This window comes from Rhamphochromis sp. 'chilingali', assembly GCF_963969265.1.
Source record: "Rhamphochromis sp. 'chilingali' genome assembly, chromosome: 9".
NCBI classification, from domain to species: domain Eukaryota; kingdom Metazoa; phylum Chordata; class Actinopteri; order Cichliformes; family Cichlidae; genus Rhamphochromis; species Rhamphochromis sp. 'chilingali'.
In genome coordinates this window covers 2,647,131-2,719,219 of record NC_137936.1, presented here as the reverse complement: position 1 = coordinate 2,719,219, position 72,089 = coordinate 2,647,131, and the positions used below count along the sequence as shown (strand labels likewise).

The window sequence follows — 72,089 nt, the reverse complement described above, 5'->3', positions numbered from 1 at the left end:
TGCGTTTCTCGCTATTACATGCATTTGAATGGAGTTCTCGCCCAACACAAAGTATAGGTTTTCATTATGTGAATAACTTTAACATCTTAGCTCAAACAGCTGCAAAACCTGTTTGCCCAGCACGGGGATATTGAATTCTATAAGATAAAGCCATAAATATGTATTTCTGAGTCTTCTATCAAAAGTTACACCGATTTATATGAAGTTGTACAAAAACGCTTTATTTCGCCAAGACAGTGCGTTTCTGACGATTACATGCATTTGAATGGGGAACTCGCACGAAACAAAGTATAGGTTTTCATTATGTGAATAACTTTAACATCTCAGCTCAAACTGCTGCAAAACCTGTTTGCCCAGCACGGGGATATTGAATTCTATAAGATAAATCCATGAATATGTATTTCTGAGTCTTCTATCAAAAGTTACAGCTGTCTTCATGAAGACCATTAAAAACGCTTTATTTCATGACGTTAGTGCGTTTCTCGCTGTTACATGCATTTGAATGGAGTTCTCGCCCGACACAAAGTAGTTTTCCTTTTGTGAATAACTTGAACATCTTAGCTCACACAGCTGCAAAACCTGTTTGCCCAGCATGGGGATATTGAATCCTATAAGCAAGGCTGGACTGGGACAAAAAATCGGCCCGGGCATTTTGACTAGAGACCGGCCCACCAGGATAAAGATTGAAAATGTGACGTCATTCAGGGATAAAACCGCAAAGGATTCTGGGAACTTGTGGCAAGAGGTACTAGCGCACGCAGGCTTTCAATTGAACTCAGTTACACAGCGATAAAAAGAAACCCAAAAAATGGCAAGAAGCTGTTTTATTATTAACTTCAATAGCCGGTCGCATGACAGCCACGGGAAGCCGATGGGTAAAGAGATCGTTTTTTTTTTTTTATCGGATTACGTCGTTGAAGAGAAATTTTTTAAGCCATGTTTCCGAAGTAAGAGCCGACGGATGGTCTGGATATACCAAATATAACGTCTCAGAACACTCCAGCTCACATGTTAGTCTGCTCCAAGCATTCCCACAAAGGTCAGAGTTTTTTAGTAGTTAATACGTCATTTTTCTTAACATAATTGGTGATATAGGTTACAAGCAAGTCTGGCGCTGAACAGAAATTGTCGCGCTATGCTCCTTTATTTATTGTGCATAAATAGTAAATTGTCGTGACACAATATTGTGTTTCGCTTCTGTTATTACCATGGTACATTGACAAAAACTTTTATTCACAGGATAAAACAGTTGTTTTGTATCACTTATTGTCCATTGCGATTACAACATACAATATTATTGTCACTGCTACATTTCTGTAATGCTACTGTAACCGGTTTCTGCTTCATCCCGCTGCAACAGTTCGGCCCAAACAGACTCCTCGACTCTGCGTTGTGTAGTGTTTTTAAAAAGACAAGGAGTCTCTGATCGATCGTTGCCACTTTATTTCCTGAATGGAAACAACGGTGTATTATCAGTGCACAAGCTCGCCATACACCACTCCGCACAGCACACTCTCGTATGGCTACGGCAGACTGGCAGTGATTACTGCAGCAATATTACAATTTCTAATATACAATAAAATAACAGCAACAACAAATTATGTACCTGAATGGAAACAACAGTGTATTATCAGTGCACAGGCTCGCCACACACCACTCCGCACAGCACACTACGGCAGAACATCTCATTAGCATTCCGCTTTAGCATACAGTTTCACACATTACAGTTTTTTACAGACGCTAGGACACATTTCTCAATACTTAGGTCACTTTTGCAAAACTCTTCACACAATTCTCCTAACTGACCCTCAGCTTGGCAAAGCAGTTCATTCCACATTCAAAATGCACTACAACTACCAAAACACTTCATTCAGGTCTCAAATAAAAACATTCCTCCAGAACACTAGCAAAGGTTGACAGCCGACAAACACACTTTGTCACCCACAAAACAATGACCTAAAAAACACTAACAACATGTAGCATTACACAGTGTTTTCCTGTGTAAAACAAGGACACATCTCTGTTTATAATTTCAATATATGTTACTGGAATGAATCAGACATCATGTATTTATGTTTATGTATTTTTATTTTTTTGCACTAAGTAATCCCAAAATACAAGAATTCGTATACACACCATCCACTGATACACATACAATAGTAATGCTAATCTACTCGGTCTTCTCCATTTGGCCACAGGTTCTCATCCACATCACATCTTATGTCATCTAGGGCAACACACCTAGGAAAGAATCTTCTGGCATGCCAGAATTGAAGGAGTTGAAAAATTGAAGGAGTAACAACTGTGTAGATGTTCATCCACAATGAGAATCAGCTGTGGCTGGTTAAACTGCATTGTTAGATTTAAAATATGTTTCAATAAAATATTGCCGTTGGATTTTGCTGTCTTTTCAAGTTTTGCATTGTGTTATTGTTTTGACCATGAGTTTAACAGTTTTGAAAACAGTATGTAAGCACATGCAAAATGTCCTGTCCGTACAAAGGTTTTTGGCAGTTGTTGTGTCTGAGTGAGAAGATGATTCATGTAATTTGAGAGATGTAGTCATTGAATGCATTTTGTGCCAAAACAATGATAACTGGTCCTCAGTTTAGCCCACATAGACTTCTGTTGTGCTCACTGTGTGAGGAGTTTTGCAAACGTGACCTAAGTATTGAGAAATGTGTCCTAGCGTCTGTAAAAAACTGTAATAAACAAATGAAAAGTACATAAAACTGGTGTTGGACATGTGTCCACTAAGCACTTATTACACTCGGTGCTCGTCAGCTAATCAAACATGTTTTATGTGTCTGTACTACTTAGCTATATTGTGTGCGGAACAATACAACTCACCTCTCGTATGGCTACGGCAGACTGGCAGCGATTACTGCAGCCAGCCTCACCTAACCAGCCACACTGAGAGCGGGGGGGCACTGTTTCCCCATTACACTGATATTTGTGGCAAGTGGAATAATACCACAAACACTGTTACACTACCAGAAATTATTTCCACTACTAATTAATTACCGTTGAGCTCAAAGGTCCTATTAATAAACTGTTAATGAATGTGTATTTATGAAGACGATTTGTGAGACTGGTAAACTTATGATACGTACAATAGTCTTTCGTCCTACACGGTGCATTTCAAGGTCCTGCACCCATCCGTCGGTAAACTGTACCTGGGCTTGTTGCAGTGACCTGAAGTTACTAAACTTCATGAGTGTATGCACTCACTCCAAGAACCGTGTAATTATAAATCTGAGCGTGGTGAAAGTGGGCAGCACACTGACGTCTTTTGTCCACTCTGTGTGCTCGTTAAGGGTCTGACCCTTTCACTCCTTTGATTTTTTCCTCGTATCTTTTCTTTGTCTTTTCGTCGAGTCTGTCTTTGTACGGACCGGCATTGTTCTCCTTTTGTTTTGTACATTCCTTTTTTGTGCGGCAAAGAAAAAAAAAGAAGGTATTGGAACCGGAGAATGAACGTTTTGCGGTGCTGCAAATGCTTGCATTTGATGCGGTACTTGGATTGTTTTGCCACGAGTTCCCGGCATGCAATGCGCGAAAATCACGTGATTGCTAAACAAGGGGGAGGGTGCATCCAGCCTCCTCGGCTGTAATTGGTCCAGCCCAGAGTCGATCATGACCAATTGGCCAATCCAACACCTTTCATTATATATACCCTTCCTAAAAAAAAAAAAAAAAAAGAAAAAAAAAATCCATCGGCCCATAAAAACAAAAAATCGCCAGCGGCCCACCGGGCAAATGCCCGGTATGCCCGATGGCCAGTCCAGCTATGCCTATAAGATAAAGCCATAAATATGTATTTCTGAGTCTTCTATCAAAAGTTACACCGATTTATATGAAGTTGTACAAAAACGCTTTCTTTTGTCAAGACAGTGCGTTTCTCGCTATTACATGCATTTGAATGGAGTTCTCGCCCAACACAAAGTATAGGTTTTCATTATGTGAATAACTTGAAAATCTTAGCTCACACTGCTGTAAAATCTGTTTGCCCAGCACGGGGATATTGAATTCTATAAGATAAAGGCATAAATATGTATTTCTGAGTCTTCTATCAAAAGTTACACCGATTTATATGAAGTTGTACAAAAACGCTTTCTTTCGCCAAGACAGTGCGTTTCTCACTGTTACATGCATTTGAATGGGGAACTCGACCGAAACAAAGTATAGGTTTTCATTATGTGGATGATTTTAACATCTCAGCTCAAACAGCTGCAAAACCTGTTTGCCCAGCACGGGGATATTGAATTCTATAAGATAAAGCCATAAACATGTATTTCTGAGTCTTCTATCAAAAGTTACAAATGTCTTCATGAAGACCATGAAAAACGCTTTATTTCACCACGTTAGTGCGTTTCTCGCTATTACATGCATTTGAATGGAGTTTCGCACGAAACAAAGTATAGGTTTTCATTATGTGAATAACTTTAACATCTTAGCTCAAACAGCTGCAAAACCTGTTTGCCCAGCACGGGGATATTGAATTCTATAAGATTAAGCCATAAATATGTATTTCTGAATCTTCTATCAAAAGTTACACCGATTTATATGAAGTTGTACAAAAACGCTTTCTTTTGTCAAGACAGTGCGTTTCTCGCTATTACATGCATTTGAATGGAGTTCTCGCCCGACACAAAGTAGTTTTCATTTTGTGAATAACTTGAAAATCTTAGCTCACACTGCTGTAAAATCTGTTTGCCCAGCACGGGGATATTGAATTCTATAAGATAAAGGCATAAATATGTATTTCTGAGTCTTCTATCAAAAGTTACACCGATTTATATGAAGTTGTACAAAAACGCTTTATTTCGCCAAGACAGTGCGTTTCTGACGATTACATGCATTTGAATGGGGAACTCGACCGAAACAAAGTATAGGTTTTCATTATGTGGATGACTGTAACATCTCAGCTCAAACAGCTGCAAAACCTGTTTGCCCAGCACGGGGATATTGAATTCTATAAGATAAAGCCATAAATCTGTATTTCTGAGTCTTCTATCAAAAGTTACAAATGTCTTCATGAAGACCATGAAAAACGCTTTATTTCACCACGTTAGTGCGTTTCTCGCTATTACATGCATTTGAATGGAGTTCTCGCCCAACACAAAGTATAGGTTTTCATTATGTGAATAACTTTAACATCTTAGCTCAAACAGCTGCAAAACCTGTTTGCCCAGCACGGGGATATTGAATTCTATAAGATAAAGCCATAAATATGTATTTCTGAGTCTTCTATCAAAAGTTACACCGATTTATATGAAGTTGTACAAAAACGCTTTATTTCGCCAAGACAGTGCGTTTCTGACGATTACATGCATTTGAATGGGGAACTCGCACGAAACAAAGTATAGGTTTTCATTATGTGAATAACTTTAACATCTCAGCTCAAACTGCTGCAAAACCTGTTTGCCCAGCACGGGGATATTGAATTCTATAAGATAAAGCCATGAATATGTATTTCTGAGTCTTCTATCAAAAGTTACACCGATTTATATGAAGTTGTACAAAAACGCTTTATTCTGTCAAGACAGTGCGTTTCTCGCTATTACATGCATTTGAATGGGGAACTCGACCGAAACCAAGTATAGGTTTTCATTATGTGGATGATTTTAACATCTCAGCTCAAACAGCTGCAAAACCTGTTTGCCCAGCACGGGGATATTGAATTCTATAAGATAAAGCCATGAATATGTATTTCTGAGTCTTCTATCAAAAGTTACACCGATTTATATGAAGTTGTACAAAAACGCTTTATTCTGTCAAGACAGTGCGTTTCTCGCTATTACATGCATTTGAATGGAGTTCTCGCCCAACACAAAGTATAGGTTTTCATTATGTGAATAACTTTAACATCTTAGCTCAAACAGCTGCAAAACCTGTTTGCCCAGCACGGGGATATTGAATTCTATAAGATAAAGCCATAAATATGTATTTCTGAGTCTTCTATCAAAAGTTACACCGATTTATATGAAGTTGTACAAAAACGCTTTATTTCGCCAAGACAGTGCGTTTCTGACGATTACATGCATTTGAATGGGGAACTCGCACGAAACAAAGTATAGGTTTTCATTATGTGAATAACTTTAACATCTCAGCTCAAACTGCTGCAAAACCTGTTTGCCCAGCACGGGGATATTGAATTCTATAAGATAAAGCCATGAATATGTATTTCTGAGTCTTCTATCAAAAGTTACAGCTGTCTTCATGAAGACCATTAAAAACGCTTTATTTCATGACGTTAGTGCGTTTCTCGCTGTTACATGCATTTGAATGGAGTTCTCGCCCGACACAAAGTAGTTTTCCTTTTGTGAATAACTTGAACATCTTAGCTCACACAGCTGCAAAACCTGTTTGCCCAGCATGGGGATATTGAATCCTATAAGCAAGGCTGGACTGGGACAAAAAATCGGCCCGGGCATTTTGACTAGAGACCGGCCCACCAGGATAAAGATTGAAAATGTGACGTCATTCAGGGATAAAACCGCAAAGGATTCTGGGAACTTGTGGCAAGAGGTACTAGCGCACGCAGGCTTTCAATTGAACTCAGTTACACAGCGATAAAAAGAAACCCAAAAAATGGCAAGAAGCTGTTGTATTATTAACTTCAATAGCCGGTCGCATGACAGCCACGGGAAGCCGATGGGTAAAGAGATCGTTTTTTTTTTTATCGGATTACGTCGTTGAAGAGAAATTTTTTAAGCCATGTTTCCGAAGTAAGAGCCGACGGATGGTCTGGATATACCAAATATAACGTCTCAGAACACTCCAGCTCACATGTTAGTCTGCTCCAAGCATTCCCACAAAGGTCAGAGTTTTTTAGTAGTTAATACGTCATTTTTCTTAACATAATTGGTGATATAGGTTACAAGCAAGTCTGGCGCTGAACAGAAATTGTCGCGCTGGTGTCGTCCATCTCACAGCTTCTGTTTTCAGAGTTAGAGTTGCAGCTTCACTGTCCTCCTGAGGGTAGAGGATCTGCTCTCTGTTGTCTGCGTCAAAACGAGCATAGAAGTTGTTAAGCTCGTCTGCAAGAGATGCAGTGGGCTGAACACTGACTGTGTTCACCTTCTTGTAGTCAGTGATGCAGTGCAGTCCATTCCACAGTCGCCTGGTGTCAAAGCTGTGGTAGCTGGACTCCATTTTGTCCCTGTAGTCCTTTTTGGCCTTTTTTATGGACATTCGGAGGTCGTACCTGGCTGCTTTATATGCATCAGCATCCCCGGAGTTAAAGGCAGAGGTCCGCACTCTTGGCGCGAACGTCTTTATTTACCCAAGGTTTCTGATTTGGATATATGCGGACAGTGGTTTTTGTGATGGTATCATCCATGCACTTTCCAATATATCCAATGACAGAGTCTGTGAGTTCATTGATGTTGCCATCAGCTGCATCCACAAATATCTGCCAGTCAGTTGTGTCAAAGCAGTCCTGCAGGACCTCCTCAGCCTCACTGTCCCATTTGTAAATAACCCTGGAAGCTGGTTTTTCCTGTTTCAGTCTTTGTCTGTATGCAGGCAGCAGCAGTATGGAACAATGGTCTGCCTTACCAAAAGCTGGGCGGGGGAGGGGTTTGTGGCACTCTTTGAATGGAGTGTAACAGTGGTCCAATGTTTGATCACATCTTGTGGGGAAGGAGATGTGCTGATAGTATTTGGGGAGAACCTTCTTCATGTTGGCTCTGTTGAAGTCTCCCAGCACAATAAAGGCAGCTTCTGGATTTTTGTTCTCAAGTCCAGTAATGATGTCATACAGTTCGTCCATAGCAGTAGCTTTATCAGCATGTGGGGGAATGTAAACAGCTGAGAGGAGAACTGAGCTGAACTCCCTCGGGAGGTAAAAAGGCCTGACTTTAATGGTCAGCAGCTCGAGACTCTGAGAGCAGTAAGTTTTTAAGATACACACATCTCTAGCCCACAAGGAGTTTACCATAAAGCACACCCCTCCTCCCCTTTTCTTGCCTGAGTCCTTCGTTCGGTCTCCCCGGTAAACAGTGAATCCATCCGGCATGATGGCGCAGTCGGGGACGCTGGGCTCCAGCCATGTCTCTGTGAAGGCCAGAATGCAGCAGTTCCTGATGTCTTGTTGGTTTTTAATCCGTGCACGCAGCTCGTCAAGTTTGTTGTCCAGAGACTGGAGATTCGCGAGCAGGATGCTGGGGAGAGGTGGCTTGATGTTTCTCTGTCGCGTTCGGCACATAACTCCGACGCGTTTCCCCCTCTTTGTTTTCCCTCGACGCCGCGCGAGTAAACAAAGGATCCCAGGCAGCAGAGTGTCCACGGAGTCGAAACCCGCTGTAAAGTCCGAACTGGCTGACGAACGTAGCTTAAGAAGCGTTTGTCTGTCATACCGAGTGTATGATCGCGCTGTGCGCACAGAAAATGAAAGCAGTACAAAATAAATAATAACATTTTTGCTGAGATGACTGGGAGCTCTAGTCCACATTGCACCAGGGCCACTTCTCCCTGTGAGGCCATATTCACCACACCAGGGCCTGTGCTTCTGGCTAATACCATCCTCATTTCACCAGGGCTTGTGTTGCTGGCTGATGCCATCCACATTTCACCTGGGTCACTGTTGTTGGCTGAGGCCATCCACATTACACCACTGCCAGTGCTTCCTGTGAGGCCATCATCACCACACCAGGGCCTTGTGATGCTTGCCGATACCATCCACATTTCACCAGGGCCACTGTTGTTGGCTGAGGCCATACATTTTACACCAGGGAGAGTGCTTCCTGTGAGGCGATCTTCACCACACAAGGGCCTTTGCCCTGGGCTCAGGCCATCCACATTACACCTGGGCCTGTGGTGCTGACCGATATCATGCACATGTCCCAGGGCCAGTGGTGTTGGCTTAGGCCATTCACTTTACACCAGGGTGTGTGATGCTGACCAATACCATCCATATTTCACCAGGGCCACTGTTGTTGTCTGAGGCAATACACCAGGGACTTTGCTGCTTGTTGATACCATCCACATTTCACCAGGGCCATCCAACAGTGGCGGTATCACAGGCCGGTAGAAGCCTGGTGTAATGTATCCTGGTGTAATGTGGATAAGTTACACCAGGGACAGTGCTTCCTGTGAGGCAATCTTCACGCCACCAGGGCCTCTCCTTCTCGTTGATGCCAACCACATTAAACCTGGGCGTGTGGTGCTGGATATCATGCACATTTCACCAGGGCCAGTGGTGTTGGCAAAGGCCATTCACACTACACCAGGGTGTGTGATGCTGACCAATACCATCCATATTTCACCAAGGACAGTGTTGTTAGATGAGGCCATCAACCTTACAACAGGGCATTCTCTACTGGCTGAGGACAACTACATTTCACCAGTGCCTGTCTTGGTGGCTGATCCCATCCACAATATACAAAGGCCTGTGCTACTGGCTGATCCCATCCACATTACACCTGGGCCAGTGCTCCCTGTGAGACCATATTCACCACACCAGGGCCTGTGCTGCTGGCTTATACCATTCTCCTTTCACCAGGGCCTGCGTTGCTGGCTGTGGCCAACTAGATTTGACCACGGACTGTGCTACTCGTTGATTGCATCCACATTACACCCGGTGTTACGCCCCAGTCTAGGGGTACAGGAACGCAACACAAGTTTGAAAGAATTGCCCCGCCCTGGTCCCCAAAACCATACACAAAGGGAAACCAATTTCTTAGTGAATCGTGATTTATTTTTCTGCACTGCAAAAATGAAGCTCCGGGGTGAACAAAGGCCAAAATAACAAACAAAACAAGCTAAGTCAGGAGGAGGTGTTATCTACAACCCTATGTGAAATCAAATATCAAACAAAAGACAAGCGCTACACCTAACTCCCTAACTGAAATAAACAGGAGAAAACAGTGCAAGGAAAAACAATAAGGCAGCTCACCCCTTCTGTTGCAGTGCTATTTACAAGGCTATTTACAATGAAAACTAATGTACACACTATATACAAAACTCCAAAAAAGTCGCACAAAGTCACAGGCACAAAAGTCTCAGGTTTTGGAGGCCAGGGTCAGGTCTGCTGCTGCTGTCAGTGGCTGCCCCGGGACAACTGCTGGTGAGGGATTTGAATGAAGATCACATGTCCAGGGGACCAATCAGCAGCCGTCAGCTCATCCACTCCGGGACCTGCAAAGACTTAAAGGCACAGACAACAACAGCCACCAAAACAGATTATGGACAGGGCCATAACACCCGGGCCTGTTTTGCTGTCCGAAACCATCCACATTTCACCATGGCTTGTGTTGCATACTGATGACATTCACAAAACACAAGAGCCTTTGATACTGGCTGATGCCATCCACATTACACTAGTGTAATGTGGATGGCCAGTGTTGTTGGCTGAGGCCATCCAGATTACACCACTGCTAGTGCTTCCTATGATGCCACAATCACCACATCAGGGCCTGTGCTACTCGTTGACACCAACCACATTTCAACAGGGCTACTGGCTGAAGACATTCACATTACACCAGGGCCTGTGGTGCTGGCCAATACCATCCATATTTCACCAGGGCCACTGTTGTTGGCTGAGGCCATACGTTTTACACCAGGGAGAGTGCTTCCTGTGAGGCGATCTTCACCACACAAGGTTCTTTGCTGTTCGCTGAGGCCATCCATATTACATCAGGCCCTGTCCTACTGGGTGAGGACATTTACATTTAAACAGGGCCTGTGGTGATGGCTGAGGTCAACTACATTTCACCAGGGCCTGTGTTGGTGGCTGATCCCATCAACAATATAAAAAAGGCCTGTGCTACTGGATGATCCCATCCACATTGCAACAGGGCCACTGCTCCCTCTGAGGCCATATTCACAACACCAGGGCCTGTGCTGCTTGCTGATACCATCCTCATTTCACCAGGGCCTGCGTTGCTGGCTCATGCCATCCACATTACACCAGATCATGTGCTACTGGATGATGCCATCCACATTACACCCGGGCCAGTGCTCCCTGTGAGGCCATACTCACCACACCAGGGCCTGCGTTGCTGGCTGAGGCCATCCTCATTTCACCAGGGCCTGCGTTGTTGGCTGATGCAATCCACAATACACAAGGGCCTGTACTACTGGCCAAGGCCATTCACATTACACCAGGGTGTGTGGTGCTGACCAATACCATCCATATTTCACCAGGGCCACTGTTGTTGGCTGAGGCAATACACATTACACCAGGGACAGGGCTTCCTGTGAGGCCATCTTCACCACACCAGGGACTGTACTGTTGGATGAGGCCATGGACATTACACCAGGGACATTGCTCCCTGTGAGGCCAGATTCACCACACTAGGGCCTGTGCTGCTGGCTGAAACCATCCTCATTTCACCAGGGCCTGCGTTGTTGGCTGATGCAATCCACAATACACAAGGGCCTGTACTACTGGCCAAGGCCATTCACATTACACCAGGGTGTGTGGTGCTGACCAATACCATCCATATTTCACCAGGGCCACTGTTGTTGGCTGAGGCAATACACATTACACCAGGGACAGGGCTTCCTGTGAGGCCATCTTCACCACACCAGGGACTGTACTGTTGGATGAGGCCATGGACATTACACCAGGGACATTGCTCCCTGTGAGGCCAGATTCACCACACTAGGGCCTGTGCTGCTGGCTGAAACCATCCTCATTTCACCAGGCCCTGCGTTGCTGGCTCATGCCACCCACATTACACGAGGGCCTGTGCTGCTCGTTAATGCCATCCACATTCCCCCCGGGCGTGTGGTGATGTCCGAAACCATCCACATTTCCCAAGAGCTTGTGTTGCTGGCTGATGCCATCCACATTACACCAGGGCCAGTGGTGTTGGCTGATGCCATCCAAGTTTCACCAGGGCCACTGTAGTTGGCTTAGGCCATACACTTTACACCAGGGACAGTGCTTCCTGTTAGGCCATCTTCACCACACCAGGGTCTGTGCTTTTGGCTGAGGTCATCCACATTACATCACTGCCCGTGATGCAGGCTTATACCATCCACATTACACCAAGGACAGTGCTTCCTGTGAGGCCATCTTCACCCGACCAGGGCCTCTGCTGCTCATTGATGCCATCCACATTACACTTGGGCCTGTGGTGCTGACCGATATCATGCACATTTCACCAGGGCCAGTGGTGTTGGCTAAGGCCATTCACATTACACGAGGGCCTTTGCTACTGGCTTAGGACATTTACATTACAACAGGGTGTGTGGTCTTGGCTGAGGCCAAGTACATTTCACCAGGGCCGGTATTGGTGGCTGATCCCATCCACAATATACAAAGGCCTGTGCTACTGGCTGATGCCATCCACATTACACCAGGGCCAGTGCTCCCTGTGAGGCCATACTCACCACACCAGGGCCTGCGTTGTTGGCTGATGCGATCCACAATACAGAAGGGCCTGTACTACTGGCCAAGGCCATTCACATTACACCAGGGTGTGTGGTGCTGACCAACACCATCAATATTTCACCAGGGCCACTTTTGTTGGCTGAGGCAATACACATTACACCAGGGACAGGGCTTCCTGTGAGGCCATCTTCACCACACCAGGGACTGTACTGTTGGATGAGGCCATGGACATTACACCAGGGACATTGCTCCCTGTGAGGCCATATTCACCACAGCCCTGCGTTGCTGGCTCATGCCACCCACATTACATCAGGGCCTGTGCTGCTCGTTGATGCCATCCACATTACCCCCGGGCCTGTGGTGATGTCCGAAACCATCCACATTTCCCAAGAGCTTGTGTTGCTGGCTGATGACATCCACAAAACACAAGGGCCTGTGATACTGGCTGATGCCATCCACATTACACCAGGGCCAGTGGTGTTGGCTGATGCCATCCACATTTCACCAAGGCCACTGTTGTTGGCTTAGGCCATACACTTTACACCAGGGACAGTGCTTCCTGTTAGGCCATCTTCACCACACCAGGGTCTGTGCTGCTCGTTGATGCCATCCACATTACACTTGGGCCTGTGGTGCTTACCGATATCATGCACATTTCACCATGGCCAGTGGTGTTGGCTAAGGCCATTCACATTACACCAGGGCCTTTGCTAGTGGCTTAGGACATTTACATTACACCAGGGTGTGTGGTCTTGGCTGAGGCCAAGTACATTTCACCAGGGCCTGTATTGGTGGCTGATCCCATCCACAATATACAAAAGCCTGTGCTACTGGCTGATGCCATCCACATTTCACCAGGGCCAGTGGTGTTGGCAAAGGCCATTCACACTACACCAGGGTGTGTGATCCTGACCAATTCCATCCATATTCCACCAAGGACAGTGTTGTTAGATGAGGCCATCAACATTACAACAGGGCCTTTTCTACTGGCTGAGGCCAACTACATTTCACCAGTGCCTGTCTTGGTGGCTGATCAAATCCACAATATACAAAGGTCTGTGCTACTGGCTGATCCCATCCACATTACACCAGGGCCAGTGGTACCTGTGAGACCATATTCACCACACCAGGGCCTGTGCTGCTGGCTTATACCATCCTCCTTTCACCAGGGCCTGCGTTGCTGGCTGAGGCCAACTACATTTGGCCACAGACTGTGCTACTCGTTGATTGCATTCACATTACACACGGGCCTGTTTTGCTGTCCGAAACCATCCACATTTCACCATGGCTTGTGTTGCTGGCTGATGACATTCACAAAACACAAGAGCCTTTGATACTGGCTGATGCCATCCACATTACACCAGGGCCAGTGGTGTTGGCTGAGGACATTCACATTACACCAGGGCCAGTGTTGTTGGCTGAGGCCATCCAGATTACACCACTGCCAGTGCTTCCTATGATGCCATAATCACCACATCAGGGCCTGTGCTAATCGTTGATACCATCCACATTTCAACAGGGCTTGGGTTGCTGGCTGATGCGATCCACAATACACAAGGACCTCTGCTACTGGCTGAAGACTTCCACGTTACATCAGGGCCTGTGGTGCTGGCCAATACCATCGATATTTCACCAGGGCCACTTTTGTTGGCTGAGGCAATAAACTTTACATCAGGGACACTGCTTCCTGTGAGGCCATCTTCACCACACCAGGGCCTTTGTTGCTGGCTGAGGACATCCTCACTTCACCAGGGCCTGCGTTGCTTGGTCATGCCATCCACATTACACCACGGACTGTGCTACAGGGTGAGGCCAACTACATTTCATCAGGGCCTGTGCTAGTCGTTGATGCCATCCACATTATACCAGCGCAAGTGGTGCTTTCCAAAACCATCCACATTTCACCAGGGCCAGTGTTGTTGGATGAGGCCATCCACATTACACCAGGGCCTGTGCTACTCGTTGATACCATCCACATTTCACCAGGGCCATCCAACAGTGGTGTTGGCCGACGACATCCACATTACACCAGGGCCTGTGATGCCGGCTTCTACCATCCACATTACACCAGGGCCAGTGCTACCTGTGAGACCATATTCACCACACCAGGGCCTGTGCTGCTGGCTTATACCATCCTCCTTTCACCAGGGCCTGCGTTGCTGGCTGAGGCCAACTACATTTGACCAGGTACTGTGCTACTTGTTGATTGCATCCACATTACACCCGGGCCTGTTTTGCTGTCCGAAACCATCCACATTTCACCATGGCTTGTGTTGCTGGCTGATGACATTCACAAAACACAAGAGCCTTTGATACTGGCTGATGCCATCCACATTACACCAGGGCCAGTGGTGTTGGCTGAGGACATTCACATTACACCAGGGCCAGTGCTTCCTATGATGCCATAATCACCACATCAGGGCCTGTGCTACTCGTTGATACCATCCACATTTCAACAGGGCTTGGGTTGCTGGCTGATGCGATCCACAATACACAAGGACCTCTGCTACTGGCTGAAGACTTCCACGTTACATCAGGGCCTGTGGTGCTGGCCAATACCATCGATATTTCACCAGGGCCACTTTTGTTGGCTGAGGCCATAAACTTTACATCAGGGACACTGCTTCCTGTGAGGGCATCTTCACCACACCAGGGCCTATACTGTTGGCTGAGGCCATCCACATCACACCAGGACCTTTGGTGCTGGCCAATACCATCCATATTTCACCAGGGCCAGTGGTGTTGGCTGATCCCATCCACAATATAAAAAAGGCCTGTGCTACTGGATGATCCCATCCACATTGCAACAGGGCCACTGCTCCCTCTGAGGCCATATTCACAACACCAGGGCCAGTGGTGTTGGCTGATGCCATCCACGTTTCACCAGGGCCACTGTAGTTGGCTTAGGCCATACACTTTACACCAGGGACATTGCTTCCTGTTAGGCCATCTTCACCACACCAGGGTCTGTGCTTTTGGCTGAGGCCATCCACATTACATCACTGCCCGTGATGCAGGCTTCTACCATCCACATTACACCAAGGACAGTGCTTCCTGTGAGGGCATCTTCACCCGACCAGGGCCTCTGCTGCTCATTGATGCCATCCACATTACACTTGGGCCTGTGGTGCTGACCGATATCATGCACATTTCACCAGGGCCAGTGGTGTTGGCTAAGGCCATTCACATTACACCAGGGCCTTTGCTAGTGGCTTAGGACATTTACATTACACCAGGGTGTGTGGTCTTGGCTGAGGCCAAGTACATTTCACCAGGGCCTGTATTGGTGGCTGATCCCATCCACAATATACAAAGGCCTGTGCTACTGGCTGATGCCATCCACATTTCACCAGGGCCAGTGGTGTTGGCAAAGGCCATTCACACTACACCAGGGTGTGTGATCCTGACCAATTCCATCCATATTCCACCAAGGACAGTGTTGTTAGATGAGGCCATCAACATTACAACAGGGCCTTTTCTACTGGGTGAGGACATTTACATTTCACCAGGGCCTGTATTGGTGGCTGATCCCATCCACTATATAAAAAAGCATGTGCTACTGGATGATGCCATCCACATTAAACCAGGGCCAGTGCTCCTGTGAGGCCATCTTCACCACACCAGGGCCTTTGTTGCTGGCTGATGACATCCTCACTTCACCAGGGCCTGCGTTGCTTGGTCATGCCATCCACATTACACCAGGGACTGTGCTACAGGGTGAGGCCAACTACATTTCACCAGGGCCTGTCATGGTCCTGGGCCATGTGGGCCCAGTATTCTTAGTTTCTTGTATTTTTGTATTTCGTTCCTTATTTAGGCCATGTTTCCTACGTTGTCCTGTTGTGGTGTTCCTTATTTGACTTCCCCTTGTGACTTTTATCCCCTGTGTGCCCCTCTATGTATCTGTGAGCCCTCATCTCCCCTCCTTGTTTCATTCCATGTTTCCCCAGTCCACTATGCCCGTGCTCTCTCTCTCCTCCTGTTTGCACCTGTGTACTTCCTGTTTTACTTTGACAGTCTCCCGTCAGTGTTGTTTACTCCTGCCATGTCTTGTTATGTTTATCTGTGTCAGCTGTGTTCCCATGTGTGGCCACTTCCCCTGATCATTCCTCTTGTGTATTTAGTCTCTGTGTTTCATGTAGTCTGTGTCGCGTCGTCTGTGTTACCACCCCCTGTGTTCCGTATCTCCAGCCATAGCTTTTTCTTAGTTTATGTCCAGTTTAGGTTTTCTGTTTGAACTATTACCCTTATACTGCCCTCGCTCTGGTTTGTTCTGTTATCAGCCATAATAAAAGGCTCGCTTTTGTTTAATCCACTCCTGCATCTTCGCTTGTGTTCGCGTCTGGGTCCAACACACACATTCCCACACGGTCTATCTCCACGGACCGTGACAGTACGACGCGACCATGCCGGACCCAGCGACACAAGAACGGGAGATCATCCGGACAGTGGAGTCGCTATGCGGCAAGTGGTTGCGGCGTTCCAGAGAGGAGGAACGGAACGAGTCAGCCCGCCAAGTAGGGGTATGCGTGTCCGTATTCCCTTGGTTATGGGAGGCGCTGCATCCCCTCGTCATTGACTTTCTCGTCTCCTCTCTCCAACTCCGCCCGCAACTGCAGCGGTCCTGTGTGCGTGAGCCGTCGCCAGAGTCATGCGGTAGCTCTGTTTCCCCGCTGCCTCGTGAGCCCGAAGCAGTCAGAGTCGGTACGGTGAGGCTCACCGCTGACACACCCTTGGCTCACGCTCCATCGGCTTCCGCATCCTCGCCACCGCCTGACTGCACTACGCGGATCAAGGAGATGCCAGCGGCTATTGACTTCAGCGAGGAGGAGCGGCAGCAAGTATTACGGGCGTATCGCGAGGACGAGCGCCGTTGGAAGCCCTGGCTCATCCCCAAGGAGGAGTTCTCGCCAACCGCCCCGCCTCACACCTGCCGCCCGCCCTCGCCGCCTCGATCGGACTACTCGTCTCCTGCTGTCTTTCTGGCACGGATGTGGTTGGAGGACGAGGAGCCGGTCGCTATGGAAAGTCAGGTTTTGTCCAAAGCCGCTTCAAGGAAAAAACGGCATTCTCGCCGCCGTCGCGCACCGCTACGTCCCGCCTCGCCCCCCACGGAGCATCACAAGGATGCTGTGGGGATCCTGGATGTCGATCTCGAGGAGCAGCAGCACGCCGCATACGCGCAGCTAGAGGAAGAGTTCGGGAGGGAGCCGTGGCTCGCCCCTGATCGTGATGAGCGCTCTTTCCGGGGAACACGCCTGGCTCTGGGGGGCCCTCGGAGCTGCCAGGGTCTGCCACCCCTCTGGTCATGAGCGGTGTGACTTAAATAATGACACCCTGTCTGTACCCAGTGATCAACCTGACTGTTCCTCAGCTCGTTCATCTCGTGACTCTACTACTTGTTATGAATTGTGTGAGACCAAATTATTAGGTAAACCAGAGGAGAACAATTCAAAGCAGCCTCTGAGTGATGCTCTCACTCCTGTACTCAATAAGCACAATTCACCTGAGTTTTGTGTCCCAAGTCAAGAGGACAGTAATGGCAATGTGGGTTATGTTCTGAACTCTAAGAGTGAATTGTGCCCCCCCCAAAGAAGATGGGGGACACATGTCTGAACCACGTAGCTCCAGCACCCCGCAGGGCGCAGTGAATGCTGGGGCTGAGATCTGGGCCTCCGATACTGTCTCTAATGATCATGTTTTACCTTCAGTTTGTGTAAATCTGGAATCATGTTCTTTTGTTTCTTCTAACTCATTTCAGGATGGGGTGTTGGTTGGGAGCACTACTGATTTAGTAAGCTCACAGTCTGCACCACCACTGGCAGCCACAGCTCTATCAGACACTGCGTTAGCTGCACTTCCATTCATAGATGACTCAGAGTCTCTGTCTAAATCAACTTCTGGTGGGGGGCTAGCTGGGGAACGCAGGCCTGAGACTGCCAAATACCAGGCCGAGCTGCATGATTCCTGTCAGTCAGAGCATAATAAGGCTTCAATCCCCTCTGACAGCATCTCATTTGATTTGTTTGTGACTAATATGGTCACTGCTAAAGCTACTGGCTCTGTCAAACCAATCACAGAAGAGTGTATTCAGACTCTTGGCGTTAACCTAGTGCCAGCCGTCCCATCAGAAGGAAGTGTAACTGCTGTACATGTAAGCACAGACTCTAATGAGGTTACAAGTCCACCACATGACTGCAAAATGAATGTGAATGTGTCTTCTTTGACCAGTTGTGCCAACTTAATGGATGTCCAGGAACCTAGCCGTGAACTGATCAATCATGTTTCTAGGAACGGTTCAGTTATAAATACAGCTCATGTGGTCGAACTAGCCCCTTTGGTGACTGAAACCCTGTCACAGGTGGAGACTGAAGAAACGTCACGTTGTCTTCCTGTGACAGAGGAAATAAACAGTGCGGAGAGCCTTGGGGGTCCACCTTTCGAACAGGGTTTGTCCATAACAGTTAACTTGCTTGCTAGGAATGGCGAGATTTCCGCTAGAGATGGTGCAGAGACTGTTACTGACTCTGGGCAATATTATGGGGTAGATGCTGCCTGTGTGTTCAAGATTAATCAATGTAATTCTGGTGAGAGTGAGGCAGCCAATCTGAGTTTGTGTTTTTCTGCTTCTGAAATAAAAGAACCAAAGACTGAGAATAAAGACTCTGGCTTTATGTTTGTGAAGGAAAACCAGAATATGAATTTGGACAATGACAGGCAGACCTCTGAAAGGAACACACACCTAGTACTTGGCTGCGACACCACTTTCTCTCAGACTGCCATGGACATTTCTGTTCTGGGTTCTGAACCTGACAGTGACCAAATGAATAATGTTTTCAGGGGCGATTTGGTGGGAAATGAACCATGTGATGTTACATTAAATTCCCCAGAGAGTCAGCGGCATCTTTCTTCTGCCAGAGTAACGGCTCAGCCCCCTGTTCAGCTCTCTGTTTTGCCAGGGGTCTCCATAACTGCTCATCCTGCATCCGTAGCTGAATGCCTGGGTGTGCCACTCCGGCACCCTGCAGCAGCCACACCACTTCACGCCACGCCAGCTGGAGGGTCCGAGGGGCCCGTTCAGCCACCCGTCTCCGCTGGAGGGTCCGAGGGGCCCGTTCAGCCACCCATCTCCGCTGGAGGGTCCGAGGGGCCCGTTCAGCCACCCGTCTCCGCTGGAGGGTCCGAGGGGCCCGTTCAGCCACCAGCTGCTCCACCGGCAGCCTCGTCCACGCTAGCTGCGGCCTCCGTGTCTCCGTCCACGTCGCCGCCTGGTCCAGCTCCAGCCTGTGCTTCGCCTGGTCCGGCCTCAGTCTCAGCTCCTGCTTCACCGTCGCCTGGTCCAGCTTCGACTCCGGCTTCAGCCTCATCTTCGCCTGGCCCAGCCTCAGAGTCCTCGTCCTCGTCTGGCCCAGCCTCAGAGTCCTCGTCCTCGTCTGGCCCAGCCTCAGAGTCTTCGTCCTCGTCTGGCCCAGCTTCGACTTTGGCTTCTGCTCCTCCTGGTCCAGCTTCAGCCTGTGCTTCGTCTGGTCCTGCCTTGTCTGGTCCAGCTTCAGCCTGTGCTTCGTCTGGTCCTGCCTCGTCTGGTCCTGTGCCCACCGGGCCATGGCCGGCACGCCTAACACTGGAGAGCCGCGGCTGACTTCCGCGCGGCCGGCCTCCTGAACTGCTCCGTCGTCTCCTTCGCCGCCGCCGCTGCCTTCCGCGCGGCTGGCCTCCTGACCTGCTCCGTCGTCTCCTTCGCCGCCGCCGCCGCCTTCCGCGCGGCCGGCCTCCTGAACTGCTCCGTTGTCTCCTTCGCCGCCGCCGTTGCCTTGCGCACGGCCGGTCCCCTGAACTGTTTCCACATCGTCGCCGTTGCCTTGTGCACGGCCGGCCCCCTGAACTGAACTGTGCTTTCCTTTTTGTTTTCTGTTCCGAGCCCTCCGTCCTGGGCCCCCGCCGCCCGCCCTGGGTCGTTTTCTGTTTGGTTTTTGTTTTCCTGTGTTTGGGCTGTCTGGAGCCAGCCCTTAAGGGGGGGGTGATGTCATGGTCCTGGGCCATGTGGGCCCAGTATTCTTAGTTTCTTGTATTTTTGTATTTCGTTCCTTATTTAGGCCATGTTTCCTACGTTGTCCTGTTGTGGTGTTCCTTATTTGACTTCCCCTTGTGACTTTTATCCCCTGTGTGCCCCTCTATGTATCTGTGAGCCCTCATCTCCCCTCCTTGTTTCATTCCATGTTTCCCCAGCCCACTATGCCCGTGCTCTCTCTCTCCTCCTGTTTGCACCTGTGTACTTCCTGTTTTACTTTGACAGTCTCCCGTCAGTGTTGTTTACTCCTGCCATGTCTTGTTATGTTTATCTGTGTCAGCTGTGTTCCCATGTGTGGCCACTTCCCCTGATCATTCCTCTTGTGTATTTAGTCTCTGTGTTTCATGTAGTCTGTGTCGCGTCGTCTGTGTTACCACCCCCTGTGTTCCGTATCTCCAGCCATAGCTTTTTCTTAGTTTATGTCCAGTTTAGGTTTTCTGTTTGAACTATTACCCTTATACTGCCCTCGCTCTGGTTTGTTCTGTTATCAGCCATAATAAAAGGCTTGCTTTTGTTTAATCCACTCCTGCATCTTCGCTTGTGTTCGCGTCTGGGTCCAACACACACATTCCCACACGGTCTATCTCCACGGACCGTGACAGGGCCAGTGGTGCTGACCAATACCATCCATATTTCACCAGGGACAGTGTTGTTAGATGAGGCCATCCACATTTCACAAGGGCCTGCATTGCTGGCTCATGCCATCCACATAACAACAGGGCCTGTGCTACTGGCTGAGGCCAACTACATTTCATCAGGGCCTGTGCTAGTCGTTGATGCCATCCACATTATACCAGCGCAAGTGGTGCTTTCCAAAACCATCCACATTTCACCAGGGCCAGTGTTGTTGGATGAGGCCATCCACATTACACCACTGCCAGTGCTTCCATTGAGGCCATCATCAACACACCAGGGCCTGTGGTGCTGGATGAGGCCATCCACATTACCCAGGGCCTGTGCTACTCGTTGATACCATCCACATTTCACCAGGGCCATCCAACAGTGGTGTTGGCCGATGACATCCACATTACACCAGGGCCTGTGATGCCGGCTTCTACCATCCACATTACACCAGGGCCAGTGCTACCTGTGAGACCATATCCACCACACCAGGGCCTGTGCTGCTGGCTTATACCATACTCCTTTCACCAGGGCCTGCGTTGCTGGCTGAGGCCAACTACATTTGACCAGGGACTGTGCTACTCGTTGATTGCATCCACATTACACCCGGGCCTGTTTTGCTGTCCGAAACCATCCACATTTCACCATGGCTTGTGTTGCTGGCTGATGACATTCACAAAACACAAGGGCCTTTGATACTGGCTGATGCCATCCACATTACACCAGGGCCAGTGGTGTTGGCTGAGGACACTCACATTACACCAGGGCCTGTGCCAATACCATCCACATTTCACCAGGGCCAGTGTTGTTGGATGAGGCCATCCACATTACACCAGTGCCTGTGCTACTCGTTGATTCCATTCACATTACACCAGGGCCTGTGGTGCTGGCCAATACCATCCACATTTCACCAGGGCCAGTGTTGTTGGCTGAGGCCATCCAGATTACACCACTGCCAGTGCTTCCTATGATGCCATAATCACCACATCAGGGCCTGTGCTACTCGTTGATACCAACCACATTTCACCAGGGCTTTTGTTGCTGGCTGATGCGATCCACAATACACAAGGGCCTCTGCTACTGGCTGAAGACATTCACATTACACCAGGGCCTGTGGTGCTGGCCAATACCATCGATATTTCACCAGGGCCACTGTTGTTAGCTGAGGCCATAAACTTTACATCAGGGACAGTGCTTCCTGTGAGGGCATCTTCACCACACCAGGGCCTGTACTGTTGGCTGATGCCATGGACATTACACCAGGGACATTGCTCCCTGTGAGGCCAGATTCACCACACCAGGGCCTGTGCTGCTGGCTGATACCATCCTCATTTTACCAAGCCCTGCGTTGCTGGCTCATTCCATCCACATTACATTAGGGCCTGTGCTGCTCGTTGATGCCATCCACATTACCCCCGGGCCTGTGGTGATGTCCGAAACCATCCACATTTCCCCAGGGCTTGTGTTTCTGGCTGATGCCATCCACATTACACCAGGGCCAGTGGTGTTGGCTGATGCCATCCACGTTTCACCAGGGCCACTGTTGTTGGCTTAGACCATACACTTTACACCAGGGACAGTACTTCCTGTTAGGCCATCTTCACCACACCAGGGTCTGTGCTTTTGGCTGAGGCCATCCACATTACATCAGGGCCTGTGATGCAGGCTTCTACCATCCACATTACACCAGGGACAGTGCTTCCTGTGAGGCCATCTTCACCCCACCAGGGCCTCTGCTGCTCGTTGATGCCATCCACATTACACTTGGGACTGTGGTGCTGACCGATATCATGCACATTTCACCAGGGCCAGTGGTGTTGGCTAAGGCCATTCACATTACACCAGGGCCTTTGCTATTGGCTTAGGACATGTACATTACGCCAGGGCCAGTGGTTTTGGCTGAGGACATTCACATTACACCAGGGCCAGTGTTGTTGGATGAGGCCATCCACATTACACCAGTGACTGTGCTACTCGTTGATTCCATTCACATTACACCATGGCCAGTGTTTTTGGCTGAGGCCACTCAGATTACACCACTGCCAGTGCTTCCTGTGATGCCATCATCACCACATCAGGGCCTGTGCTACTCGTTGATACCATACACATTTCACCAGGGTTTGTGTTGCTGGCTGATGCGATCCACAATACACAAGAGCCTATGCTACTGGCTGAAGACATTCACATTACACCAGGGCCTGTGGTGCTGGCCAATACCATCGATATTTCACCAGGGCCACTGTTGTTGGTTGAGGCCATAAACTTTACATCAGGAATAGTGCTTAATGTGAGGGCATCTTCACCTCACCAGGGCCTGTACTGTTGGTTGAGGCCATCCACATCACACCAGGGCCTTTGGTGCTGGCCAATACCATCCACATTTCACCAGGGCCACTGTTGTTGGCTGAGGCCGTACATTTTACACCAGGGCCTGTCCTACTGGGTGAGGACATTTACATTTCACCAGGGCTTGTGGTGATGGCTGAGGTCAACTACATTTCACCAGGGCCTGTGTTGGTGGCTGATGACATCCACAAAACACAAGGGCCTGTGCTACTGGATGATGCCATCCACATTGCAATAGGGCCACTGCTCCCTGTGAGGCCATATTCAAAACACCAGGGCCTGTGCTGCTTGCTGATACCATCCTCATTTCACCAGGGCCTGCGTTGCTGGCTCATGCCATCCACAATACACCAGATCATGTGCTACTGGCTGATGCCATACACATTACACCAGGGCCAGTGCTCCCTGTGAAGCCATCTTCACCACACCAGGGTCTTTGCTGCTGGTTGATACCATCCTCATTTCCCCTGCGCCTTTGGTGATGTCCGAAACCATCCACATTTCCCCAGGGCTTGTGTTGCTGGCTGATGACATCCACAAAGCACAAGGGCTTCCTGTGATACTGGCTGATGCCATCCACATTACACCAGGGCCAGTGGTGTTGGCTGATGCCATCCACATTTCACCAGGGCCACTGTTGTTGGCTTAGGCCATACACTTTACACCAGGGACAGTGCTTCCTGTTAGGCCATCTTCACCACACCAGGGTCTGTGCTTTTGGCTGAGGCCATCCACATTACATCACTGCCTGTGATGCAGGCTTCTACCATCCACATTAAACCAGGGCCAGTTGTTTTGGCTGAGTACATTCACATTACACCAGGGCCTTTGGTGCTGGCCAATACCATCCACATTTCAACAGTGCCAGTGTTGTTGGCTTAGGCCATCCATATTACACCACTGCAAGTGCTTCCTGTGAGGCCATCATCACCACCCCAGGGCTTGTGTAGTTTTCTGATGCGATCCACAATATACAAGGTTTCTGTACTACTGGCTGAGGCAATCCACATTACACCAGGGCCAGTGGTGCTGGCCAATACCATCCACATTTCACCAGGGCCACTGTTGTTGGCTGAGGCCATACCTTTTACACCAGTGAGACTGATTCCTGTGAGGCGATCTTCACCACACAAGGGCCTTTGCCCTGGGCTGAGGCCATCCACATTACGCCTGGGCCTGTGGTGCTGACCGATATCATGCACATTTCACCAGGGCCAGTGGTGTTGGCTAAGGTCATTCACATTACACCTGGGCCTTTTTCCACTGGTTTAGGACATTTACATTACACCAGGGTGTGGTCATTGCTGAGGCACACTACATATCACCAGGGCCTGTATTGGTGCCTGATCCCATCCACAATATACAAAGGCCTGTGCTACTGGCTGATGCCATCCACATTACACCAGGGCCAGTGCTCCCTGTGAGGCCATCTTCACCACACCAGGGCCTTTGTTGCTGGCTGAGGCCATCCTCATTTCAACAGGGCCTGTGCTACTGGGTGAGGCCAACTTCATTTCACCAGGTCTTGTGTTGCTGGCTGACGACATCCACAATACACAAGGGCCTTTGATACTGGCTGATGCCATCCACATTACACCAGGGCCACTGATGTTAGCTGAGGACATTCACATTACACCAGGGCCTGTGCCAATACCATTCACATTTCACCAGGGCCAGTGTTGTTGGCTGAGGCCATCCAGATTACCCCACTGCCAGTGCTTCCTATGATGCCATAATCACCACATCAGGGCCTGTGCTACTCGTTGATACCATCCACATTTCCCCAGGGCTTGTGTTGCTGGCTGATGCGATCCACAATACACAAGGGCCTGTACTGTTGGCTGAGACCATCCACATCACACCAGGGCCTTTGGTACTGGCCAATACCATCCACATTTCACCAGGGCCACTGTTGTTGGCTGAGGCCGTACATTTTACACCAGGGAGAGTGCTTCCTGTGAGGCGATCTTCACCTCACAAGGTTCTTTGCTGTTGGCTGAGACCATCCACATTACACCAGGGCCTGTCCTACTGGGTGAGGACATTTACATTTCACCAGGGCCTGTGTTGGTGGCTGATCCCATCCACAATATAAAAAAGCATGTGCTACTGGATGATGCCATCCACATTGCAACAGGGCCACTGCTCCCTCTGAGGCCATATTCACAACACCCGGGCCTCTCCTGCTTGCTGATACCATCCTCATTTCACCAGGGCCTGCGTTGCTGTCTCATGCCATCCACATTACACCAGGGCCAGTGCTCCATGTGAGGCCATACTCACCACACCAGGGCCTGATTTGCTGGCTGAGGCCATCCTCATTTCACCAGGGCCTGCATTGCTGGCTGATGCGATCCATAATACACAAGGACCTGTGCTACTGGCTAAGGCCATTCACATTACACCAGGGTGTGTGGTGCTGACCAATACCATCCATATTTCACCAGGGCCACTGTTGTTGGCTGAGGCAATACACATTACACCAGGGACAGGGCTTCCTGTGAGGCCATCTTCACCACACCAGGGACTGTACTGTTGGATGAGGCCATGGACATTACACCAGGCACATTGCCTCCTGTGAGGTCATATTCACCACACCAGGGCCTGTGCTGCTGGCTGATACCATTCTCATTTCAGCAGGCCCTGCGTTCCTGGCTCATGCCATCCGCATTACCCCGGGCCTGTGGTGATGTTTGAAACCATCCACATTTCCCAATGGCTTGTGTTGCTGGCTGATGACATCCACAAAACACTAGGGCCTGTGATACTGGCTGATGCCATCAACATTTCACCAGGGCCACTGTTGTTGGCTTAGGCCATCCAGGTTACACCACTGCCAGTGCTTCCTGTGATGCCATTGTAACCCATGTGAAATACAGAGCTGCAAAATCCCTTTTTGTAATCTAAGGCTATAGCCTGTTATTGTCACAAGGGGGCGCTGTGATGCAGTATTGTGTTCTGACGTCCTTGCGTCTAGTGCGCAGGAAGTATTACCTCTCTCTTCCTGTGAGATCTTCCCTCTGATGGCGGTCAAGTACGTGTCGGAGCGCATGGAAAAAGTATCTTGGTATGCAATACTGCAACCCGGTTAATGAGACCAGATTGTTTTACGTATAAATGCTAATAAGGTATTCTTTTATTAGGCCCCGAACTCTGACCACAAAGGGAATAACGTCTGTCAAGTTATTTGTGTCTGAAAATCCCGGTGAGTCACGTGCTTTCGTTAGCTACCTGTTAAGTTAGATAATGTATTTCACTAGCCGATTCAGCTCAGAAACCTTTGAACAAAAACCAATCGGGAGCTATGAGAATCTGGCGTGTTGTTTCACTTCTCCTGTTGTTCTTTACAGTGTGTTATAAGTGTTGAATGCTTTGAGCTAAACGATGCCGATGCTAGATGCGATGCTAGCTGCTAATAGCTGTTAGCCACCCCACCCCGCTGAAGCCATATTCCGATCGGGGAGGTATTCAAGTAGAAGCAATAGCTCTGTTTATATTAGAATGGTTATGTCTTAATAGATATGAGCATATTTCAAGTTTAATAGTATTTGCACTGAATTAAGTTACATTTTCTTGTAAGCCTTAAGGATGAATGTCACTTTCATTGCTATGACTGTTTACATTACTGTTTAAGCTGCTGATGTTCTTTGTTGTGATATAATTTTGATAAAATTGTTGATACTGGTACAAACAAGTTACTGTAACTCTTGTAACTTGGTAAAGCTAAAGGGAATGCCATTTGTGATTAATACATTTGGAAAAGAAGTTAATGAGCTCATGTTAAGAACACAAAATGGGAAAAGAAATTGATTGTTCTGCACTGTTTGTGTAGATTGGTTTTTTTGAACTACTAGAAGGATTCTGGGGAACCACTGACGGCGAGAACAGCCCAAATGAGATCCTGGATGATCGTGAAATGGTGTGGCCAGCCATGCGATCGGATTGTGGGATTTGCCTGAGAAACTGATTCAAGCAACCCTGGATTACAGATAAGCCCTATGCACTACTTTTCCTACCCGGATAATAGGGTTTGCACACTGACAATTCCCCTACAGTACACCTGTTTGGGTTTTCAACGACTTTAAAGGCCAATTCAGACTGGACAATTCAAACTTCACAACAGGAACACTTTAATCTGTTTCATTCATTCCCAAGAGCTCTGATACTGTTCAGTATAAATCTTCCATTTAAATGTCTTTATTTTGTTTTGTTTTACATGTATTCACCTTTAAAATGCACTATTAGTGTGCAATTTGGGTTATTGTGTTGTATATGTATATAAATGGTACTGAGGCAATAAAGGTCCCAGTTATTCACTTCCAAGCCAACTCCTTTTGTGAGTCCCCAAAACAAAACCTCCTCCTGAACCTAGTAAGATGTCTAGGGTCTCTATTTGAAGTGAGAGTGTACTGGTCCTGAGTAGAGGCGCTACACAAAACGTGGCGAGCCAGCCAGGAGGTTTAATTCCTTTTATTTTGGAAGTTGAGCAACTGGTGCTTTCATGCCTTTTGGGTCAAATCATTACAATTGTCCATGACATTCTTGGTTGGAGCAATAAGACAACATGGATGTAATCCAAAGTGAAGGTGTCAAAGTACCTGACTCTGTCCTAGTAGGAGGGTTAACAGGCGATGAGGTTGACAATGAGGTTATTGATTACTTAGGGCAGTTTGGTTCTATTGGAAGAGTAATCAAAGTAACTAGCACAGAGGCACAGTTTAAAAACACAGCCATTGTGGAGTTCCAATCAGGTGAACCAGTCCAGTTCCTTAAGGATAGCTTGCCTTGCAAAAGACAAAGCCGTAACCCAAGTGTTGTCCATCATATCCAGCTTCTGTCTGCGCTGTATGCTTCAGACAGGGGTTCATGTTTAACCCATTCTTACCTAACTGAACTGAAAGGTCTTGCTAAACTGAGTGGTGCAGATTTTGAGAAGGTTTTACTAGATGAGCTGGCCAGAATGAAGAAGTCCACTGAGAGTGATCCCGCAGTTGGGCCAAATGTATCAGTGCCTAATCAGAATCTGCAGCTCACTAGTGACACAGACCAAGATGAACCAGCCATCATAGAGCATCAAAGTCCTCTTAAACTGGGCAGTGATTTAACCCACTTGCCTGAGCATGACTCTCACTCATCCTCTCCAAGTGTAGAAGTGACTCCCTCGCACAGAAAAACCACTATCTACTTACCACCTGAACAGCTCACTACACCTGAAGTACAGAGAGTAGTAGTTGAGCATGTCATTAAGAACAATGAAATGCCTTCTCAAGGTCATGCAAAGCTCAGGCCCTTCTCGGGGAAAACCCCTTGCTCTACTTTCGAAGCTGATTATGATACGTGGCGCAACAATGTTGAATTCCACCTCATAGATTGTACCATATCTGACAAACATATGGTAAGGAAAATAGTTGAGAGCCTTCTTCCACCAGCTGCTAACATTGTAAAGCACCTTGGTCCTAACGCTTCTCCCCATGACTATCTCAGCCTTCTTGACTCAGCATATGGTACTGTTGATGATGGGGATGAGCTTTTTGCCAAATTCCTGAGCACAAACCAGAACTCAGGTGAAAAGCCTTCTGCCTATTTACAGCGGTTGCAGATAACCCTGAGTAAAGTCATTAAAAAAGGTGGCATCACTACAAATGATTCAGATCGCCAACTGCTTAAACAGTTTTGTAGAGGTTGCTGGAACAACAGCTTGATCACAACCTTGCAGCTTGAGCAGAAGAAGGACAAGCCACCTTCATTTCCAGAGTTGCTCCTCATGCTACGTACTGAGGAGGACCGGCAAGCGGCAAAGTCCAGCCGAATGAAACAGCACTTAGGCATTTCTAAACCTAAGGCACATTTGAACTCCCTTGAAGTAGGAGAGTATGTCACTGATGATACAGACGTATCAGCTGTTAATGATAGGCTAGTGCCTTTTGATGCACATAAGTTAGAAAGGAAACTTGCAAAGCTACAAGCCCAAGTGGCTTCACTGAAAGCATCAGCTATTGACAGTTCAAGCCAGAACTCTGACAAGCCAAATAAGAAAACCAAACCTAAGTTCAAGATTCTTCCTAAAGAGAAATCTGACCCAAGTGAGACTAAGCCCACTAAGAAGCCACGCCCATGGTACTGCTTCAGGTGCGGCGAGGATGGTCATATTGCTCCCTCTTGCAGCAATGAACCAAACCCTGAACTAGTTGAAATGAAACGTAAGGAGTTCAACCAAAAACTACAAGTCTGGGAGGAACAGAATATGTCAGCTTTAAACTAAAATCAGTTTCTGGGGAGGGACTACCAGGAACTGAAAGTAATCATGAACGTCCCAAACCGGAACCTCAGAGCAAAGTATCTTCTCTCTCTCGTGCAGCACGACCCCAGATTAGGTTACCCAAGGGACTTGTAGGACAGAAATGTACAGCAAATGTTACCGTGTCGGGAGTCAATTGCAGTTGTCTCCTTGACACTGGGTCTCAAGTGACCACAGTGTCCGCTTCATTTTACAACACCAATCTTTCAGAACATCCCATTCAGCCTATCAGTGGCCTGGATGTTGAGGCTGCTAGTGGCCAAAATGTTCCTTACTTGGGATACATACCCATCAGCCTTAAGTTTCCAAAAAGCTTTATTGAAACTGAGCCTGAGGTTTCTAGCCTTGCTTTAGTAGTACCTGACTTACGCTCTAACTGTGACTTGCCTGTGCTGATTGGGACAAATGCACTTGATGTTCTGTACGACGAATATTGTCAAGGTAAAGATCCCAATGATTTGTCGTCGGTCTATGGCTACAGGCAGATCCTCCGTACACTCAAGGTCAGGAGAGAGATAAACCTAGCCGGAAACGATGGCTTTGTAACTCTTAAGGGCAAGGTGCAACACGTAGTACCAGCTCAAGGGAGGGTCCTCCTTGAAGGCTGTGTCAGATCCAGCAGTGCTGGTGAATGTGCCATTGTTGAACAGCCAACGACATCCACCTTACCAGGGGGAATTTTTGTGGAGTGCTGTCTTGTCACTTTGCCCAAGAAGCATCCTCATAGGTTACCTATATGGGTGAGAAATGAAACTGAGCATGACGTAACACTGCCTTCTAGATGTGTCATTGCAGAGCTCCATAGTCCTGCAAAGATATATGACGAATCACCCATTTCAACCAAAAATGATGACACTGTGAAATGTTGTAATGTTACTGCACAGCCAGTTGATGAACCTGCTCACCCAGATTTGACATTTGACTTTGGCAATTCTCCCCTCCCGCAGGAGTGGAAAGAGAGGGTTACCCAGCGTCTAAGTGCCTATGCTGATGTTTTTGCCCAGCATGATTTGGATCTTGGACATGTATCTAAAGTCAAACATCACATAAACTTAAAGGACGAAGCACCCTTTAAGCAAAAGTCCAGGCCAATCCACCCAAATGATTATGAAGCTGTGAGGAAGCACTTGCAAGCACTCCTTGATGCAGGAGTAATCCGTGAATCAGAGTCCCCTTATGCTTCACCGATTGTGGTGGTTAAAAAGAAGAATGGAGAGGTCCGTCTTTGTATTGATTATCGTAAGCTCAATGCGTTAACAATACGAGATGCGTACGCACTTCCAAACCTTGAAGAGGCTTTCTCAGCCCTTGCTGGATCCAAATGGTTTTCAGTAATGGATCTCAAGTCTGGTTATTACCAGATTGAGATGGAGGAATGTGATAAGCCCAAGACAGCTTTTGTGTGCCCCTTGGGATTTTACGAGTTTAACCGTATGCCCCAGGGGATCACCAACGCTCCCAGCACCTTCCAGCGCTTAATGGAACGGTGTATGGGCAGCCTCAATCTGAAAGAAGTTCTGGTGTTCATAGATGACATCATCGTGTTCTCCAGCACTTTGGAGGAACATGAAACCAGGCTTCTACGTGTCCTTCAGCAACTGAGAGAATATGGGTTGAAACTTTCTCCCAAAAAATGCTCCTTCTTCCAAAGTTCTGTGCGATACCTAGGACACATCGTGTCTACCAAAGGTGTAGAGACCGATCCTGAGAAGGTCAGAGCTCTCAAAACCTGGCCAAGACCCCAGACGCTCAGTGACCTCAAGTCTTTCCTAGGCTTTGCAGGGTACTATCGACGGTTTGTGAAGGACTATTCAAAAATTGTCAAACCCCTGAATGATCTTACCAAAGGCTACCCACCATACAGGAAGGGCAGAAAGGTGACACCCGGTCCTAGCGGATACTTGAACCCTAAAGAGCCTCTTTCCAGCCGTTGGACACCTGCTTGTCAGGAAGCTTTTGAGGTAATCATAGAGAAACTGACATCAGCTCCAGTGCTTGGATATGCTAACCCAAAATTACCATACGTCCTCCATACTGATGCGAGCACCTCTGGGTTAGGGGCAGCCTTGTATCAAGAACAGGATGGTGAAGTGAGGGTTATTGCCTACGCAAGTAGAAGACTTTCACCCAGTGAAAAGCGGTATCCAGCTCATAAACTGGAATTTCTTGCATTAAAGTGGTCCATTGTAGAGAAGTTCCAAGATTATCTCTACGGGAACACATTCACGGTTTTAACGGACAACAACCCATTGACCTATGTTTTGAAGTCAGCCAAGCTTGATGCTGCCAGCTATCGCTGGTTGGCCGCTCTCTCCACCTTCGACTTTAATATTAAGTATCATGCTGGTAAGAGCAATCAAGATGTAGATGGCCTCTCTAGGCGGCCACATGATACTGTGGATGATGACTATGCTTCTCTTGAAGAAAAAGAGCGAATGAAACAATTCGCTTCCCATCATCTCTCTTCATCTCCCAACAGACAAGATGTGACAGCTGACACATTCAGTGTCTTGTGCCACCGTCATCTCTTAGGTGAATCTGACAATAGCCTACCTTCTATCACTTTGGTAGAGTCCCTTGCTCTACATACCGATGCGGTGCCAGACGTCTACGCAGATGATGGAACATTAGGTTGTTCTGTCATACCTACCTATAGTGAGGTAGAACTCCAACAGCATCAGAGGTCTGACCCAATTATTGGGTATGTGGTCAACATGTTAGAAAATGGAGGTGAAGCAAATTCCAATCCTAACTCTGCATCCTTAGAGCTTAAACTAATGCTCAAAGAGTGGAAACGTTTGGAACTGAAAAATGGTCTCCTCTACAGAACCCGCAAATCAGGTGAAAATGTCACCTTTCAGCTTGTCGTCCCTGAGTCTTTAAGGTCCACCATTCTCACTTGCCTTCATGACGACATGGGGCATATGGGTTTGGAAAGAACCCTCGACTTGGTTAGGTCAAGATTTTATTGGCCTAAAATGGCAACTGATGTAGAGAGAAAGATTAAGTCTTGCGGACGTTGTGTTAGAAGAAAGACTCTTCCTGAAAGAGCAGCACCTCTTGTGAGTATCCAAACAACCCGTCCCATGGAACTGGTATGCATGGACTATTTATCCTTGGAGCCTGACAGTCACAACACCAAAGACATTCTGGTCATAACTGATCATTTCACCAAATACGCTGTTGCTATGCCAACAAAAGACCAAAAGGCTACAACAGTTGCGAAGTGTCTTTGGGAGCAGTTTCTGGTGCATTATGGTTTTCCTGAGCGCCTGCTTAGTGATCAGGGCAGGGATTTTGAGTCCCAACTCATTAAAGAGCTCTGTGCCCTAGCTGGTATCACGAAGGTGCGCACCAGTCCTTATCATCCACGGGGAAACCCAGTTGAACGGTTCAACCGAACTCTTCTTGGCATGTTAGGAACTCTACGAGACAAAGAGAAAACTCATTGGCGCGATTATGTGAAACCACTAACTCACGCCTATAATTGCACCAAGAACGAGACCACTGGGTTTAGCCCATACGAGTTAATGTTTGGTCGCCAGCCGAGGCTTCCCGTGGATATTGCATTCTGCCTGCCAGTTAAAGATGGCTCTCCTACATCTCACTCTCAGTATGTGAGAGCTCTGAAGGGTCGCCTTCAAGAGAGCTATCAGATCGCTGCCAAAAACTCTCAGAAGGTTGCTGAACGGAATAAACGCCGTTTTGACAAAACTGTCAGGGAGTCAACTTTGGAGAAAGGTGATCAAGTGCTAGTGCGGAACCTGCGACTTCGGAATAAACACAAACTTGCAGATAAGTGGGAGTCAACCATGTACAGAGTGGTGGAAAAGATGGTAGACCTACCTGTGTATGTTGTACAGCCTATGAATGGAGATGGTCCTATTCGAACTCTTCACAGGGATCTCTTACTCCCTTGTGGTGACTTATCTGAAGCTGAGGAAGTTGACCAGGTCAAGCCAAAGAGTTGCAGGCCAAGAACGAGGCGCAGTCAGCCTCTGTTACTGGAGGAGCAATCAAAATCTGAAGATGACTCACCTGTCTATCCTAGGCAGTCTTCTGTCATTCCTGGAAAGTTGGTTCAGGTGTTTGAAATCCCGAAGAGACGACAGCAAACAGGAAAAACAGTACCGGAGGGTAGTTGTATACCAGCTACGCCAGAAGACTGTGTAAACCCTCAGCCTCAGAATGAGCCTTGCAGAGGCAGCTCCCCTTTGCTGCCTGCAGAGCCTGTAGGGGTACCTCCTGAAGTAGCTGAAGGAGAGGAGCCAGATGTTGTGGCTGAGCAACACCCTACTGAAGACGATGTAACTTTACCAACTATGACTAATCAAAAATCAGCTGTGGCCGAAGACAGCATTGATGTACCGTCCATTGATGTAGAGGCTCCTATAGCTACGGAAACCATTGATCTGAACCCACAAACCCCTGAGGTAGCTCTGGAGCATAAGGAAACTGTTGACAGTGGAGAAAAAAATGACCATGTTCGTAAGTCAGAAAGGACACGTCGACCACCAAGGCGCTTCCATTATCCTGAGTTGGGAAATCCCTTAATTTCCTTTGCGCAGAGCCTCATAGAGAGCTTTAACCAAGCACTTTATACAATAGGTGACTATGAGAGTTCATCTGTAGACCACACCATGACGCATGAAGGGGCTCATGCTGGGTCAAAGGGGGAGGGTGTAACCCATGTGAAATACAGGGCTGCAAAATCCCTTTTTGTAATCTAAGGCTATAGCCTGTTATTGTCACAAGGGGGCGCTGTGATGCAGTCTTGTGTTCTGACGACCTTGCGTCTAGTGCGCAGGAAGTATTACCTCTCTCTTCCTGTGAGATCTTCCCTCTGATGGCGGTCAAGTACGTGTCGGAGCGCATGGAAAAAGTATCTTGGTATGCAATACTGCAACCCGGTTAATGAGACCAGATTGTTTTACGTATAAATGCTAATAAGGTACTCTTTTATTAGGCCCCGAACTCTGACCACAAAGGGAATAACGTCTGTCAAGTTATTTGTGTCTGAAAATCCCGGTGAGTCACGTGCTTTCGTTAGCTACCTGTTAAGTTAGATAATGTATTTCACTAGCCGATTCAGCTCAGAAACCTTTGAACAAAAACCAATCGGGAGCTATGAGAATCTGGCGTGTTGTTTCACTTCTCCTGTTGTTCTTTACAGTGTGTTATAAGTGTTGAATGCTTTGAGCTAAACGATGCCGATGCTAGATGCGATGCTAGCTGCTAATAGCTGTTAGCCACCCCACCCCGCTGAAGCCATATTCCGATCGGGGAGGTATTCAAGTAGAAGCAATAGCTCTGTTTATATTAGAATGGTTATGTCTTAATAGATATGAGCATATTTCAAGTTTAATAGTATTTGCACTGAATTAAGTTACATTTTCTTGTAAGCCTTAAGGATGAATGTCACTTTCATTGCTATGACTGTTTACATTACTGTTTAAGCTGCTGATGTTCTTTGTTGTGATATAATTTTGATAAAATTGTTGATACTGGTACAAACAAGTTACTGTAACTCTTGTAACTTGGTAAAGCTAAAGGGAATGCCATTTGTGATTAATACATTTGGAAAAGAAGTTAATGAGCTCATGTTAAGAACACAAAATGGGAAAAGAAATTGATTGTTCTGCACTGTTTGTGTAGATTGGTTTTTTTGAACTACTAGAAGGATTCTGGGGAACCACTGACGGCGAGAACAGCCCAAATGAGATCCTGGATGATCGTGAAATGGTGTGGCCAGCCATGCGATCGGATTGTGGGATTTGCCTGAGAAACTGATTCAAGCAACCCTGGATTACAGATAAGCCCTATGCACTACTTTTCCTACCCGGATAATAGGGTTTGCACACTGACAATTCCCCTACAGTACACCTGTTTGGGTTTTCAACGACTTTAAAGGCCAATTCAGACTGGACAATTCAAACTTCACAACAGGAACACTTTAATCTGTTTCATTCATTCCCAAGAGCTCTGATACTGTTCAGTATAAATCTTCCATTTAAATGTCTTTATTTTGTTTTGTTTTACATGTATTCACCTTTAAAATGCACTATTAGTGTGCAATTTGGGTTATTGTGTTGTATATGTATATAAATGGTACTGAGGCAATAAAGGTCCCAGTTATTCACTTCCAAGCCAACTCCTTTTGTGAGTCCCCAAAACAAAACCTCCTCCTGAACCTAGTAAGATGTCTAGGGTCTCTATTTGAAGTGAGAGTGTACTGGTCCTGAGTAGAGGCGCTACACCATCATCACCACATCAGGGCCTGTGCTACTCGTTGATACCATCCACATTTCACCAGGGCTTGTGTTGCTGGCTGATGCGATCCACAATACACAAGGGCCACTGCTACTGGCTGAAGACATTCACGTTACACCAGGGCCTGTGGTGCTGGCCAATACCATCGATATTTCACCAGGGCCACTTTTGTTGGCTGAGGCCATAAACTTTACATCAGGGACAGTGCTTCCTGTGAGGGCATCTTCACCACACCAGGGCCTGTACTGTTGGCTGAGGCCATCCACATAACACCTGGGCCTTTGGTGCTGGCCAATACCATCCATATTTCACCAGGGCCACTTTTGTATGCTGAGGCCGTACGTTTTACACCAGGGAGAGTGCTTCCTGTGAGGCGATCTTCACCACACAAGGTTGTTTGCTGTTCGCTGAGGCAATCCATATTACAACAGGGCCTGTCCTACTGGGTGAGGACATTTACATTTCACCAGGGCTTGTGGTGATGGCTGAGGTCAACTACATTTCACCAGGGCCTGTGTTGGTGGCTGATCCCATCCACAATATAAAAAAGCATGTGCTACTGGATGATGCCATCCACATTGCAACAGGGCCACTGCTACCTGTGAGGCGATATTCACAACACCAGGGCCTGGTCTGCTTGCTGATACCATCCTCATTTCACCAGGGCCTGAGTTGCTGGCTCATGCCATCCACATTACACCAGGGCCAGTGCTCCTTGTGAGGCCATACTCACCACACCAGGGCCTGTGCTGCTGGCTTATACCATTCTCCTTTCACCAGGGCCTGCGTTGCTGGCTGAGGCCAACTACATTTGACCAGGGACTGTGCTACTCGTTGATTGCATCCACATTACACCCGGGCCTGTTTTGCTGTCCGAAACCATCCACATTTCACCATGGCTTGTGTTGCTGGCTGATGACATTCACAAAACACAAGAGCCTTTGATACTGGCTGATGCCATCCACATTACACCAGGGCCACTGGTGTTGGCTGAGGACATTCACATTACACCAGGGCCTATGCCAATACCATTCACATTACACCAGGGCCTGTGGTCCTGGCCAATACATCCACATTTCACCAGGGCCAGTGTTGTTGGCTGAGGCCACCCAGATTACACCACTGCCAGTGCTTCCTATGATGCCATAATCACCACATCAGGGCCTGTGCTACTCGTTGATACCATCCACATTTCACCAGGGCTTGTGTTGCTGGCTGATGCGATCCACAATACACAAGGGCCTCTACTACTGGCTGAAGACATTCACATTACACCAGGGCCTGTGGTGCTGGCCGATACCATCGATATTTGAGCAGGGCCACTGTTGTTGGCTGAGGCCATAAACTTTACACCAGGGAGAGTGCTTCCTGTGAGGCGATCTTCACCACACAAGGTTCTTTGCTGTTGGCTGAGGCCAACTACATTTCACCAGGGCCTGTGGTCATGGTTGATGCCATCCACATTACACCAGGGCCAGTGGTGTTGGCTGAGGACATTCACATTACACCAGGGACAGTGCTTCCTTTGAGGCCATCTTCACCACGCCAGGGCCTCTGCTGCTCATTGATGCCATCCACATTACACCTGGCCCTTTGATGCTGACCGATATAATGCACATTTAACCAAGGACAGTGTTGTTAGATGAGGCCATCCACTTTAAAACAGGGCCTGTGCTTCTGGCTGAGGACATCTACATTTCACCAGGGCCTGTGGTCATGGTTGATGCCATCCACATTACACCAGGGCCACTGTAGTTGGCTTAGGCCATACACTTTACACCAGGGACAGTTCTTCCTGTGAGGCCATCATCACCACACCAGGGCCAGTGCTACTTGCTGATGCCATCCACAATACACCTGGGCCTGTGGTGCTGACCAATATCATGCACAATTCACCAGGGCCAGTGGTGTTGGCTAAGGCTATTCACATTACACCAGGGTGTGTGGTGCTGACCAATACCATCCACATTTCACCAGGGCCAGTGTTGTTGGCTGAGAACATCCACATCACACCAGGGACAGTGCTTCCTGTGATTCCATCAACACCACACCAGGGCCTGTGGTGCTGGCCAATACCATCCACATTTCACCAGGGCAACTGTTCTTAGCTGAGGCCATACACATTACACGGGGAACAGTGCTTCCTGTGAGGCGATCTTAACCACACCAGGGAGTGTGCTTTTGGATGAGGCCATCCACATTGCACCAGGGCCTTTGGTGCTAGCTAAGGCCATTCACATTAAACCAGGGCCTGTGGTGCAGACCAATACGATCCATATTTCACCAGGTACACTGTTGTTGGCTGAGGCCATACACATAACACCAGGGACAGTGCTTTTGGCTGAGGCCATCATCACCACACCAGGGTGTGTGGTGCTGGATGAGGCCATCCACATTACACTAGGGCCTGTGGTACTCGTTGATGCAATCCACATTACACCAGGGCCTGTGGTGCTGGCCAATACCATCCACATTTCAACAGGGCCACTGCTGTTGGCTGAGGCCATACATATTACACCAGGGACAGTGCTTCCTGTGAGGCCATCTTCACCACACCACTGCCTGTCTTACTGGCAGAGGCCATCCACATTACAAGCGGGCCTTTGGTGTTGTCCGAAACCATCCACATTTCACCAGGGATTGTGTTTCTGCCTGATGACATCCACAAAACACAGGGGCCTGTGATACTGGCTGATGCCATCCACATTACACCACTACCAGTGCTTCCTGTGAGGCCATCATCACCACACCAGGGCCTGTGGTGCTGAACAATACGATCCATATTTCACCAGGGCCACTGTTGTTGGATGAGGCCATCCACATTACACTAGGGCCTGTGTTACACGTTGATAGCATCCACATTACACCAGGGACAGTGCTTCCTGTGAGGCCATCTTCACCACACCACTGCCTGTCTTACTGACAGAGGCCATCCACATTACACCCGGGCCTTTGGTGTTGTCCGAAACAATCCACATTTCACCAGGGCTTGTGTTTCTCCCTGATGACATCCACAAAACACAGGGGCCTGTGATACTGGCTGATGCCATCCACATCAAACCACTACCAGTGCTTCCTGTGAGGCCATCATCACCACACAGGGGCCTGTGGTGCTGGATGAGGCCATCCACATTACACCTGGGCCAGTGGTGCTGGCCAATACCATCCACATTTCACCAGGGCCACTGTTGTTGGCTGAGGCCATCCACATTACACCACTGCCAGTGCTTCCTTTGATTCATTCATCACCACACCAGGGCCTGTGGTGCTGGCCAATACATCCACATTTCACCAGGGCCAGTGTTGTTGGCTGAGGACATACACTTTACACCAGGGACAGTGCTTCCTGTGAGGCCATCTTCACCCGACCAGGGCCTCTGCTGCTTGTTGATGCCATCCACATTACACCAGGGCCTGTGCTACTGGCTGATGCCATCTACAATACACAAGGGCCTGTGCTACTCGCTGATGCAATCCACATTACTCCAGGTTTAGTGGTGTTGGCTGAGGACATTCACATTACACCTGGGCCTCTGGTGTTCAACGATATCATGCACATTTCACCAGATCAAGTGGTGTTGGCTATGGCCATCCACATTACACCAGGGCCAGTGCTCCCTGTGAAGCCATCTTCACCACACCACTGCCTGTGTTTTACCAGGGCCTGCGTTGCTGGGTCATGCCATCCACATTTCACAAGGGCCTGTGTTACTCGTTGATGCCATCCACATTACACCAGGGCCTGTGGTGCTGGCCAATACCATCCACATTTCACCAGGGCCAGTGTTGCTGGCTGAGGCCATCCACATTACACCAGGGACAGTGCTTCCTGTGATTCCATCATCACCACACCAGGGCCTTTGGTGCTGGCCAATACCATCCACATTTCACCAGGGCCACTGTTGTTGGCTGAGGCCATAAACATAACACCAGGGACAGTGCTTTTGGCTGAGGCCATCATCACCACAACAGGGCGTGCGGTGCTGGATGAGGCCATCCACATTACACTAGGGCCTGTGGTACTCGTTGATGCCATCCACATTACACCAGGGCCTGTGGTGCTGGCCAATACCATCCACATTTCACCAGGGCCACTGTTGTTGGCTGAGGCCATACACATTACACCAGGGACAGTGCTTCCTGTGAGGCCATCTTCACCACACCACTGCCTGTGTTGCTGGCAGAAACCATCCACATTACACCCGGGCCTGTGGTGTTGTCCGAAACCATCCACATTTCACCAGGGCTTTTGTTTCTGCCTGATGACATGCACAAAACACAAGGGCCCGTGATACTGGCTGATACCATCCACATTACACCACTACCAGTGCTTCCTGTGAGGCGATCATCACCACACCAGGGCCTATGATGCTGGATGAGGCCATCCACATTACACCAGGGCGTGTGGTGCTGGCCAATACCATCCATATTTCACCAGGGCCAGTGTTGTTGGCTATGGCCATTCACATTACACCAGGGTGTGTGGTGCTGACCAATACCATCCATATTTCACCAGGGACAGTGTTGTTAGATCAGGCCATCCACATTACATCAGGGCCTGTGATACTGGCTGAGGACATTTACATTTCACCAGGGCCTGTGGTCATGGCTGAGGCCAACTACATTTCACCAGGGCCTGTGTTGGTGGCTGATCCCATACACAATATACAAAGGCCTGTGCTACTGGCTGATGCCATCCACATTACACCAGGGCCAGTGCTCCCTGTGAAGCCATCTTAACCACACCACTGCCTGTGTTTTACCAGGGCCTGCGTTGCTGGGTCATGCCATCCACATTAAACCAGGGCCTGTGCTACTGGCTGAGGCCAACTACATTTCACAAGGGCCTGTGCTACTCGTTGATGCCATCCACATTACACCAGGGCCTGTGGTGCTGGCCAATACCATCGACATTTCACCAGGGCCACTGTTGTTGGCTGAGGCCATACACTTTATACCAGGGACAGTGCTTCTTGTGAGGCCATCTTCACCACACCAGGGCCAGTGCTACTCGCTGATGCCATCCACATTACACCTGGGCCTGTGGTGCTGACCAATATCATGCACAATTCACCAGGGCCAGTGGTGTTGGCTAAGGCTATTCACATTACACCAGGGCCTGTGGTGCTGACCAATACCATCCACATTTCACCAGGGCCAGTGTTGTTGGCTGAGGCCATCCACATTACACCAGGGACGGTGCTTCCTGTGATTACATCATCACCACACCAGGGCCTGTGGTGCTGGCCAATACCATCCTCATTTCAACAGGGCCACTGTTCTTAACTGAGGCCATACACATTACACCAGGGACAGTGCTTCCCTTGAGGCCATCTTCACCCAACCAGGGCCTCTGCTGCTCGTTGATGCCATCAACTTTACACCTGGGCCTTTGGTGCTGACCAATATCATGCACATTTCACCAGGGCCAGTATTGTTGGCTGAGGCTATTCACATTACACAAAGGCCTGTGCTACTAGCTGATGACATTCACATTACACCAGGGCCTGTGGTGCTGGCCAACACCATCCACATTTCACCAGGGCCACTGTTGTTGGCTGAGGCCATACACGTTACACAAGGGACAGTGCTTCCTGTGAGGCCATCTTCATCACAACAGAGCCTGTACTGTTGGCTGAGGCCATCCACATTCCTCCAAGGCAAATGTAGTTGGCTTCTACCATCCACATAACACCAGGGACTGTGCTTCTTGTGATTCCATCATCACCACACCAGGGCCTGTGGTGCTGGCCAATACCATCCACATTTCACCAGGGCCACTGTTGTTGGCTTAGGCCATACACTTTACACCACGGACAGTGCTTCCTGTGAGGCCATCTTCACCCAACCAGGGCCTCTGCTGCTCGTTGATGCCATCCACATTACACCTGGGCCTGTGGTGTTGGCTAAGGCTATTCACATTACACCAGGGTGTGTGGTGCTGGCCAGTACCATCCACATTTCACCAAGGCAAATGTTGTTTGCTTCTACCATCAACATAACACCAGGGACGGTGCTTCCTGTGAGGCCATCTTCACCCGACCAGGGCCTCTGCTGCTTTTTGATACCATTCACATTACACCAGGGCCTGTGTACTGGCTGATGCCATCCACAATACACAAGGGCCGGTGCTACTGGCTGATGCCATCCACGTTACACCAGGGCCAGTGCTCCCTGTGAGGCCATCTTCACCACACCAGGGCGTGCGTTGCTGGCTGATGTGATCCACAATTCAAAGGGCCTGTGCTACTGGCTAAGGCCATTCACATTAAACCAGGGCCAGTGGTGTTGGTTGAGGACATTCACATTACACCTGGGCCTGTGGTGCTGAACCATTTCATGCACATTTCACCAGATCAAGTGGTGTTGGCTAACGCCATTCACATTACACCAGGGTGCGTGGTGCTGTCCAATACCATCTATATTTCACCAGGGACAGTGTTGTTAGATGAGGCCATCCATATTACAACAGGGCCTGTGCTACTGGCTGAGGACATTTACATTTCACCAGGGCCTGTGGTCATGGCTGAGGCCAACTACATTTCACCAGGGCCTGTGTTGGTGGCTAATCCCATCCACAATATACAAAGGCCTGTGCTACTGGCTGATGCCATCCACATTACACCAGGGCCAGTGCTCCCTGTCAAGCAATCTTCACCACACCACTGCCTGTGTTGTTGGCTGAGGCCATACACGTTACACAAGGGACAGTGCTTCCTGTGAGGCCATCTTCATCACAACAGAGCCTGTACTGTTGGCTGAGGCCATCCACATTCCTCCAAGGCAAATGTAGTTGGCTTCTACCATCCACATAACACCAGGGACTGTGCTTCTTGTGATTCCATCATCACCACACCAGGGCCTGTGGTGCTGGCCAATACCATCCACATTTCACCAGGGCCACTGTTGTTGGCTTAGGCCATACACTTTACACCACGGACAGTGCTTCCTGTGAGGCCATCTTCACCCAACCAGGGCCTCTGCTGCTCGTTGATGCCATCCACATTACACCTGGGCCTGTGGTGTTGGCTAAGGCTATTCACATTACACCAGGGTGTGTGGTGCTGGCCAATACCATCCACATTTCATCAAGGCAAATGTTGTTTGCTTCTACCATCAACATAACACCAGGGACGGTGCTTCCTGTGAGGCCATCTTCACCCGACCAGGGCCTCTGCTGCTTTTTGATACCATTCACATTACACCAGGGCCTGTGTACTGGCTGATGCCATCCACAATACACAAGGGCCGGTGCTACTGGCTGATGCCATCCACGTTACACCAGGGCCAGTGCTCCCTGTGAGGCCATCTTCACCACACCAGGGCGTGCGTTGCTGGCTGATGTGATCCACAATTCAAAGGGCCTGTGCTACTGGCTAAGGCCATTCACATTAAACCAGGGCCAGTGGTGTTGGTAGAGGACATTCACATTACACCTGGGCCTGTGGTGCTGAACCATTTCATGCACATTTCACCAGATCAAGTGGTGTTGGCTAACGCCATTCACATTACACCAGGGTGCGTGGTGCTGTCCAATACCATCTATATTTCACCAGGGACAGTGTTGTTAGATGAGGCCATCCATATTACAACAGGGCCTGTGCTACTGGCTGAGGACATTTACATTTCACCAGGGCCTGTGTTGGTGGCTAATCCCATCCACAATATACAAAGGCCTGTGCTACTGGCTGAGGCCAACTACATTTCACCAGGTCCAGTGCTCCCTGTGAAGCCGTCTTCACCACACCACTGCCTGTGTTGCTGGCTGATACCATCCACATTTTACCATTGCCTGTGCTACTCGTTGATGCCATCCACATTACAGCAGGGCCTGTGCTACTTGCTGATGCCATCCACAATACACAAGGGCCTGGGCTTTTGGCTGATGCCATCCACATTAAACCTGGGCCTGTGGTGCTGAACGATATCATGCACATTTCACCAGATCAAGTGGTGTTGGCTATGGCCATCCACATTTCACCAGGGCCACTGTTGTTGGCTGAGGCCATACACTTTACACCAGGGACAGTGCTACTGGCTGATGCCATCAACAATACACAAGGGCCTGTGCTGCTGGCTGATGCCATCCACATTACACCAGGGCAAGTGGTGTAGGCTATGGCCATTCACATTACACCAGGTTGTCTGCTACTCGTTGATTCCATGCACATTTCACCAGGGTTTGTGTTGCTGGCTGATGCGATCCACATTACACCAGGGCCAGTGCTTCCTGTGAGGTCATCTTCACCCGACCAAGGCCTCTGCTGCTCGTTGATGCCATCCACATTACACCTGGGCCTGTGCTCCTGGATGATGCCATCCATAATATATAAGGGGCTGTGCTACTGGTTGAGGATATTTACATTTCACCAGGGCCTGTGGTCATGACTGAGGCCAATTACATTTCACCAGGGCCTGTGTTGGTGGCTGATCCCATCCACAGTTTACCAGTGCCTGTGCTTTTGGCTGATGCCATTCACATTACACCAGGGCCAGTGGTGGTGGCTGAGGACATTCACATTACACCTGGGCCTTTGGTGCTGAACCATTTCATGCACATTTCACCAGATCAAGTGGTGTTGGCTATGGCCATTCACATTACACCAGGGTGTGTGGTACTGTCTAATACCATCCATATTTCACCAGGGACAGTGTTGTTAGATGAGGCCATCCATATTACAACAGGGCCTGTGCTACTGGCTGAGGACATTTACATTTCACCAGGGCCTGTGGTCATGGCTGAGGCCAACTACATTTCACCAGGGCCTGTGTTGGTGGCTGATCCCATCCACAATATACAAAGGCCTGTGCTACTGGCTGATGCCATCCACATTACACCACGGCCAGTGCTCCCTGTGAAGCCATCTTCACCACACCACTGCCTGTGTTGCTGGCAGAGGCCATCCACATTGCACCAGGGACAGTGTTCCCTGTGAGGCCATATTCACCACACCAGGGCCTGTGCTGCTGGCTGATACCATCCACATTTTACCAGGGCCTGCGTTGCTGGGTCATGCTATCCACATCCATTGATGTCATCCACATTACACCAGGGACAGTGCTTCCTTTGATTCATTCATCACCACAACAGGGCCTGTGTTACTGTCAGGGGCCATCCACATTTCACCAGGGCTTGTGTTTCTGCCTGATGACATCCACAAAACACAGGGGCCTGTGGTGCTGGATCAGGCCATCCACATTACACCAGGGCCTGTGGTGCTGGCCAATACCATCCACATTTCACCAGGGCCAGTGTTGTTGGCTGAGGCCATCCACATTACACCACTGCCAGTGCTTCCTTTGATTCATTCATCACCACACCAGGGCCTGTGGTGCTGGCCAATACCATCCACATTTCACCAGGGCCACTGTTGTTGGCTGAGGCCATACACTTTACACCAGGGACAGTGCTTCCTGTGAGGCCATCTTCACCACACCAGGGCCTGTACTGTTGGATGAGGACATCCACATTACACCAGGGACAGTTCTTCCTGTGAGGCCATCATCACCACACCAGGGCCTGTGCTACTTGCTGATGCCATCCACAATACACCTGGGCCTGTGGTGCTGACCAATATCATGCACATTTCAAAAGGGCCATTGGTGTTGGCTAAGGCTATTCACATTACACCAGGGCCTGTGGTGCTGGCCAATACCATCCACATTTCACCAGGGCCACTGTTCTTAGATGAGGCCATACACATCACACCAGGAACAGTGCTTCCTGTGAGGCCATCTTCACCACACCAGGGAGTGTGCTTTTGGATGAGGCCATCCACATTACACCAGGGCCTGTGGTGCTGGCTAAGGCCATTCCCATTAAACCAGGGTGTGTGGTGCTGACCAATACCATACACATAACACCAGAGACAGTGCTTTCGGCTTAGGCCATCATCACCACACCAGGGCGTGTGGTGCTGGATGAGGCCATCCACATTACACTAGGGCCTGTGTTACTCATTGATGACATCCACATTAGACCAGGGCCTGTGTTGGTGGCTGATCTCATCCACAATATACAAAGGCCTGTGCTACTGGCTGATGCCATCCACATTACACCAGGGACAGTGCTTCCTGTGAAGCCATCTTCACCACACCACTGCCTGTGTTGCTGGCTGATACCATCCACATTTTACAATTGCCTGTGCTACTCGTTGATGCCATCCACATTACAGCAGGGCCTGTGCTACTGCCTGATGCCATCCACAATACACAAGGGCCTGTGCTTTTGGCTGATGCCATCCACATTAAACCTGGGCCTGTGGTGCTGAACGATATCATGCACATTTCACCAGATCAAGTGGTTTTGGCTATGGCCATTCACATTACACCAGGGTGTGTGGTGCTGACTAATACCATCCATATTTCACCAGGGACAGTATTTTTAGATGAGGCCATCCAAATTACAACATGGCCTGTGATACTGGCTGAGGACATTTACATTTCACCAGGGCCTGTGGTCATGGCTGTGGCCAACTACATTTCACCAGGGCCTGTGTTGGTGGCTGATCCCATCCACAATATACAAAGGACTGTGATACTGGCTGATGCCATCCACATTACACCCGGGGCAGTGCTCCCTGTGAGGCCATCTTCACCACACCAGGGCCTGCGTTGCTGGCTGATGTGATCCACAATTCACAAGGGCATGTGCTACTGGCTAAGGCCATTTACATTAAATCAGGTGTGTGGTGCTGACCAATACGATGGATATTTCACCAGGGCCACTGTTGTTGGCTGAGGCCATACACTTTACACCAGGGACACTGCTACTGGCTGATGCCATCAACAATACACAAGGGCCTGTGCTGCTGGCTGATGCCATCCACATTACACCAGGGCCAGTGGTTTTGGCTGAGGACATCCACATTACACCAGGGCCAATGCTCCCTGTGAGGCCATATTCACCACACCAGGGCCTGTGCTGCTGGCTGATACCATCCAAAATTTACCAGGTTCTGTGCTTTTGGCTGATGCCATTCACATTACACCAGGTTGTGTGCTACTCGTTGATTCCATCCACATTTCACCAGGGTTTGTGTTGCTGGCTAATGCGATCCACATTTCACCAGGGCCAATGTTGTTGGCTGAGGCCATCCACATTACACCAGGGCCAGTGCTGCCTGTGAAGACATCTTCACCACACCACTGCCTGTGTTGCTGACAGAGGCCATACACATTTCACCAGGGCCAATGCTCCCTGTGAGGCCATCTTCACCACACCAGGGCCTGCGTTGTGGGCTGATGTGATCCACAATTCACAACGGCCTGTGCTACTGGCTAAGGCATTTCACATTAAACCAGGGTGTGTGGTGCTGGCCAATACCATCCACATTTCACCAGGGCCACTGTCGTTGGCTGAGGCCATACACTTTACACCAGGGACAGTGCTTCCTGTGAGGCCATCTTCACCACACCAGGGCCTGTACTGTTGGATGAGGACATCCACATTACACCAGGGACAGTTCTTACTGTGAGGCCATCATCACCACACCAGGGCCTGTGCTACTTGCTGATGCCATCCACATTTCACCAGGGCCAAGGTTCTTAGCTGAGGCCATACACATTACACCAGGGACAGTGCTTCCCTTGAGGCCATCTTCACCCAACCAGGGCCTCTGCTGCTTGTTGATGCCATCCACAATACACCTGGGCCTTTGGTGCTGACCAATATCATGCACATTTCACCAGGGCCAGTGGTGTTGGCTAAAAGGCTATTCACATTACCCCAGGGTGTGTGGTGCTGACCAATACCATCCACATTTCACCAAGGTTTGTGTTGCTGTCTGATGCGATCCACAATACACAAAGGCCCGTGCTACTGGCTGAAGACATTCACATTACACCAGGGCCTGTGGTGCTGGCCAATACCATTGACATTTAACCAGGGCCACTGTTGTTGGCTGAGGCCATACACTTTTCACCAGGGACAGTGCTTCCTGTGAGGCCATCTTCAACACAACAGGGCCTGTACTGTTGGCTGAGGCAATCCACATTACTCCAGGGACTTTGGTGCTGGCTGATGCCATCCACAATACACAAGGGCCTGTGCTGCTGGCTGATGCCATCCACATTACACCAGGGCCTTTGGTGCTGGCCAATACAATCCACATTTCACCAGGGCCTGTGTTGGTGGCTGATCCCATCCACATTACACCACGGACAGTGTTTCCTGTGAGGCCATCTTCACCCGACCAGGGCCTCTGCTGCTCGTTGATGCCATCCACATTACACCAGGGTGTGTGGTACTGACCAATACCATCCATATTTCACCAGGTTCACTGTTGTTGGCTTCTCCTATCCACATTACACCAGGGACAGTGCTTCTTGTGAGGCCATCTTCACCACACCACTGCCTGTGATACTGTCAGTGGTCATCCACATTACACCAGTGCCTGTGGTGTTGTCCGAAACCATCCACATTTCACCAGGGCTTGCGTTTCTGCCTGATGACATCCACAAAACACAGGGAACTGTGATACTGGCTGATGCCATCCACATTACACCACTACCAGTGCTTCCTGTGAGGCCATCATCACCACAACAGGGCCTGTGGTGCTGGATGAGGCCATCCACATTACACAAGGGCCAGTGCTCCCTGTGAAGCCATCTTCACCACACCACTGTCTGTGTTGCTGGCTGAGGCCGTACACATTGCACCAGGGCCAATGCTCCCTGCGAGGCCATATTCACCACACCAGGGCCTGTGCTGCTGGCTGATACCATCCACATTTTACCAGGGCCAGTGGTGTTGGTTGAGGACATTCACATTACACCTGGGCCTGTGGTGCTGAACCATTTTATGCACATTTCACCAGATCAAGTGGTGTTGGCTATGGCCATTTACATTAGACCAGGGTGTGTGGTGCTGTCCAATACCATCTATATTTCACCAGGGACAGTATTGTTAGATGAGGCCATCCACATTACAACAGGGCCTGTGCTACTGGCTGAGGACATTTACATTTCACAAGGGCCTGTGGTCATGGATGAGGCCAACTACATTTCACCAGGTCCTGTGTTGGTGGCTGATCCCATCCACAATATACAAAGGCCTGTGCTACTGGCTGATGCCATCCACATTACACCAGGCCCAGTGCTCCCTGTGAAGCCATCTTCAGCACACCACTGCCTGTGCTACTCGTTGATACCATCCACATTTCACCAGGGTTTGTGTTGCTGGCTGATGCGATCCGCAATACACAAGGGCCTGTGCTACTGGGTGAAGAAATATTCACATTACACCAGGGCCTATGGTGCTGGCCAATACCATCCACATTTCGTCAGGACCACTGTTGTTGGCTGAGGCCATACACTTTACATCAGGGACAGTGCTTCCTGTGAGACCATCTTCACCACACCAGGGCCTGTGCTGCTGGCTGATACCATCCACATTTTACCAGGGCCTGCGTTGCTGGGTCATGCCATCCACATTTCACAAGGGCCTGTGGTGCTGGCCATATATCATCCACATTTCACAAGGGCCACTGTTGTTGGCTGAGGCCAAATACATTAGACCAGGGACAGTGCATCCTGTGAGGCCATCTTCACCACACCAGGGCCTGTGATACTCTCAGGGGTCATCGACCTTACACCAGGGCCTGTGGTGTTGTCCGAAACCATCCACATTTCACCAGTGCTTGTGTTTCTGCCTGATGACATCCACAAAACACAGGGGCCTGTGATACTGGCTGATGCCATCGACATTACACCACTACCAGTGCTTCCTGTGAGGCCATCATCACCACAGCAGGGCCTGTGGTGCTGGTTGAGGCCATGCACATTACACCAGGGCCTTTGGTGCTGGCCAATACCATCCACATTTCACCAGGGCCAGTGTTGTTGGCTGAGGCCATCCACATTACACCACTGCCAGTGCTTCCTTTGATTCATTCATCACCACACCAGGGCCTGTGGTGCTGGCCAATACCATCCACATTTCACCAGGACCACTGTTGTTGGCTGAGGCCATACATTTTACACAAGGGACAGTGCTTCCTGTGAGGCCATCTTCACCACACCAGGGCCTGTGCTACTTGCTGATGCCATCCACAATACACCTGGGCCTGTGGTGCTGACCAATATCATGCACAATTCACCAGGGCCAGTGGTGTTGGCTAAGGCTATTCACATTACACCAGGGCCTGTGGTGCTGGCCAATACCATCCACATTTCACCAGGACCACTGTTGTTGGCTGAGGGCATAAACTTTACATCACGGACAGTGCTTCCTGTGAGGCCATCTTCACGCCACCAGAGCCTCTGCTGCTCGTTGATACCATTCACATTACACAAGGGCCTGTGGTGCTCACCGATATCATGCACATTTCACCAGAGCCAGTGGTTTTGGCTAAGACCATTCACATTACACCAGGGTGTGTGGTGCTGACCAATACCATCCATATTTCACCATTGCCAGTGTTGTTAGATGAGGCCATCCACATTATAACAGGACCTGTGCTACTGGCTGAGGATATTTACATTTCACCAGGGCCTGTTTTGGTGGCTGATCCCATCCACAATATACAAAGGCCTTTGCTACTGGCTGATGCCATCAACATTACACTAGGGCCATTGCTCCCTGTGAATGGATATATGAAGTTGTACAAAAACGCTTTATTTCGTCAAGACAGTGCGTTTCTCAGTATTACATGCATTTCAATGGGGAACTCGCCCAAAATAAAGTATAGGTTTTCATTATGTGAATAACTTGAAAATCTTACCTCAAACAGCTGCAAAACCTGTTTGGCCAGCACGGGGATAATAATTTCTATAACATAAAGCCATAAACATGTGTGTCTGAGTCTTCTATCAAAAGTTACAGTTATTTATATGAAGTTGTACAAAAACGCTTTATTTCGCCAAGACAGTGCGTTTCTCACTATTACATCCATTTGAATGGGGAACTCGCCCGAAACAAAGTATAGGTTTTCATTATGTGAATAACTTGAATATCTTAGGTCACACAGCTGCAAAACCTGTTTACCCAGCACGGGGATATTGACTTCTATAAGATAAAGCCATAAATATGTATGTCTGAGTCTTCTATCAAAAGTTACAGCTATTTATATGAAGTTGTACAAAAACGCTTTATTTCGTCAAGACAGTGCGTTTCTTGCGATTTCCATGCATTTGAATTGGGAACTCGCCCGAAACAAAGTATAGGTTTTCATTATGTGAATAACTTGAATATCTTAGCTCACACAGCTGCAAAACCTGTTTGCCCAGCACGGGGATATTGAATTCTATAAGATAAAGCCATGAACATGTGTGTCTGATATGGAACGCCAGGACTGCCATAATGAATTAATTAAATACACCATTAAATAATTAATTAAATGTGGCAATAATTAATTAAAATTGGAATTAGTTAATTAAATAAATAGTTATGACACATGTAATTAATTAATTATTGACACATTTAATTAATTATTTATGTATTTCACATTTTAATTAATTATTGACACATTTAATTAATTAATTATTGACACATTTAATTAATTATTTATGTATTTCACATTTTAATTAATTATTGACACATTTAATTAATTATTGACACATTTAATTAATTATTTAATGATATATTTATTTATTTCATTTTGGCAGTCCTGGCGCCTGGCTCTCTTTATGAAATAATTTTATCTGTCAGCCTCACCCATCAAACTCAGGGGGCGGGGTTAACGCTGATCGAGTCAAAACCATTGCTTTGGCCTGGTAGCCATTGTTTCTAGCACACAACAACCGGCATGTGGAAGCTAACAGAACTGAGCTTTGAAAAACCCTGTTTGTGTGTTACCAAATACCGTTTTAATATTTTTTTAGCCGAGAATGTAGTGGTTTAATCTTCATGTGTCTGGTCGGTTTGTCAAGATACAGCATCTTTGCAAAAGTGTTTCGATGATTTCAGAGATGTCTGCCCAGTCTCACGGCAAAGCGTGGGATAGACCTGCTCGCCTCGCAAGCAATCCCACCGACAAAGCGCGGGCCCCGGTACACAGCTGTAGTAACCCCCGCTGACTTCTTTTACTGAGGTTATATTTATCGGTGTTTTATTTCCTGATGTTCTTATGTGTCCTACGTGTTTCAGTTGCCAATTCTGAATTATAACTAAAGAGAGTTAATCCCATACAGCTTATGACAAAATTTGATCCGAAGTGATTGATGGCCCTAATCACGACCTTTTGACCCCCCGCCCCTCCCCTCCGTGGGAAACCCCCAGCGTGACGAATCGTATCCGGAGAAAGGGGGGTGGGAAACCCCCCGCGTGACGAATCGTATCCTGAGAAAGGGGGGCGGACCCCGGAAGCGCGCCATCTGTTGCTAACCGTAACGAATTGCACCCCGAGAAAGGAGGGGTGAACCCCCGGAAGCGCGTCATCTGTTGTTGGGGGAAAAAAAAAGTTTTTAGAGGGAGGGGGAAAACCTCCGGAAGCGCGTCATCTGTTGTTGGGAAAAAAAGTTTTTAGAGAGGGGGAAACCTCCAGAAGCGCGCCATCTGTTGGAGGGGAATAAAAAAGCAGAGAGAGGAGTCCATCACAATTTCTAAGGCACAGACACAAGATGGATTTCCTTCTGCAGCCCCGCAGCGGTCCTGTGTCCGATGAGATCTGCTCTCCCAAAGAAGAAGGTTTTGAATATGACATATTCAAATACAGCATATTTACTATGGAAGGCATCGATCCGGACCTTATGACCCTACCGGAAATACTCCGGAAGTGTCTAGTCATTTTCAGACCTGTTGCATCATGTTCCCTAAGCACAGCGGTGATGCAGCAGATGATTCTGTGATGTATAGAGAGACAGAGCGGATGTAATTTTACTTTCTTAAGCTGCACCGGCGTTTGTAATGGAAATAAAGAGTGACTTCCTGTAGAGATTTCAATAGTATTTTATTTTCCTATAATACAGACGCTGTAAAAAACCTTTAAGATACACCATAGCTTGTGATGAAAAGAAGAACTTTCTATCCGCTTGTAACCTACAGGCTGCCTATGTGTAAAAAAAAAAAAAAAAAAAAAAAAAAATTGAATAAATATCGCTTAGTGAATACTACTTTTCCTTTTGAGAGTCCTTTTTTACAAGAGACTGAAAAAACAAACCAGCGACAGGCGATCTTGTTTCACACACACACACACACACACACACACACACACACACACACACACACACACACCCCTCTGTGGGAAAGAGTCAACCATGAGAGTTTTGTCGACTGCAATTGTCCATTTGGCAAAACAAATATCCGTCTCAAAGCCGTATTTTACCGTTGCAGAAAACAGACGGCGTTCGCAAGAAGGCCCACACACACACACACACACACACACACACACACACACACACACACACACACACACACACACACACACCCCCCGCAGGCCAAGGAGGAGTGAGACGGCAGATATCAGGTTTTTTTTTTTCTCAATGCTTATATCCTATAACACGCCCTCCAAAAAAATATTATTATTATTATTATTAAAACATCTATATGAGGTAGGTTTTACGCAACCTGCTCCTTGTCAGACCAAAGTAGAGAGTTTTTTCTTCAATACTTTAACAATAAGTTTTCTCAATATATAGAAAATGTTGATCCGCTGAGGAGTCAACATCCGATATTATCATTGCTTGTAACCCGGTTTCTTACATCTCCCCATAAAACTAGTCTTAGTGGAAAAAAAAAAAGCTCATATTCGAATAAGTTTATTAAAGCACCCCCCTCTGTGGGAAAGAGTCAACCATGAGCCGAGTTTTGTCAACAGCAATTGTCCATTTGGTAAAACAAATATCCGTCTCAAAGTCGTATTTTACCGTTGCAGAAAACAGAAGGCACACACACACACACACACACACACACACACACACACACACACACCCCGCGGGGCAAGGAGGAGTTTTTTTCTTCATTACTTTTTACAATAAGTTTTCTCAATAGATAGAAAATGATGACGCTGAGGAGTCAACATCCGATATTATCATTGCTTGTAACCCTGTTTCTTACATCTCCCCATAAAACTAGTCTTAGCGAGGAAAAAAAAGCTCATATTCGAATAAGTTTATTCCCCTCTGTGGGAACGAGTCAACCATGAGCCGAGTTTTGTCAACAGCAAGAACAAGGTCAGACAGCAATTGTCCATTTGGTAAAACAAATACCCGTCTCAAAGCCATATTTTACCGTTGCGGAATGGGGGAAAACAGACGGCGTTCGCAAGAAGCCAATCGAAAAAAAACAAACCCACTCTAACTACCGGTATTGTCAAGAGAAAGATGCGAAAAACAGATGCTTCGCTAGACTAGGATAAAATGAGAGAAGAAGCGGAAGGGGAGTCGCTATCTGTGACAGTTCTACCAATCGCGAGGAAGAATCCGAGAATATTATGTCAGCATCCCGTTCAAACAACGCCGCCGATCAGAGGGCCATCTCGCCGGATCTGTTCATACCTCACCCCGGTAAGTTTTTTTCTTTACGACTTTAGATTATATATCAACAGAGATGTCAATAATTTGATTACTTTCTTTTAGATTTCTACATCAATGATTTCACGCAAGTGGACTACGGTACGTTTAAATAAGTATATACCATTTTTTAAATAAGTTTAGATAGACTTGATTTAACCATGCTCTGATACTTACAGAAACAATCGATAATGCAGTGAGTAACAGCAGAAATCCGGCCGTTTTCCGCGGCGAATTAGAAGCCATATCCCCCGCAGAACCTCCGCCGCCGCCGCGTGGAAGAGAAGACGGCACTATTTTCGTCTCCGCATACCGGGAGAACCGCGGAGAAAAAAGTTTTAAAATCGAAGGTAAACAATATGATGCATTATCAGCCATTTTGTTGAATAACAGGATGTGACGGAGTAATCCGAGTGTGCTATACCGCCCCTCCCGACCCGGAGCAGATTTTTAAAAAAGTTTTGCTTTATTTCTCGACAGAGGTAACCGAGAATATACAGACCCCGCCGCAGCGAAAAGAAGAAGAAGAAGAAGAAGAAGACGACGACGTTATTTTCGTCAACGCATACCGGGAGAACTGCAGGAAAATACCTTTTAAACCAAAAGGTAAACAATATGATGCAATATCCGTCATTTCGATAAATATCAGGATGTGGCGGAGTAATCCGAGTGTGCTATACCGCCCCTCCCGACTTGGAGTGGTATAAAGCGAGCTAAAAAGTTTTTTTTTTTTTTGTTTTTTTTTTTTTTTTTATTAAATCTTTCTCTTTTCTGTTTTATTTCTCGGCAGCCGAGATTGCGGATATACCTATTCAACCCCCCTCCGCTACAGACAATCGCGCGGAGGAGCGAGGTAAATAAAAAGTTTTTTCATTCTCGAAAAATAGGAAAGAGGAGGTTTGTTTTCTTAAATCTCTTCTGTTTTATTTTCCCCGACAGAGACCGATACAGAAAATCAGACGGAAGAAAATCAGGCTGAGGAGGAACCGTCCAGATCGGCTCCTATCAGGAGAGTGAGAGCTCCTCTCGGAAGACTGAGAGGTAATTGACGGGGGGATGAATCGAACCTATTAAACTTCTCTGCTCTATAAAAAATGTAAGGTTTAAAAAATACATTCTGTCCGTCTTTTCTTACAGCTCGACGGATGCTTCATAAGAAGAGAATCCTTGAAAAACTCGCTTTCATGTACGTCGCAACAGTTCGCACATTTGCATCGATATACAGACACAAGGACCTGTAAAGTAAAAGCATGTAAAAGTCTGTGAATTAAGAAATAAAGAAAATCATGTCGGAAGAACACAGCATTCCTGAGGCTTTGTTGGAAGCCGTGGCAGAATTAAACAGAAACCATGAACATTTAGCCCCACCGTTAGAAAACAATATAGCCCCACCACCACCAAACGACCCTCTACAACCTTTAGAAAACGCATTGCAGATCCTCCTTCAAAACATTGAAAACGAGCGGCTTGCCGGTCTACTGAACTTTGACCCTCTGCAGCCGATAGAAAATGCTCTTCAGCTCTACGACCGGCAGCAGGGGGAGCAGCAGGTGCAGGTGGAGCAGCATCATCAACAGCAGCCCAGGGAGGAGGAGGAGGAGGAGGAGGACCGGCCTGCGGAGCATCAACAAGGAGGAGGAGGATCTCGGGTACAGAACGATGCGGTGACTCGCCGCGAACATTTTAATAATTTCGAAATAAGGCGAGTATTTAACATTCCCTCTCCGGATGAAGCGAGCGACCTCGCTCAATTTTACCTCAACGTCAGGGATAATTTTGTAGATCTAGCGGATAGGGTCAGACCGGAAGTTAGTCGTAACGACCGGGTTCAACTGGAGATCATCAGCGAGCACGCGCGAAATCACTCTGTTTTTAACGTCGATGACGAAAGCGCTGAAAACATTGTACCGGTTTTTGAGGACCTGCTAGCCAGGCTGATACAATCAAACGGAGCGATCGTCGCAGGCTCTCCCCTAGAAATTGTTGTGCAAGTAATTAGAAATCCTAGAGGCGGTGGCAGTAATGACCCGCGTAAAAAGATTCACAAAATGTTAGACGATGAAATTCTAGTCAAAAAGCGACGCTGTCTGTACGTGGTAAAAAACAAAAACGATAATCTGTGTTTTGCCATCAACCTGATTCACCTCACTCAACCTCATTTCACAGATAAACAGGCCCTGGAACGCGGCAGAGAGCTGCAGCGTTTAGCGGGGTTGAGCGATCGCACTCAGGTAACTCTCACAGACATAGGTAAATTCGAACAAATACTAAAACGTAAAATCGTCGTGTTTTACCGCCCGCCCGAGGACAGAACTCTTTCATTAATCGAAACAGACTACCCGAACACGCCTCACCCGCTGTACTTATTCTTATTCCACCATCACTATTACGGGATAAAAAATCTAAAAACATTTTTAGGAATTCAGTACATTTGCGACGAATGTCACCGCGGGTATTATAAAAGAGAAGAACACTTTTGCCAAAACCGCTGCAACCTCTGTTTTGACCCCGCATGCCCCTCTCACTTTCTGGACTCTGTAATCTGTACGGATTGTAACAGATCATGTCGCACACGTGCGTGTTATTTAAAGCACAAACAACCTAGAATTCACTCCGGTTCAGACCTCAGCGTTTGTCAACAATTGTATAAATGTCCGGACTGCAAGCACCTCTCCCGTCGCGGAATGCACAGGTGCACAGCCGCCAGATGTAAAATCTGTCGCGCGGAGCTTCCTCCCGACGACGATCAACACCTGTGTTACATCCAACCTTTGAAACATGAAAACTCTGATAACGCTTCCATAATCTTTTATGACTTTGAAACCTTCCCAGACAGGGAGGGGGCGCACGTCCCTTACCTAGTGTGCACAAAATCTCTAGAAGGAGAAGAGTGGCACGCTTACGGTGTAGACTGTGTTGAAAAGTTTCTCCAAAGATACAGAAGGAAAAAATATAGAGAGACCACGTTCGTTGCGCACAACGCGAAAGGGTTTGACAGCTATTTAATTCTAAGTCACCTGGTGGGGGGTGGGATGACGCCCTCTCTCATCATGCAAGGCAGTAAAATTATATGTTTCACAGAATCCGATTTCCTTCTCAAATTCATAGACTCGCTTTCTTTTCTCACCATGCGTCTCAGCGCTATGCCCAAAGCTTTAGGCTTCGAGGACAAATCCAAGGGATTTTTTCCTCACAAATTCAGCTCGCGGGACCGCTTAAAATACTCGGGTCCGTACCCTCCTCCTTCAGATTACGGGGTGGAGCGCATGTCACCAGCCGAAAGGGCAGAGTTTTTGCGATGGCACTGCGAGGCCTCCCGGGGAGTGTTTAACTTTGAAAAAGAATCCCTGTATTACTGCCGAAACGACGTTAATATTCTGAGAGAGGCGTGCGTAAAGTTCAGAGACGGGTTTATAGGCGAAACTAAAGTAGACCCTTTCAGCTGCGTCACTATAGCTTCAGCCTGCATGAAAGTGTTTCTCACCAATTTCCTACCCGAAAACAGTCTGGCTATCCCCTCGCCCGACAACTACGGGCGCAGGTTCAAAGCCTATTCGCACGCGTCCATTCAGTGGCTGGAGTGGGTAGCTCACTCTCAGAAAATTCCCGTTCAACACGCTCTCACAACCGGCGGAGAGAAAAAAATAGGCCCGTACTTTGTCGACGGATACGCGCTGATTAACGGGGAAAAGTGGGTGTGGGAATTTCTGGGATGCTTTTATCACGGCTGTCCAAAATGCTACAGGCCTGAGGAAATCTGCCCTTTGACCCGCGCTCCTTACGGGGACCTGCACGCCTCTGCCGAGGCGAGGCTCCGGGAGCTGAGAAACGTTTACAGAGTCCGCACGGTCACTCTGTGGGAGCACGAATGGAACGAGATGAAAAAATCGAACGAGGAGGTTATAAATTTTATGCGGAACTACGAAGTCCCGGAACCTCTGTCTCCTCGCTCGGGGCTTTACGGAGGCCGCACTTCGGCCTTGAGACTGCGTTACAGCGCCTCGCCAGGAGAAAATGTGTATTACGTAGACGTCACATCCCTGTACCCTTACGTCAACGCCAAGCGCACTTACCCTCTGCATCACCCCCAAATCATCAGAGAGAATTTTGCAGACCCTCGCAGTTATTTCGGGCTGATCAGAGCCACCGTTTACCCGCCGCGCGGGCTCTATTTCCCCGTTCTACCGTACAAAACCCCCGGAGGTAAATTAATATTCTCCCTCTGTCGCACCTGCGCCGAGACCAATCAACAAAGCGGTCCGTGCCTTCACGACGACGAGGCTAGAGCTCTCACCGGGGTCTGGGTCACCGTCGAGTTTAACAAAGCCTTAGAAATAGGTTACAGAGTGGTTAAAATCACAGAGGTCTGGCACTTTGATAGTAGCAGCAGCGATATTTTCGCCGGCTATATTAACACTTTTCTCAAAGGCAAACAGGAAGCCTCCGGTTATCCTCCGGAAGCTCGCGACGAGGATGAGAGGAACAAATACGTGGAAGAGTACCACAGGCATCAGGGCATACGTTTAGACCCGTCAAAAATAGAGGTGAATCCGGCCAAAAGACAAGTTTCGAAATTGTGTCTCAACAGTTTCTGGGGAAAGTTTGCTCAGAGAGCCAACATGACTCAGACCGCTCTGGTCAGAAAGCCGAGTCAGTTTTTTAACTACGTCTTTTCAGGACAGTACGTCTTTAAACACGTCTCTTTTTTAAAGACCAAAAAACAGGAAGTGGCTTTAATTCAGTGGAGCTATAACGAGCGGTGCGTGATACCTCCCGGCGCTACCAATAACGTTTTTATCGCCGCTTTCACTACAGCCTACGCCCGCCTAAAACTCTACGAGTATTTAGAAAAATTGCAGCGCAGCGTTCTGTACACCGACACCGACTCTCTGATCTACGTAGTGAAAGAGGGGGAGGAACCTTTAGAGCTGGGTAACTATCTAGGGGATCTCACGGACGAATTAGACGGGGACACCATCCAGGAATTTGTCTCCGCGGGTCCAAAGAGTTACGCCTACCGGACCAGAAACAAAAAGAAAATGGTGGTAAAAATGAAAGGAATAACGCAGACGAGAGAATGTTGCGAACGCGTCAATTTCGACAGTATGAGCGGGTTGGTGGAAAGTTACCTTTCTGGTATGAAAGAGGCGGAGCTCCAGACCCCTCAGAACGGAATTCAGAGGGATAAGAGAGGCTTTGTGCTCAAAAACAGAACATTTCAGAAAAAGTTTCGCGTGGTTTACGACAAGAGACGTCTCTTTCCAGACGGTACAACTCTGCCTTTCGGGTACTAGTGTTTTTGTTTTCTTCTAAAAAAAAAAGAATGGAGGAAACTGATTTTGATCACAGACTGAAAGTGCCTTTTTCCTGTCTAGTTGTGGGTCCTAGCGGGTGTGGGAAAACTCATTTTGTAAAGTGTGTTTTGGAAAACTGTGAACGCGTCATGGATACTGTGCCCGCGAATATTGTGTGGATTTATACTTCTTTTCAACCCATGTATGAGGAGCTTTCAAAGACCAATAAAAACATTAAATTTATCGAAGGGCTGCCTGATTCTTTTGAAGATTTCCGAGACGTTCTGGTGGTGCTGGATGACGTCATCTTTCAGGCCTCGGATCACCAGGAAGTGGTTAAAATTTTCACTCAATACCGCCACCATAAAAACGTCTCGGTTATGATGCTGACCCAGAACGTTTTTCATCAGGGTAAATACAGCCGCACCATCAGCTTAAACTCCAATTATATGGTGTTGTTTAAAAACCCCAGAGACAAGCTGCAGATTGAGATTTTGGCCCGTCAGATTTTCCCTTCGCAAAAAACATTTTTCTCAGACAGTTTCAAAGACGCCACCGAGGAGCCCCACGGGTATTTAATCCTCGATCTCACTCCTTCGTGCCCAGAACGCTACAGAGTGCGCGCCGGTCTGCTTCCGGGGCAGTACCCCGTCATTTACCTGCCTAAACCCAAGTAGCCATGTCTCAGCGTATAAAAAGAAACGCAGTCTTACTGCAAGCTCTGTACCACGCGTCGCCGCAGAAACGCAAAGACATTCTCGCTCACAGCTCCCCGGATTTCCTCCAAGCGCTGTGCGAGATAGCTTTAAATCTTTTAAAGGGAAACATACCTCTTTCCGCTCCTCAATACCAAAAACTGAAGCGTCAGAAAAAGATCATCAGGCTGCTGGCCGACAAGAAAACGAGTTTAAACCGTAAGCGTCAAGTTTTAAAGAAACAAACGGGAGGGTTTCTTTTCCCTCTGTTGTCCGCAGCCGTACCCATTCTGGGGAACCTGCTGGGAGGAATATTTCAAAAACGCTGAGATGTTTAAAAAAATGATTCTCGTTCCCTCTCACGAGCTGAAAAAACTGACCCGACCCACCGAGCCTACCGTCAGAGAAACTGCCAAAGACGATTTGGACGAAAAGATGAAAGCCATACTGGAGGATCCGCGGCTAAATTTGTATGAAAAAATCAAAAGATACGAGTCTCTGCTGCGGAGATATCTCACACTCTCTAAACAGGACCGGGACGAGGAGAGTAGGGTGACTTTCCACCTCCCGCCAGAGGAGGCGCAGCAGCAGGTGCAACAGCAGCAGGTGCAACAGCAGCAGGTGCATCAGCAGGTGCAGCAACAAGTGCAGCGGTCCAGAGAGGAGGATGATGAAATGATGGAAGAAGTATTAAAATCCTTACCCCCTCGAGATCGCAAAAACGCCCGCTACATTATGCAGAAATTACCTGAGGGTGGAGGAGGATGGACAAAGAGGGGTGAATTTGTTTACAAGGGGGATGCGGTGCGGGGTTCGCACATGATCGATCTATTTAAAAACCTCTCCCTCTCTTTTAAAAGTAAAAACCAAACGCGACCGAAAGGATGGAACGCGTTTTTAACTACTTTGGTCGAAACAAACATACCCTCATCCTCAATACATAACCGTAGAGCTCGCGACCAGTATGCGCGTCTTAAATCTGTGGAGGAGGAGGAGGGAGGACAGACACCTGCGCGAAGGGGGAGAAAACCTTCTCGGGTCAAAATAACGCTTTCCCCGACCTGGACCTCTATGTAAAAATCAATTGTTTTTTTTTTGTTTACAAATGAAATAAAAAAAAACGCTGCAACAAACTTTTTTTTTGTTTACGTTTCTTTATTCGATACACACATCTTTAAACTTTTGTAAGGAGCACGCCACGTGATGACCTCTGCGAGAGCGAGCGGGGCAGCGTCCTTTCAGAAAGTCAGACACCATGTCATCATTTTTAAACACATCGTTATAGTACAGAGAAAGTATTTTACCGACGGATAACCCCTGAGCCTTGTGACATAGATAAAAAATGCAATGTTGCCCGCAAACGACAGACATAGGGTGCTGAAGTTGACGATTGTGATAGAGTATTTTGTCAGAGCGGTCTTCCAGAAACTCTGAGATGACCGAGGGATAGTGAGCAAAGTCGGGAGGGAATCCGTAAGAGTCAAAAAAAGTGGAGGAGCCGTCCTTTTCCAGAGTCAGAGCCAGCCAGTGTTCTCCCCTCAAGTGCGAGGGGTGAGTGTTTACTATAAAGTAGGCGGGGGGTTTAAAGTCGCGCCTCAAAAAGGCCAGCTGGTCCGAGGCCCAAACACCGCAGAAAACGTCTCCCAAGGCGCGATGTAGAATGTGCTCCAGCTGAAGGTTATCCATGTGTGTATATTTTAGTAATAATCCACCAGCACCTGTCTTTTAGAGTCAATCTCCAGAATTGAATCGTAGCAGGCGTACACTATGAGAGTTGTGGTTTGAGGTAGAGGAACTCTGAATCTCATCTCCAGCCTCAAATTCCCGTTGGAGACGGGAGACAGGGCGTCAGCATCCTCGCTGGGTTCCAGATTAAAGGCAAAAAGGGCGTACCCTTCGTTAAATTCCCGGCGATCGATGCTCAGAGGTAAATCTTTGAGGTGTCTCCCCGTGGCGGAAAACATGTGATAAAACTCCCTGACCGAATTTCCGCGGTCAAACTGTGGCTGGAAAGCTTTGGCGGGCACCTGCCTGCCGTCCTGACACAACGCCAGATACTCTACATCGTTGTGTCTAAAGTTGAAAGGCGACAGATCCCTCCTCCCGGTGAAGGCGTCGTGATGAACCATGCCCAGGACCACGTATTTGGGCATGGCTCCCAGAAAGAGATTCTCTTGGTTGCAGATCCTGGAATTTTCAGGGATGGAGTAGGTTTTCACAGAAACGCGCGAAAGAGGATAGAGGGCGTTTCCTTTCATCAGGGCCGCGGCGTGCCCCAGCCTGACGGCCGGCGAGACAGTGACCTTTTTAACAAACAGAGAGGCCGAAGTTATTTTCAGAGCAAACTGCGAATCCCGAGTTCCCATCAGACTGAAGGCATCGCTGTTGCGTATCAATTTAATTCTCAAATCCACAGAGTTCAGCAGGAGCCTCTCGCAGAAGAAAATATCTGCGTGGAGGGGACCCAGCAGGTCCACTTCTCGCGACTCGGCCGTGAAAACGGCTCTCTGTTTTATCCCTCTGTTCGGCCCGTTGCTTATAACTATAGAATCCATGTCTCCGGCAGTGTCTTTGTAAAACAGACCGGCGCTGAATTGACTCTTTAGAGTGTCTTCTGAAAAGTTGAGCAGCGTCTCGATCATGGCCCTGTAAGGATGGGTGGCGCTGGACTGCGAAATCAATCGATCCCCCAGAATAACGTCGCACTGACTGAAAATTGTGTTGAGAGGATAATTGATGAGGGCTACCCCCGCGTCGGGTGGGATGTTGCTCCCGTCCCTTTCCGTAATTTTCACTCTCAGATGGAGCATGGTGTCGTTCAGATCGAGATACTTTTCCCCGTCTCCGGGGATGAAAAATTCAATGGGTGAGTTGTCGTTCAAAGCAGAGAGGGGCTGACATTCTTGATATTTTTTATCCTCTATGGATAGCTGGGTCATGGGAGCCGAAAATAGATCCAGTTCGGCAAGGGTGCATTCGGCAGATTTCTTGTGTAAGAGAGACATTTTTTATTTATTTATTTATTTTCTTCTAAAATATGTCAGAGCTCCTCTGGGGCTTCCTTCTCTTCCCGCTGCCAGCCTTGACTGATTTACTTTTTACTCCGACGCTTTTATTTTTAATCCGCTCGCCCGGAGGGCGTTTCCTCTTCCTGCGGGAGAGGACCATCATACCCCCCGCCCCCTCCTGGCGAGGCTCTGTCAGCTTACCCATCACTCTTTTCACAGCGTCTGTAGCGATATTGGTTGCGGCCGTTTTCAGGTGAGGTTTAGCTACGGCGAACCCGGATTTGAAGAGAGGAGACACGAAACGAAACAGTCTGGAGAAGATGGATCCTATCCCTCTGCCGTACATCACGGGCGCTCCGTAAAAACCCGGAAGGGAACCTCCCACCTGCCCCTCATAATACCTCACAAAACGGTGGGGGTCCTGCGGAAGACGCGCAGCCATTGTCAAGCCGGTTTAAAGTGCAGCTTGACTATCGTTTTCCCGTAAACAAAATCCACGAATCTGTCGCGGTCCGTTTTAATTTCTACGCGTATGGTTTTAATGTATTTTTTAGAAACGCGTAAGTAATGGACCGTATTATGTCTGATGCTGATCACGTCTCCGTAATCGCCTTTCACGTTAAGGACGCTGAGCAACGGTGAGTAACTGTCACCGACCGGCTGGTACTGAACGATGTCGGTGTAGAGAAACAGGTTATATACGCCCGCGTTCATATCGCACGGATACGGAGTAGAGCGCTTTGACAGAGTCCACCACTCGTTCGTTTTCAATCCCAGCATGTAAGCCAGAGGAGGGAAGACCTTTATTTTATGGCTCCCGACTCCTTTGATATCCAGACGTTTGGTGACGTTGTTGAATGAAGCCTCGAAGGACGGGTCGTACTTTTGGATCGCTGGCACCAGGTGATCCAATAGATCTTTAACGCGTCCGTAATGACCTCCCCTGCCGAATTTTAAAATCACCAGGGGCTGATCTTCCTCCGTCGTCCGCATCAGCTCCAAGTAGGAGGCGTCCGGCGGTAGATTGTACCATGTGCGCGGATAAATGAATTCGCATAAGCCCACGCTCCATTCTCCGGTCAGCTCGAGGGGTTTGGCCAGATCCACCGTGTAGCAGCCGCTGGCGTTATCTTTAAATAAGCCCTTGCTGGCGTTGGAAGGCAGGGTCACGTAAAACCCTTCGGACTGCATGATGAATTTTAAAAAAATGAGCCGAATGATGCGAGGGGTCTCTTTTTTTATACTCCTACCACTTCCGAGGCTTTCACCCAGCTGTTGAATTTATCCGGCCAGTTTTTCCACTTGACAAAAACCTGTTTTTCCCCTCTGACTGTGCGCCGCTTTAAAATCTTCTCCACATGAAACGCTTTGTCCTCGGTCAGTTTCACTTTCTGCAGCTCGGGCTCATAAAACGACCCATCAATGGGGTCCCCGTCATAATCTTGTAATTTATACACCGGTGGCGATCGGTGAAGGACCCTGATCACAGTAAAGATTTCGTCCGTGAAACTCTGTTCGTATTTTTTATCAAATACTCCTCTCAATTTGGATATCCTCACCAGATCCGCCTTCTTAAATTTCAACTTTATTTTAGGACGGGCGGCTGTGTTTCCATACAAGTTGCGAAACACCTGATCCGCGTTCTCGGGGCGCACCTCGGCAGGTGCCATTTTAATGCTGCTGTGATAACTGCGGTTATATCCTTCTAACAGGTCGGGCAACACCTCCAGATAGCGTCTGGTATTGTGCGCGGTGAAATATCTCCACATCCTCGTTTTCAGAGTGCGGTTAAATCTCTCCACCACCGAGGCCTTTAGGTCGCTGGCGGTAGCAAAATGGGAGATGCTGTGATTTTTCATCAGAGCTTGAAAACTCTTGTTGAAAAACTCTTTTCCCGCATCGGTCTGTAAATTTTCCGGTATTTCACTCTCTCTCAACACAGATTCGAAAGCTTCAGTCACTTCAGAACCCGTCTTCTTTTTCAGGGGGCGGGCGTAAGCCTTTTTTGAAAATACGTCTATGACGGTTAATAAATAATTGAATCCGTCGTTGTATTCAGACAGCTGTCTCATGTCGCACAGGTCGGCCTGAAGCTGCTTCAGGGGTTTGGTCACAAACACTCTATTTCTCTTAAATCTTACTCGCGCCGGCTTGTGCAGAGTATAGGCGTCCTGCTCGGATAAAAAATTCTGCACCTTGCGGATATCAACTTTTTTACCAGTTTCATCTTCTAAAGCGCGTCGAAGTCTATTTACTCCTCCGAAACTACCTGGGTGATGCGGGTCATAATACACTTTTTTCATCTCACTTTTCTCGGCCATCTCGTCTTCTGATAAAAAGCTCGTCTGCGTTATAACGTCGCAGGAGTCGGCTTTTATTATTTTATTCAAAAACCAGAGATGAATGTTTTTTTATTTATTTATTTTTTATTTTTTTGAAACCAGAGGGCTTAATGTGTAGAAAACAGGAATACAATATTCAAAAAACCAGAGATGAATGCTTTTTAAATATTTTTTATTCAAAACCAGAGGGTTTAAACATGCAAAAAAAAAAAACAGGAATACATTTTTATTCAAAAACCCTGAGATAAAACACACTTATAGAATACAAGTAAGTTACAAAAAAACAGGAATACATTTTTATTCAAAACCCTGAGATAAAACACACTTATAGAGTCAAACGGTTACAAAAACTCTTTTTTTTTTTTTTTAAAAAAAACATGAGGTAAACATGATAAAAGGTTACAAACAGGATATTTTTTTTTTTTTTTTAAAGCATACACGATTAAAAAACGAGGTAGTTTTTTGTTTTTTTAAAAAGAAACAGAATACATGATTAAAATAAAGCAGAATTAAAAAACGAGGTAGTTTTTTTTTTTGTTTTGTTTTTTAAAAAGAAACAGAATACACTTTTATTCAAAACCCTGAGATAAAACACAGTTATAGAGTCAAACGGTTACAAAAACTCTTTTTTTTAAAAAACATGAGGTAAACATGTTAAAAGGTTACAAACAAACAGGATACTTTTTTTTTTTTAAAGCATACACGATTAAAAAATGAGGTAGGATTTTAAAAAACAGAATACACGATTAAAAACGAGGTAGTTTTTTTAAAAAGAAACAGAATACATGGTTTAAAAAACAAGGTTAACTATAGGAAGCATGCAGGATAAGAATCAGCAACCTTTGTAAAACTCCGTAACCAAACGGAGTTCCCCGATTTTAACCACATCTTGCCCCACCAAATTGTCATAAGCGTCTGTGATGGCGTCAAAGACTTTCCTCACCGATTTCAGCTCATGAAGCAAGGTCTCCGCAACCATCCCTACTTTAACATCCTCAGTCTTGATGTTGCGAGCAATCAGCAGACGTTGAATTGAAGGCACAAAGCGAGGAGTGAGCAGTTTCTTTCTGATGTTATAATAATTGTCGGAATAAAAATCATCCTCCAGAATTTGCAGGCACTCGTGTTGTCTCTGGCTGGGATGGTCTATCTTACATCCATTACATTCGTCGGTGCGGTGCTTGTTTATCACCAAGTTGACCAGATGATACACGGCTGTTTTCACAGTGTCGATGAATAAAGAAGACGCCCAGCCGTCCATCTCGTCGGTATGCTGCTGCTGCCGCTGCCGCCTCTGGCGCTTCAGAGGCCAGTAACCGGGAGTGTCGGGTACCAGCTCGCCCTCGTCAGAAAAACAATCGGTGGAGCCGGTCTCCTCATCGCGAAGCAGGGGTGCAGAGTCCATCTCTCTCTCTCTGAGCTAAAAAAGGCTTTTTTGATCGGACTTTTAAAACAGAAGGAAGGGGGGCGTGGTCCGGGAGGGGCGGGGATTTTCAGAAGTTGAGACATTTCCTTACTCCTACGGCATCCCTCCAGCAGCGGCAAGTTTGAAAAAGAATTGTAATATCCTTCCTCACTTGCAGCATTCTTACGACCCACTCTTTGGCTGGTATAACCATCAAGCTGCGAAATAATCCGCAGTCGGAGCTGAATTTTTCCAAGACAAAAATGTCAGGGGCATCAGACTCGTCAGTCGAACGCAGACTCGCTCTCATTCTCCATCTCCCCGTGGCTGTGGTTCCTGAAGACCAGACGGTTGACAAGATTGTTTTAGTCTTGATCAGTTGCTCATCGTTGAAGCGTATGCCTCCGTTCCGCGGCGGGGGAGGGGGAATAGCTTCTTCTTCCGTAGCTTTTTCTGGAGCCGGGGGAATGTTTTCTTTATTCTCAGCGGCTGCTTTCTCCTCTTTTATTTCTGGAGCTGGGGGAATGTTTTCTTTATTCTCAGGAGCTGCTTTCTCCTCTTTTGTTTCTGGAGCTGGGGGCTCATCATCTTCTTCTAGAAGTTTTTCAGCCAGGGGCTCATCATCTTCTTCTTCTTCTTCTTCTTCTTCTGTGTCGAGAGGATGATCATCATCATCATCATCATCATCATCATCATCAGCTGATTCATCAGGGGAGGAAGCATCCTCTACAGAGGGGGTCTTTTCTTTATCCTCATCATTCACAACAGCAGTATCCGCTTTTTCATCAGAGGAGACAGAAGGAGCGGAAGGAGGATCTTTTTCATCAACAGCAGCATCATGCTCTTCTTCATCATTGGAGCCGGAAGGAGAAGGAGGAGGAGGGGGAGGAGAATCTACCTCTCTCCGGGGTCTTTTAGCGGCAACATCTTCCTCTTCAGGAATGGGAAAATCCTCATTTGCCTCTCCGATAGCCATCGCAACAAGCAGCTTCAGCACGGCCCAGTCACTGGGAGTCAGCTTCACAATGGTGCTCGATTCCGTCAAGCTTTCTCCTTCGTTCAACTGATAAAACCAGACCTCCCCCGACTCATATTTGAATATGTAGCCCCACTTTCCACAACCCTCAGCAGGCAGAGTCCATTCTCCTCGCAAGTTTCTCGGTGCTGGAATTTGGCTGCGGAACATGAAGACGTTCTTACTTCTTCCTTCTTTCCGCGGAGTGTCGGTTGCTTCGGGTCTGGTACTGTAGATAGAGACCGGCGTATCGCTGATAATCGACGAGGCCCACTCGCTGCTGCTGCCGCCCATGCTCGAGGAGGGTTCTGCGGGAGAACAGATTTCTTCACCGTCCAAGTAAACAGGACCGCTGGAGGGCTGCAGAAGGAAAGAATCCATCTTGTGTGTGAGAGACTTAGAAATTGTGACGGGACTCCTCTCTCTGGTTTTTATTCTCCTCCCTCGCTGCAGTCCCTCCCACTAAAAACTTTTTTTTCACATCAACAGATGGCGCTCTTCCGGGGGTTCACCCCTCCTTTTTCAGGATGCGATTCGACACGGTTAGCAACAGATGGCGCGCTTCCGGGGGTTCACCCCTCCTTTCTCGGGGTGCAATTCGTTACGGTTAGCAACAGATGGCGCGCTTCCGGGGTCCGCCCCCCTTTCTCAGGATACGATTCGTCACGCGGGGGGTTTCCCACCCCCCTTTCTCCGGATACGATTCGTCACGCTGGGGGTTTCCCACGGAGGGGAGGGGCGGGGGGTCAAAAGGTCGTGATTAGGGCCATCAATCACTTCGGATCAAATTTTGTCATAAGCTGTATGGGATTAACTCTCTAACTAACATTAAAAACATGTTTAAGGAGGAGAGAGAGCAAATAAATCTGTTTAACATCTGATCTTTGGGTTTTTGTTCAGTAATCAGCGTGACCTGTGTATAAACACATAAAAGAGATAACGTTGGTGTTTCCGTCATGTAGTAACTGCTGGCTTTAACTGTACAAAGGTTGTTCGACACTATGAAACACATACAGACTTCATGATGTTCGGCTAATATTTTTATTGTGAATATTAATCATCCTGACCTCACTCTGTACACCACGCAGCGAGGTCAGCATATCCACGATATCCACGATATCCTCAGCTCCATGAGTTAACACAAAGTTTCCCAGCTTCCCAGACTATCTAACTTCCAACTATTCCAAAGACGTGAAAATATACAGCATAAAGAAAAGTGTAAGAGACTCAGCAGCAGATTAGAATAACAGTTATACATTTAATAAATCACCAAATGAATCCAAGAAACGAGCAAACCTGTTCCGACAATTTGAGTTTGTATTCCCTCAGCTGCAGACTCGCTGCTGTTTAAATGTTTGAAAAGGAAGATTAGATATAAACAAACGTCAAACATAGACTCAGTCTGCCTTCACATTTGATATGAGGCCAGCACGTATAGTGGCCTCAGCAGGCTATTACTGAAATACACGTGCTATATCATAAACTATGATATAAATAGGGAGGTCCTATTAACATGTTTAGTTTTAAAGGACACCTTCCTGCCTTTAGTCTCCTTCATGAGCAGTATTAGTTTTCTTCTAACATCCAGAAGTCTGCACGATGTGTTTCATAGTTTGTAACAAGCCTTTGACAGGTAAACATAACATGACCGAAAAAGCAAAAAAAAAAAAAAAGAAAGAGAGAGAGAGAGTGTTGACATAAGAAGAGAAAATGCTCTCAATTATGGAGACAGGCAAATGGTTCATTTATGTTTGATGTGTGTTTATTCCTCCCTAAATATCGTCGGTGAAGTTTGCCGTGCACGTCAGATTTTCCTGCGCATTTTTATACCTCTGCCAACAGAGAGAGAGAAAAAAATCACATTCTAACAGACAGCTGGTGCTTAGAATATAGTTGAATAACTATTAAAAAACAGATGATATTTAGATGATAGTTCAGTCTAACACATGTGCCAGTGAACCATTAAACGTCTGTGAAACTATGCAGTTATGAAACGTAACTTTAACCTCAGCCAAACCGATTTGCTCAGTTGTAAATAAAACAGCGAAGTAAGCGTGAGCCGACAGACAGAACCTGAGTGAATGAAGTCCAGCGTTTAACCACTGAGAGCTAAAACTCAGCTGAGGTTTCAAAGCTGTGTGCCGGTGATTGGACATCAGCCGCTGATGAAGCTGTTCGCCTGTTTCGCTCGGGGAAAACACTATATTTACTTATCTTGTGCAGAAAAATGCGCTGACATTGCTTTATATCGAGCACCGGCTGCCCAGTTAAACTGTGACTATCACCAGGTAACGTAGGCGTGTTTCTTGAATTAGCAGCAGGTGTTAAACAGCTGACAGATGAGGAGGAGGATGCATGCAGGTAAACTGAGGGTCTGTTGAGCTGATCGCTGGTTTCGTGAGAAAAATGTCAGCTCGTTCTTTATGTTACAGAAGCACAGAGACACAAGACAAGGCGGAAAGAGACGATCGTTCGGTGAAAATGAGAATCTGCGAATGCAACATGTGGAACACGGAGAGTGGAATATGTAAACAAACCGGTTAACGTAACCCCCTCGGTGCACTCTGCATGCTAATTGTTAGCAGAGCTAGTGAAATCTCTGAAAACATCTGAGCACTTTTGCAAACATGTTCTATGTTGACAACCTGACCAGACATACGTCGCGACATTCGCGGCTAAAACACTGTTAAAAGTGTAGCTGCCCCAAGTCTACACAAGCAATCGATTATCTAGGATCGACCTGTTTTGACTTACTTTGCACGGCAACCAATCAAATGTTAGAGAAGCTGCATGGGCAGCGTTAACCCCGCCCCCTGAGTTTGATGGGTGAGGCTGACAGATAAAATTATTTCATGATGAGAGCCAGGCGCCAGGACTGCAAAAATGAAATAAATAAATATATCATTAAATAATTAATTAAATGTGTCAATAATTAATTAAATGTGAAATACATAAATAACTAATTAAATGTGTCAATAATTAATTAATTAAATGTGTCAATAATTAATTAAAATGTGAAATACATAAATAATTAATTAAATGTGTCAATAATTAATTAATTACATGTATCATAACTATTTATTTAATTAATTAATTCCAATTTTAATTAATTATTGACACATTTAATTAATTATTTAATGGTGTATTTAATTAATTCATTATGGGTGTCCTGGCGTTCCATAGTCTGAGTCGTCTATCAAAAGTTACAAATATTTATATGAAGTTGTACAAAAACGCTTTCTTTCGTCAAGACAGTGCGTTTCTGACTGTTACATGCATTTGAATGGCGTTCTCGCCCGACACAAAGTATAGGTATTCATTTTGTGAATAACTTGAAAATCTTAGCTCACACAGCTGCAAAACCTGTTTGCTCAACACGGGGATATTGAATTCTATCAGGCAAAGCCATAAATGTGTATTTCTGAGTCTTCTATCAAAAGTTACAGCTGTCTTTATGAAGACCATGAAAAACGCTTTATTTCACCACATTAGTGCGTTTCTCGCTATTACATGCATTTGAATGGAGTTCTCGCCCGACACAAAGTAGTTTTCATTTTGTGAATAACTTTAACATCTTAGCTCAAACAGCTGCAAAACCTGTTTGCCCAGCACAGGGATATTGAATTCTATAAGATAAAGCCATCAAAAGACTCAGATACTCAGATACAACTATTTATATGAAGTTGTACAAAAACAATTTATTTCGCCAAGACTTCGCTTCTTGCGATTACATGCATTTGAATGGGGAACTCGCCCGAAAGAAAGTATACGTTTTCATTATGTGAATAACTTGAAAATCTTAGTTAGTGTGTTTGTTGGGCAGCTTAGATAATGTCACTTCAGAAAAGAATATCGCCCATATGGTTTTCACTGCCCTATGCATAGCCAAGAAAACAGTCCTCATGAACTGGAAAAATAAAAATAATCTTAA

The 72,089-nt window shown here is 47.5% G+C and overlaps 2 protein-coding genes across 2 annotated transcripts; one reads left to right on the top strand and one right to left on the bottom strand.

Moving 5' to 3' along the window:
• Positions 1-53,184: 53,184 nt before the first annotated feature.
• Positions 53,185-55,956, top strand: LOC308402667 (uncharacterized protein). The gene is made up of 7 exons (XM_080891657.1): positions 53,185-54,393; positions 54,466-54,501; positions 54,579-54,749; positions 54,880-55,005; positions 55,190-55,252; positions 55,339-55,440; positions 55,537-55,956. Exons 1-7 carry the CDS (start codon positions 54,321-54,323, stop codon positions 55,638-55,640), a joined length of 675 nt encoding a protein of 224 aa, XP_080747783.1. The 5' UTR covers positions 53,185-54,320; the 3' UTR covers positions 55,641-55,956.
• Positions 55,957-62,085: 6,129 nt separating this feature from the next.
• LOC308402212 (uncharacterized protein F54H12.2-like) lies at positions 62,086-63,327 on the bottom strand (the record flags this gene model as incomplete). Its single annotated transcript, XM_080890902.1, has 1 exon — positions 62,086-63,327. The coding sequence occupies one exon, from the start codon at positions 63,325-63,327 to the stop codon at positions 62,086-62,088; it is 1,242 nt and encodes a 413-aa protein (XP_080747028.1).
• Positions 63,328-72,089: the final 8,762 nt, after the last annotated feature.

What these genes read in the sequence shown, in the direction of transcription:
- LOC308402667 (XM_080891657.1), top strand. Translation starts at nt 54,321, where the DNA reads ATGTCAGCATCCCGTTCAAACAACGCCGCCGATCAGAGGGCCATCTCG. An exon ending in TCTGTTCATACCTCACCCCG is followed by an intron (nt 54,394 to 54,465) that starts GTAAGTTTTTTT and finishes ACTTTCTTTTAG; the next exon opens with ATTTCTACATCAATGATTTC. An exon ending in AATACCTTTTAAACCAAAAG is followed by an intron (nt 55,006 to 55,189) that starts GTAAACAATATG and finishes ATTTCTCGGCAG; the next exon opens with CCGAGATTGCGGATATACCT.